The sequence below is a fragment of the Pinus tabuliformis genome, chromosome 9 (assembly GCF_031772625.1).
Source record: "Pinus tabuliformis cultivar Carrire ecotype Pingquan chromosome 9, CPIR1, whole genome shotgun sequence".
NCBI lineage: Eukaryota > Viridiplantae > Streptophyta > Pinopsida > Pinales > Pinaceae > Pinus > Pinus tabuliformis.
Window position 1 is genome coordinate 509191627 of NC_142307.1, and position 72089 is coordinate 509263715.

Genomic DNA, 72089 nt, shown 5'->3' on the forward strand with positions numbered 1-72089 from the left:
TGCCTTAGGCTGAAGGAAGGCAAAATTCAGGGTAACCACAAACCACACTCAGTCTGGTAGCTAGCCCTACCAGAACAGGAGAGGGCTCTCTCCGAGTCACGCTCAGCGAATAAGTAAACGGAATGGTCTGAGATGACTAACAGTGAAATATTGATCTTAGGCTAGTAAGTAAATATGGATACAAGAAGCAATTTTTTATGAATGACTGAGTTTCTAGGATGGTATGGGACCAACGGACAGCAATGAGCAGAGAATTTAATACAAAGGCACAAATTATTTCGTGAGGCAAGACAGGCAGAAAGTCTAGATATTTAGTTTGAAATAACGTGGAATGGAGGAATTTCTTAGGAGGGTGAAAAGGGCATAAGTACATGAATCCTTTTCAACAGAAGAAGAACACTGAACATGAAATTTTCCCACAGGCAGAGCAATAAAAATGAATTCTACCTTATATAACTTAGAAAAATTTCACTGGAAATGAATATGAAATGAACTGTGAAACATTACGAAATACATATGAAACATAAGAGACACATTTTCTACACTCACAACCACATGAATCTCATGAAACAGAGCCGCTGCCTTTCATTAATCCTCTGTCAAAATATACAATGAAGAACTGAGTTTCTCTCCCACAGTCTCCCAGAAATTACAAGCCAACCTTTTGCAAATGGTTTGCATACAATAAATAGACTATGCCATGAGGAAATAGAACGACCAAGAGTTGGGGAGTTTTTCGAATCATTACAAAGTGGAAGTGGAAAGCCAACCATTAGTTACAGGTGCAGCGTTACAAAAATGACAAATGGCTTGGGTGACTGCTCGCCTTCCTTTGCCACTTGGATAGGAGCCCACCTTTAGTGAAAATACTTTTTAAACATTGCCTTAGTTTCTGAGAAAAATATAGTGTAAATGAGCGGGCCCACTTGGAGAAAGTCGCGAATCGAAATTTCGCGAAGCGGGAGTATTTTGGCCTTTTTCTCTATATGCGCCGCGCCACTTTGGAGGCTGTTTTGAGGCACCTGTAGGAGTCCAAAATGTGCCCAAGTGTGCTTGTTGGAAAGCCTGGCCTGTCTAATTTCCAACCCAAGTGGAATTTCTGAATTTGGTGCTCATTTTCCCCTCCAAATATTCATTCTGCCAATACTGCTTCCTGTGTGTCAAAATAGGGGACAGAGAGGTCATATTTTGAGTGTTTTTGACCTCCTGGAGACTCAAATCATGCCCAAATTTCTTGTCCAAGCACCAGTAGTCATCATTTTTCATGTTGAATCCAAAAATTCAAGCCATTTGTCATTTGGAGCTCCCAATCATAAGCGTCGTGCTAGTGGCGCGGCGCACAGGGAGAACAAACCTGTGTTGTGACAAAAAATTTGCCACGTGACCAAAATTGCCCCAAATTTTTTGAAATTTGGGCTGGAGGTTCTCTATGAAGTACTATGCTAGGCCAAAGAGGCTTCGGCCAATATCTGAAGTCGATCGAGCTCCCTTTGCCTCTTTTTCTTCTTGATTACCTTGCTCAATTTCGCCTTCAAATTCCTGATTCGGGCCTTGCACACTTTGTTTCGCGCCATGTAGTGGAAAGCCATGTGTCTCAGCAATGCATGGTCCTTTTCGGCCTTGTCTAGCAGCCTCTCCAAGTGCATGTTAACTCTCTCAAGATTGGCCTTCCGATCCTCATTGATCTCTTGCTCCAATGACGTGAGCTCAACTCTTCTCCTTTGTGCAGCTTGGCAATGCTCACGAATGTTTTGTAGCTCCATGATCGCTTGCTAATACTCAAGTTGTTTGTTCCTCTGCTCCAGATATTTCATGTTCCACTTAGCCCTCTCCAAATCAAGGGACAAGGCTTGAATCTCTGCTTACTACTCTAGGATGATCTCTTTAAGCTGTGCACTTGTCGGTTCTGTATCTGTATCATCATCATGAAGGAGAACGAATTCAGTCTCTCGTTCACCTGATGGCTCACCTGAAGGCCCCTCATCCTACATTGGCTCCTTGCCTTTGTCCTGTTCCTGTGATGCTGATGGTGGAAGCGAGGCCCCTTCCACCCCGGGTGGAGATAACACTCGCTTTGCTGCTGCAAACAAACGTCTGGTGCCTTTCTGATATGTGATGAAAACCGACACACTAGCAGTCTCATGGCGCTCATACCAATGAGAAGGTTCACCCTCTTGCTTAACCTCTGATAATACCTGTGAACTGTTGAAGAAATCACGGGAGATGAAATCATCCCAAGTAATGGCCTGCAATCCCAGCTGACGAACCACCAAAAACTTAATAAGAGCAAAGTGATAAACACTGTTAAGTTGTTGCTGAAGGGTCTTGTGCTGCATGAAGGTGTTCATCCTCTCTATGTTCCTGCAAATGAAAAATTGGATGTTCATCATCTGTACCCTGGTAAAGTGCATGAGCAACCTGATGTGATAGGCATATAGACGAGAGAAACTCCCCTCACAGCTGAAGTACTTCATGATCAACTTCATGAGTGGAGCATATTCATCTTTCAAATATCTGAATGGAAAGAATCTTGTGAGTTGCCTCAAGCAACTGGCCTTAATGTAAGGCTCATAATGCTGCCGCTCAACTTTCTGTTTCTTGTGCCATGGTTCTCCAACATTCGGTATACCGGTTGCTAATGAGACAGTTTCGGGTGTCAGTGTGAAGGTGACCCCGGCCAAGATAGAGTGATCTCCATGTAGGTGAAGCACAAAAATACGAGCCAACTCATGATGAACTCGAACATTAGCCACTCTTTGACAAAACTCAAAACATGATAGATGCTGGAAACATGACATAACAAGAGGGCAGGCCTGCAATTCAGTGAGGGTGGTTGGCTCATCCCTAACATGTTTGCCACTTTTGTGATGTCTCCAGGGACCCTGTTCTTCCGAGGATGAATCACTTTGTGTCTCAATCTCATACTCTGATGAATGCTCAGATGCCATGACTGCTGTGTGTACTGTACTTGGACTTCCCCTTGATGATGGTATGGAACTAGGTGTTGTTGTGAGATCTCGAACATTAGCCACTCTTTGACAAAACTCAAAACATGATAGATGCTGGAAACATGACATAACAAGAGGGCAGGCCTGCAATTCAGTGAGGGTGGTTGGCTCATCCCTAACATGTTTGCCACTTTTGTGATGTCTCCGGGGACCCTGTTCTTCCGAGGATGAATCACTTTGTGTCTCCATCTCATACTCTAATGAATGCTCAGATGCCATGACTGCTGTGTGTACTGTACTTGGACTTCCCCTTGATGATGGTATGAAACTAGGTGTTGTTGTGAGATCTGCGACCAAGGGGAACAATTCAAAAAGGGAGTGTTAGGAAGGGGAATAATATGATGGGAATATGGGTTATGGGGGGAAATTTTGTTTAGGGATAGGTAGGGGGTTTGGGGATTTTATAGGGTAGGGTTTTGGGGTTTACATTGACCGATGAGTGGAGGGATAGGGAATATGAGTTTAGTAATGTTTTAGGGTAGGGAAAATAGGGAAAAATGGGATAGGGGGGAAGGGAACAATGGAAAGGAGTGAAAAAGTGAGAGGTGAGAGAGGAGCCTTGGCAACAATACCACAATTTTGCAACCCTAGCAATAGCTTTGGTGATTTCAAGTGGTAGGGTTTAGGCATTTTTTATTGCAATTATACATAGCCATGAACCACCATATGTTCACAAAATTTGATGAGCAAGCCAAGAGATAGACCCTACCTGGCAATTGGAAGGAATTCCAAAAGATTTGATGCAATTGGGAACAATTTCGGGCCTCTGTGGGTGTGCGCCGCGCAACAAACCCAGTGCACCGCGCTCGGTATATGCGTCGCGCCCGTTTTAGTTTTACACTGCGGGGTCGCGCTCTGTGCGCCGCGCTCCCTATATGCATCGCGCCCCTCTGTGTGTGCGCCACGCTCCTGAAACCGACTCCAAACTCACTCAAACGCGTGCTTTGCACTCTCAATCACTTTGCTATGTTTCTCTATGACCTTGGTGTGCACAATGATTTGGTTGCTTGTGGAAACTTGTATATAAAGACCTTGGAGTCATGGGTTTAATTTTTGCTTCTTCAAAACCCACTTTAATAATGTTTCACTTTGACATTTTTCACTGATTTAATACAACACTGAATTTTACTTTTCCCTTTGAATTTTTAGCTAAAATGATGAAATTTTTTGGCACTTTTTCAGGGGTCGCACGACATGGGATTTGGCCAAGGAAACCATGACTGCACCTGAAGAAATCAACTGGAGACTTTTTTTAAAATTATCACAAATGACACACTGTTTGACTTTTCTTCAAAACAGAGTCTTGAAGAATAGTCGTAATCTGTCAACATGACGATGAAAATCTCTGAATCATAACTTTGTAAGGGCCTCCCTCTGGCCTGCATGGCTTTATTAGACACGTTTGAAGACCAATTTATCTAATCCCTAGACCTAATGACTGAAAATGACTCTCATCCATTAAAAGATTGAACATTGACTGTCATGGACTTTAGTGAACCTTGAAAAAAGACTTGAGCCAACAGGTGCCAGACATGAGGGGGATTGACTAACAAGACCTTTTCCGTCAGATTATGGCATGCCCCTAGCGGAATGCAGCTGAATGAATGGAGCGAGACACCTAAAAATGAGATGTAGAAAGAGTTTTGATCTCTAACGGAGGACTGACAAGACCGACTCTAACATTGGCTCTCATGGGGGATGGTAGCTCCAGCGCCTTGGAGGTGCCAAGAACTGCAGATCTTTGGGTGAGCAGACAGCGCCTTCGTCCATTGGGCTATGTAGTCATTATTTCGACAAACAACACAAGACTTTGACACATTTATTGACTGGAACTTGACTTAAACTGACATTAATTATGAAACCAACATGACTGAAAAAAACTGACTCAATGCAAAAGGAAATGACTCATGACTGACTTAACTAAAACAAGAACTGACAAAAATTATTCAATGGCAGCAGTCCATCAAGATTCGAGGGTTTCAAATTATGATGACAGCCACCTGCATATTAATGCAATATGTACAATCATGTGTAATGTGTCTTCCAATATAACCAATCAAGCAGATGCCTTCTTGATTGATTCTCCTGATCAGATCTCTTGGTCAACAATAGATACTGGTAACTGGACATCCAAAAATACAGTCGACTATGATCTCCTTCATCACTGAATACTGCAATAATCACCTTCACTGCTGACTGCAACAGATTTTCCATTGGATCATGAAAAACATGAAGATTTACCTCCTGTTTAGGAAACAATATGTCTTTTTCTTTTGATGCTAATCTTCCTTCATAATGTTCTTCAGAAAAAGTATGGTCTGGGTCCTTAAAAATTTCTGAACAAGTGGATGAGCAAATTTCCTCTTTAAAAAACATTTCAAAACATGAGACATATGAGGAAGAATCTGAAAGGGAATCCTGAATAGTCTGGTCTACTGAAGTCTGAATATATGGTAGGTCATCTTCATACGATATGACAGCCAGATTCTCATTACATTCATCACATTCATCAATCATGAGAAAAGCAACTTCAGATGTTTTTTGAAACCTAACACTAACATTTCTATCATCTACCATAAATTCATCTAGAGGAACTTTTTTACTTGCTTGAGCAACGATCTCATCTTGCTGTTCATGAGTTGACTGGATTACCTCTTCATGAAGACTGTGTTCTGCTGACATGAGAACATTCGGATCCAAAACTCTGTCTTCTTCATCCCAGATGATTTCAGCAGCAGAGTTCTCTTTCATGGGACTTAGTACAAGGTTTTCTTGGTCATCACAATCTGAATTTGAAATGGGTGGCTTGACATTGTCACATTCTGGAATTAGAAATGGACTTCCTTGCATGTTGTCTTCTTCTATGGACAGATCTAAACCGACACTTTTTCTTTCATCACTTTCAGCCATATGGAACTCTTCAACCTGCTGATCTATTTCATGTAATTCATGTTGACTATCAAGATGCAAAATTCCTTCATTTTCCATCGTACAAAGATCTTGATTCTACTGCAACGTTTCCTGAGCATCTTGATGGGACTCCTCTAGTTTCTCTTCATGTTGCTGAAATGGATTCTCGTAAAAAGCTTCCATGATCTCATCATCCATAAAATTATCATCCTCATAGTATTTTTCAAGGCTTTCAATAAAAGTAGACGCATGTTTGCAACAGTCATGAACTAGATTTAATGATGGATAAGATTCTTGATATCTTTCAATGAAAAGGGCATGAAAATCCTTTAAACAGTAAATACAAGCAGGCGGAAAACTTTCATACCAAGATTGGGCTTCACCTTCCAGAGTGGCCAGGAATATCTTCATCAAGCAATCTTCAGGAAAATCAACCTTCAACTTGCGAATATGCATGTGAAATCAAACTAGATGTAAAGTAGCGTCCTTCTTACCATCATCTTTAAACGTAGGCAGATTCCTTGACCAATCTACCTTTGGAATTTTATTTGGAAAACCGGGGATGTGATCTCGGCTCATGGGAGCATATCTTCTTGTAACTCGCTCCATTTTTAAAATCTCAAAGCTACTGATCTCTCTGCAGTGGAGTCACCATGAAGGATTGATTTTTGGATTCTTCAGTGAATGGAGTCGCCAGGTGAATGATTTCAGCCTTTTTATGTCTGATCGCTGTTCACCATCAACAATCAGCTATGAACTTGAGATATGTACTGGGGCGAAACAATCTTCAAGCAAACCATTTTCTTCCCCAGTATGGTCGCCACTATGTTAGCACCTAAATCTTCCTTAGGCTGAAGGAATGAAAAATTCAGGGTAACCACAAACCACACTCAATCTCGTAGCTAGCCCTACCAGAACAGGAGAGGGCTCTCTCCGAGTCACGCTCAGCGAATAAGTAAACGGAATGGTCTGAGATGACTAACAGTGAAATATTGATCTTAGGCTAGTAAGTAAATATGGATACGAGAAACATTTTTTTATGAATGACTGAGTTCTGGGATGGTATGGGACCAATGGACAACAATGAGCAGAGAATTTAATATAAATGCACAGATTACTTCGTGAGGCAAGATAGGCAGAAAGTATAGCAATTTAGTTTGAAATAATGCAGAATGGAGGAATTGCTTAGGAGGGTGAAAAGGGCATAAGTACATGAATCCTTTTCAACAGAAGAAGAACACTGAACATGAAATTTTCCCACAGGCAGAGCAATAAAAATGAATTCTACCTTATCTAACTTAGAAAATTTCACTGGAAATGAATATGAAATGAATTGTGAAACATTACGAAATACATATAAAACATAAGAGACACATTTGCTACACTCACAACCACATGAATCTCATGAAACAGAGCCGTTGCCTTTCATTAATCCTCTGTCAAAATATACAATGAAGAACTGAGTTTCTCTCCCACAGTCTCCCAGAAATTACAAGCCAACCTTTTGCAAATGGTTTGCATACAATAAATAGACTATGCCATTAGGAAATAGAACGACCAAGTGTTTGGGAGTTTTTTGAATCATTACAAAGTGGAAGTGGAAATCCAACCATTAGTTACAGGTGCAGCGTTACAAAAATGACAAATGGCTTGGGTGACTGCTCGCCTTCCTTTGCCACTTGGATAGGAGCCCACCTTAAGTGAAAATACTTTTTAAACATTGCCTTAGTTGCCGAGAAAAATATAGTGTAAATGAGTGGGCCCACTTAGAGAAAGTCGCGAATCGAAATTTCGCGAAGCGGGAGTGATTTTGGCCTTTTTCTCTATATGCGCCGTGCCACTTTGGAGGTTGTTTTGAGGCACCTGCAGGAGTCCAAAATGTTCTCAAGTGTTCTTGTTGGAAATCTTGGCCTGTCTACTTTCATTCTCCCAAGACTGCTTCCTGTGTGTCAAAATAGGGGCAGAGAGGTCATTTTTTGAGTGTTTTTGACCTCCTGGAGACTCAAATCATGCCCAAATTTCTTTTCCAAGCACTAGTAGTTGTGATTTTTCATGCTGAATCCAAAAATACAAGCCATTTGTCAATTGGAGCTCCCGCACAGGGAGAAAAAACCTATGTTGTGACCAAAAATTTGCCACGTGACCAAAATTGCCCCAAATGTTTTGAAAATTTGGGCTGGAGGTTCTCTATGAAGTACTACGCTGGGACAAAGAGGCTTCGGCCAATATCTGAAGTCGATCGAGCTCCCTTTTCCTCTTTTGCTTCTTGATTGCCTTCCTCAATTTCGCCTTCAAATTCCTGATTCGGGCCTTGCACACTTTGTTTCGCGCCATATAGTGGAAAGCCATGTGTCTTAGCAATGCATGGTCCTTGTCGGCCTTGTCTAGCAGCCTCTGCAAGTGCATGTTAACTCTCTCGAGATTAGCCTCCCGATCCTCATTGATCTCTTGCTCCAATGACGTGAGCTCAACTCTTCTCCTTTGTGCAGCTTGGTGATGCTCACGAATTTTTTGTAGCTCCATGATTGCTTGCTGATCCTCAAGCTATTTGTTCCTCTGCTCTAGATATTTCATGTTCCACTTAGCCCTCTCCAAATCAAGGGACAAGGCTTCAATCTCTGGTTGCTGCTCCAGGATGATCTCTTTAAGCTGTGCACTTGTCGGTTCTGTATCTGTATCATCATCATGAAGGAGAAAGAATTCAATCTCTTGTTCACTTGATGGCTCACCTGAAGGCCCCTAATCCTACATTGGCTCCTTGCCTTTGTCCTGTTCCTGTGACACTGATGGTGGAAGCGAGGCCCCTTCCACCCCGGGTTGAGATAACACTCGCTTTGCTGCTGCAAACAAATGTCTGATGCCTTTCTGATATGTGATGAAAACCGGCACACTAGCAGTCTCATGGCGCTCATACCAACGAGAAGGTTCACCCTCTTGCTTAACCTCTGATAATACCTCTGAAGTGCTGAAGAATTCATGAGAGATGAAATCATCCCACGTAATGCCCTGCAATCCCAGCTGATGAACCACCAAAATCTTAATAAGAGAAAAGTGATAAACACTGTTAAGTTGCTGCTGAGGGGTCTTGTGCTGCATGAAGGTGTTCATCCTCTCTATGTTCGTGCAAATGAAAAATGGGATGTTCATCATCTGTACCCTGGTAAAGTGCATGAGCAACCTGATGTGATAGGCATATAGACGAGAGAACCTCCCCTCACAGCTGAAGTACTTCATGATCAACTTCATGAGTGGAGCATATTCATCTTTAAAATATCTAAATGGAAAGACTCTTTTGAGCTGCCTCAAGCAACTGGCCTTAATGTAAGGCTCATAATGCTGCCGATCAACTTTCTGTTTCTTGTGCCATGGTTCTCCAACATTCGATATACTGGTTCCTAATGAGACAGTTTTGGGTGTCAGTGTGAAGGTGACCCCGACCAAGATAGAGTGATCTCCATGTAGGTGAAGCACAAAAAGATGGTTCAACTCATGATGAACTCGAACATTAGCCACTCTTTGACAAAACTCAAAACATGATAGATGCTGGAAACATGACATAGCAAGAGGGCAGGCCTGCAATTTAGTGAGGGTGGTTGGCTCATCCCTAACATGTTTGCCACTTTTGTGATGTCTCCGATGAGCCTGTTCTTCCGAGGATGAATCACTTTGTGTCTCCATATCATACTCTGATGAATGCTCAGATGCCATGACTGCTGTGTGTACTGTACTTGGACTGCCCCTTGATGATGGTATGAAAACATGTTGTGAGATCTGCCACCAAGGGGAACAATTCAAAAAGGGAGTGTTAGGAAGGGGAATAATATGATGGGAATAGGGGTTATGGGGGGAGATTTTGTTTAGGGATAGGTAGGGGGGTTTGGGGATTTTATAGCGTAGGGTTTTGGGGTTTACATTGACCGATGAGTCGAGGGATAGGGAATATGGGTTTAGTAATGTTTTAGGGTAGGGAAAATAGGGAAAAATGGGATAGGGGGGAAGGGAACAATGGAAAGGAGTGAAAAAGTGAGAGGTGAGAGAGGAGCCTTGGAAATGATACCACAATTTGCAACCCTAGCAATAGCTTTGGTGATTTCAAGTGGTAGGGTTTAGGTGTTTTTTATTGCAATTAGACATAGCCATGAACCACCATATGTTCACAAAATTTGAAAAGCAATCCAAGAGATAGGCCCTACCTGGAAATTGGAAGGAATTCCAAAAGATTTGATGCAATTGGGAACAATTTCGGGCCTCTGTGGGTGTGCACCGCGCAACAAACCCAGTGTACCGCACTCGGTATATGCATCGTGCCCATTTTATTTTTACGCTGCGGGGTCGCACTCTGTGTGTCGCGCTCCCTATATGCACCGCACCCCTCTGTGTGTGCGCCGCGCTCCTGAAACCGACTCCAAACTCACTCAAACGCGTGCTTTGCACTCTCAATCACTTTGCTATGTTTCTCTATGACCTTGGTGTGCACAATGATTTGGTTGCTTGTGGAAACTTGTATATAAAGACCTTGGAGTCATGGGTTTAATTTTTTCTTCTTCAAAACCCACTTTAATAATGTTTCACTTTGACATTTTTCACTGATTTAATGCAACACTGAATTTCACTTTTCCCTTTGAATTTTTAGCTAAAATGATGAAATTTTTTGGCACTTTTGCAGGGGTCGCATGACATGGCATTTGGCCAAGGAAACCATGACTGCACCTGAAGAAATCAACTGGAGAATTTTTTAAAAATTATCACAAATGACACACTGTTTGAGTTTTCTTCAAAACAGAGTCTTGAAGAATAGTCGTAATCTGTCAACATGACGATGAAAATCTCTTAATCATAACTTTGTAAGGGCCTCCCTCTGGCCTGCATGGTTTTATTGGACATGTTTGAAGACCAATTTATCTGATCCCTAAACCTAATGACTGAAAATGACTCTCGTCCATTAAAAGATCGAACATTTACTGTCATGGACTTTAGTGAACCTTGACAAAAGACTTGAGCTAGCAGGTGCCAGACATGAGGGGGACTAACTAACAAGACCTTTTCCGTCAGATTATGGCATGCCCCTAGCGGAATGCAGCTAAGTGAATGGAGCGAGACACCTAAAAATGAGATGCAGAAAGAGTTTTGATCTTTGACGGAGGACTAACAAGACCGACTCTAACAGAAAGCAGAGCTGCAAGAAAGAGAGAAAAAATTGGCATGTATGGCCAATCTCTCTTTGGAAGCAATCCAGTGTAGGATGCCAGCTAAATACTATGCCTTATACCTCAAGGAATAGTGGTTGCAGTTCTAAATCAAGACCCTAGCACAGAGAGGCACTATGCCATTTCAGGATTATAGACAGAACATTGATCTTTGTGATTAAAGTACATTGGAAGACAGGGCCAAGATGTTTGAGTTTTATTTGCATAACATGGCCTTAACAGACATGAATGTATGGGACCCTAATGCCAAGCTAGGAGATTTACAGTTGATGGCTTTGGCATCATGGATGAACCATGAGGAAGCAAGGGCTGCAGAAATGAAGAAGATATTGGCAAAAGAACAAAAAAAGCCCCTTATGATCAAAGCTGAGCAGTCCAATCTAATGGCCCTCATCAGCACACATAATTTAATTGCAAATGATCCTCAACTTGAACCTAGGTATCTTACTGCCCAAGAGCAAGCAATTTCACATTTTGAGGACATGTTCAGGTTGTTAGGGGATGACAGCATACATGCTTGCCTCAAGAGATGGAACACATTTCCATATAGTTTAAAGATAAGAGAGTACCACTCTCCTCAAAGAATGAGAGAAGCACTAAACATGACACCCATGTACAAGCAATCCATGCAAAGGCTCAAAGTCAATTGGATTGGCTTGAAACTTAGTCCACCACTGCTCTTAGGAATGCTAGAAGGAAGGAAGGAAGAAGAAGAAAAGAGGTAGTGGGAGGAGGTAGAAAAGAAAGCAGGTTTCTATGAACAAGAAGAGGAAACCACAACAGAGGCATGGGATGTCAGGGAGGCCACTAGAGCTATGAAGGACATGGATATTGATTGAGTTGCTCAGAGGATGAGCAACACTTTCAGTAGGGGGTGATGATGAGCCTCATCATTGGGTAATTATATGGGCCTTAATTCACCTCCTGGCTTAGTCAAACCAAATTTTCTCACAGCTTATTACCTGTTTTGATTATATTTGTTTTAATGAGATGAGTTAAAGTGAGATATTATGCCTAGTGGACTAATCTGCATTGAATGTAGGTTTGGAAGAGAAAATCAAGGAATTTTGGCAGAGACTAAGGTTTGAAACTCGAAAGGGGCAAGGGAGAGAGATTGTAGGAGGTAAATCCTCCTCATTTACTCCTTCCCCATTCGAATATTCCTTCATTAATCTGACCAACCCAGAGCGCAAGTAGCCAAGCCATGAAAATTAGAAGGCAATTGAGAAACTAATAGACAAATAGTAGTTCATCTCGATTTTGGGAGCTGAGTCTCCCTAAATTTAAGGAATTCATTGGAGACTTTAGTTGTATAAGTAGAGAGGCCTAGAGCCTCATTAGGATTCGAATTTTTGTTGTAAAACTCTTGCTATTTTTGAGCTCCAGACTTGTGGAAGACTTTTTGATGCAATTTTCTGTTTTGGTAATAAGAATGAGTTTGTTCTTGATTCAGTATTGAGTTAACTCAGAGGGCTGAAGCTCTTGGGTTAGGAACCAAACCTAGTAGCAAAGGCTCCTCTTCTTGTAACTTTATGCTTAGCTTAGTTTCATAGATTCATGGTTAAACCGTTGTTAGAAGTATTTCATTGCAAGTAGTGTAGATTTGATTAATTGTTTAATAGTTTGCTTCCATTTGTGCCTTACTTCAGTAGCATGTTAGAAGGGATAAAAGAGGCTCCAAAAAGCTATTAGTAGGTGTCTTGGTCTCACTTCTTCCTTCTGGGATCATGATTTGAGGAAAATACCTTTATGCAGCCCAAAAAGACATATTTCCATTTCTTTCACGATATTTAGAATTTGTTGTACTTAAACTAGGATTTGATCAGTTTTTCAATGTAGGATTTCATTGCCATCTTTTCTATCTTCATCCTTGTAGTATATCTCATCAATGATTCCATGTTATTCAACAATTTCTTCATGCATAAGGTGGACAGTTAGTTCATTAAATTCTTCTTTTCTAGTTCATGAGAATTCTTCTTGTTTACACGAATTTTTGGAAATTACACATGTTTGATGCATAGCACACACTTCAGATGTAGGCAGAGATCTCATATCAAGAAACCATCTTCCAACTTCATTCACCCATAGGCATTTATTCGTTTTCATCAAAACCTTCACCAATTTCATCATTTTACATAGAAATTCCCTCAAGCATTTTGAGCGAATCCAACGATCTCCTAAACTTGGTTTTGGGTTCTGAGTGATCCTAGGTCTCTTCTCACTCCATTCCACCCATCAACCACATTCCCTAATCTTTCCATCACCTCCAACACCCATCATTTTTTTCACGGCTGCATCCTGTAGAAATACAGGGAATCCTATAGGTTTCTAGTACATCCTGTAGGTTTTCCTGTAGTGGCCTGTTTTGAGGATGAATTGAGGGAAAACCTCTAGGAAGCCTCCCAAGGTCACCCAAGGGTCCCCCAAACCTTCCAACCATCTCCTGAACCTTCCAGCCATCCATCAACACCCCTAAACCACCTGCCACATCACCAAAAGAGATTAGTTTGCACACTTGATTCTTCATGAAAAGCACAAAAAGACAAAACATATTTATTACAATCCTTTACATGCATAAAAAATGTGTTTTATGTTTTTAACTTCCATGCTTAGGATAGTATCATTTTGTTCATGTTGATTTAGCATCAGTGCAAAGCATAGCTCTTAGCAGTTAATTAGGAAATGGTGTGCCTTAGCATTGAATTTCATTCTTTTTCATTATTGCAGTAGATCAGCTCTTTCTTAGGGTAGATTTCTATTTCTTTCATCAAGGAACCAAGATTCTTCTGAATCCATAGAAGTTTGGCTTACAAACCATATTGGTCTCTCACCAGCTAAACAATGACAAAAGGCAAAACCATCACTTTTACTTGTGCATACAACACTGTCACCTCCAAGTTTGTATGAACCCCGGGTTGATAAAGTAAAGTTGGTAGCTCCAGGAGTTGCATCATTCTTGTTGCAATACTGGTGCTCATCACTTTTTGGCGCCGTTGCTGGGGAGGTGTCTGAGTAATTTGTGATCACTGCTTTCTTTCTTATACTTCTTGTTTTTACTATTCTGCCGTTAGTTTCATTTTTGCAAAAGTAATTTTGTTTGCTTTTCATTCTACGTTCTTTGCTTTCCTTTCCATTCTACAAGTTAAATTTCAAGCAAATAGTTAATCTTTTCATTCAATCAGTAGTTCTCATTTAGTCTGCAATTTTAATTCTGAAAGTTAGATTTCAATTCAACAATTAGTTTTTCATTCAGTTAGTAGTTTTAATTCAATCTACAATTTTATTTTTGCAAAGAACTTTCAAAATTTGAAAAAAATCACAAAACAAAACCAAAAACATTTCCTTTCATGCCTCATAGGAATAGGGATAACTTAGGGAAATTTTTGCCAAATACCCCCACTGCATCCAATAGCCAACCTTCCCTCTTCTTCGATGGCTATGAACTGGAGGAACCCTTAGGTGAGCAACTAGACATATTTGAAGAACCTATAGGGGAAGAAGAAGAACCCATTCCTACCGAGCTAATGGTTGAAAATAGAAATGACAGAGAAAATAGAGAGAGATTTGAGGGTGCCTTCCCCATTAGGGAAACCAACGGGGATAGTAAGATGAAAAATATAAGCCCCTCTACTCTTTCTCATTTCCATGGCCTGACCACAGAAGACCCCGAAACTTTCCTATTTGAGTTTGTTGTTATATGCCGAACCTATGACTATATAGATGATGAGCAGAAGTTGAAACCATTTCCATCTACCCTCAAGGATGCAGCTCTGCGCTGGTTCATGGGTTTACCTGGGGATAGCATCACAACTTTGGCTCAAATGCAGCAAACCTTCGACAATAAGTATCGAGGCTACTGTAGGTCTAAGGATACTAAAGAAGAAATTTTTAGGATGACCTTAGGTAATGATGAATCCCTAGAGGATTATGAAGAAAGGTTCCAACTTAGTTACAAAAGGGCCAGGTGCACACTTGACCCTGAGCCACTAAAGTTGGTCCTGCTTAGAGGAGTAAGGGAAGACCTTTTGGATACCCTACACTTGTTAGCAGGAGGAAATATATACCAGTTACCCTGTGAGGATATCAAGATTCTCTTTGGAAACCATTCTAGGGTAGTTAGGAAAAAGGGTAGGGGAAGTCAACCTATGGTCAATACATCCTCTTCCAATTCATCCATCAAGGGTGAAATTGGAAACATGCTGGAAGATTTCAAGAGTGAGATGCTGCAAACCCTTGCCTTACAGATGGACACTATGAACATTAGGAGAAATTAGGAGGAAGCAGAGAGAGCCTTGGCCATTTTCTATCCTAGATGCACCAGGAGGTACCCTAGGAATGAATGTCCATTGAATTCTATTGAAATTTACTCAGTCTATGAGGAAAACCACTCCACAGACAAGTGACCTTCTTTTCCTAGACTCAAAGCTATATATCAAGGAGCTGAAGGGGTCACTGAGTAGCTCTATTACATAAACCAAAGGAGGCCTCATGGGCCTAGGCCATACTAGCAGAGCATGCAAGGGTCATCCCATGTGTATTATAACCCCAACTAAACCACATCCATACCTTCCTGGGGATCCCCTGCTCATCCTTTCTGGTCTACACCTCCTCCTTGGTCCTTTGTGTCTCAGTATCATTCCCAGCAAGCCAGCCAGTCATTTCAATCATATGCCCCACAACAACCTCAGTGGAATGCACCACCCCAGGGGTGGAGGCCCCAATACAGCAAAGTTCCATCTTTATTACCTTCACCACCTGCCCAACCACAGATCTTACACTCTACTCCACCGAAACAACCCCAGATGCCTGCCCAGCCAAATCTGAACTTGGACAACAGACAGGCACAACAAGTATACAGTGGAGAGACATCATACCCAGCTTATGCTGTGGAGGTCCAGGAAATTAACTTGAGATCTGGGAGAGTTCTCCCGGATAACCAACCTCCACCTCCACCTAGGGAGGTTGAAGAAGAAAGAGAGGAACACATTCTTAAAGTAAATCCACCCTTTCCTGAGGGATTAACTCAACCACTCCAACCTACCCCAAAAGAGACAAAACTTCTGAGAGAATTGAAAAACCTATGTGTCAAGATTCCACTTCTCCAAGCCATCAAGGATGTACCTATTTACAACAAGTTGATTAAGGAGAAGTGTTTCAAGCATCCAAGGAGGTGAAAAAGAGATGCCCCTACCATTAATGTCATTGGACAACTGCCTGACTTAATGTCGAGGCAGGTAATCTATCCAAAGTATTTGGACCCTGGAAGCCCTGTAGTAGATGTGCACATTAATGGCACCATTGTCCCACACACTTTGATCGATCTTGGGGCTGCCATTAATGTGATGACCAAGGACACCATGCTCAAGCTCAATCTCCAAGGTTCATTGAGAAAGACCACAACAGTCCTGCAACTTGCAGACTGCTCCATAGTGACCCATGAGGGGATTGTAGAGGATTTGATGGTCTCCATTGATTCTTGGGAGTACCCTACAGATTTCCTAGTTATTCAGCCTAAGGCTAAGCTTACTGGTTACCCTCTCATCCTTAGGAGGCCCTACTTGGCCACCGCCTATGCTTACATCACCTGCAGAGCTAGGAATATGACCATCAAGAATGGGCATATGTCCAAGCAGTTAGTCCTATACCCTCTTGCCCAGCCATATCTAGAACATGATTTACCTTTATGGCTGGAAGAGGAGGAAGAAGATGAAGTTTATACTACCCAACTGTATAGATTAGAAACAACCATGGGAGGAGGACAATAGGATGAAGACAATTTGATTGAACACCTACTCCAAAGTCCAACTCCCAGTACATTGTCCCTAGAAGAAGTAGTAAAAAAAATGCAGAACAACCATCCAATTGATCTATACTTGGCCGATTCCAACCCTCTCCATGTCAAAACCATAGAATTTGACCCTGAGAAAACTTTGAAAATTAATCCATATCTTTTTGTTCTCCAAGAGGGGAAGTTATGCAACATGCTAAAGGAACATATGGATGCCTTCGCTTGGAGTTACAAAGAAATGAAGGGAGTACACCCCTCAGTGTGTATTCACCATATTTATATCAAGGAAGGTTGCAAGCCAGTCCAGCAACCCCAAAGGAGGATGAATCCAGCTCGTAAAGAGATAGTCAAAGAAGAACTGCAAAAATTGCTAGATGCAGGATTCATTTATCCTATCTCCGACAGTGAGTGGGTCTCCCCTCTAGTGTTAGTTCCCAATAAAAATGGTAAGTGGAGGATTTTTGTCGATTATAGGGAGTTGAACAAAGCCACAAAGAAGGACCATTTATATTACAGGAATAAGTACCCTAGGGCTTTGGGTTGGAACCCCAACAGAGCAAGATAAAACTATAGTAAGAAACACTCGCATAACTCAGGCAACATGCTTATATAAAAAAACTATACGATAGTGACCATACCTAGATGTCCTTCGTTTGGGTAGTTCTAGCAGGGTTCAGACCCTCTGCAACTCCTAATTATCTTCGAATCTTCAAATCAACCAATTTGAACATACATAGCAGCATATAGATAAAGAATTTTAATGAAACTAACTTTATATCATATATGCAAATGATTAGTTATACATCAAAATAACATTCATACATGAATTACAATAGTATCTGATGCATAAACAAAGTTAATCTTGGGAACAAGAGAACGCTTCTTTTTATTGTAGAAAGCTATAACTAACATGGAGAGAATTCACCTGAGTCTTCTTCTTCCAGCTCCAAGCAAAACCGTCCTTCAGATCCGTCCAGTCCCGGTCTTCAACAACCTCCTTCCATAACCAATACCATGATATCTCAAGCAAGAGGGAGAATATAAAAAATCAAGGAAACAAGTGGAAGTGCATGAAGCACAGGGATACTTTAGACTCAGTCACGGATAATCTTAGTATAATAATTCTATCTCTTCTCCTCCTTAAGGCCTTCCCATAGAAGTCTATTTATACTTCTCCCATTTAGTTTTTTAGTTGGGAAACAGTTGGGCCATGGGCAATAGGAGGTAATCAACAAGTAAAAACTGTGAAATCCACCCATAATTAAGGAAATTTAATTTTTTAAAGTGTTTTAACACATATACGCGGGTTGGGTATTGACTAACCCGCGTGTACACATTTTTATCTCAGGGAAAAATAGCATACATGGAATAAAACACTGTTTTTAAAATATTTGGACCAAGTCTAGAAGGAGGGGTTTCTCTAGGCCATAAACCACGCATCACAAATACCAAGGGTGGTAAATGGATCTATAACAATTTCCCTCTACCTTTTATCGACCAAGTGCTAGATGGTCTGTCAGGGAAAAAGTTTTTCTCTTTCCTAGATGGATTCAGCGAGTACAACCAAATCCAGATTAGCCCGGAAGACCAGGATAAAACCACCTTCACTTGTCCTTGGGGCACGTTTGCCTATAGGTTCCTTCCTTTTGGCCTATGCAATGCTCCTGCCACTTTTCAGAGAGCAGTCTTGAGTATCTTTGCTGAGTTGGTCCATGATGCGGTAGAAATCTATATGGATGATTTCACACCTTATGGGGGTGATTTCGAGGAGGCTTTGTCCAACATGGGTTAGGTACTACACAAATACATTGAGATGAACCTGTCTCTCAGTCCCGAGAAATATGAATTCTTGATGACTAAAGGGACTGTGTTGGGTCACTCAATATCTCAATAAGGACTGCAGGTGGACCCCAACAAAATAACTATCATCCAAAGGGTCCAACCTCCTCAAAAGCAGAGAGATGTCAGAAGTTTCCTAGGATTAGATAGATACTACTGAAGGTTCTTAAAGGACTTCAGCAAGTTAAACTCTCCTTTATTAGGGTTTTTGGCCAAGGACTCTGAGTTTATATGGTCAAAAAGTTGTCAAGAGGCCTTGGACATCCTGAAGAACAAGTTAACCACTGCCCCAATTCTTCGAGGCCCAAATTGGGCCCTTCCTTTTCACATTCATGTTGATGCCTCACACAAAGCCATAGGAGTAGCCCTAGGTCAAATAGATGAAAAATTTCCTTATTCCATTTACTTTATCAGTAAGAATCTGTCAAAGGCTAAACTGAACTACACAGTGACTGAAAAGGAGCTCCTGGCTATTGTGCATTCATTGAACAAATTTAGGCATTATATTACAGGCTATCAAACATTTGTCCATACTGACCATGTTGCAATCAAATATTTAATGAATAAACCTGATGTGAATGCTCGTATTATAAGATGGTTGCTTTTATTACAACAGTTTGATCTAACTATTGTTGATAAGCCTGGTAAGGAAAATGTTGTTGCAAAATTTTTGTCCAGATTAACTTTGCCTGCAGGTGAAGAGGGAATGGTTGATGACTAGTTACTGGATGAGCACTTGTTCACCATTTCAGTTCTCTCTCCATGGTTTGCTAACATAGCAAACTATTTTGTATCTACACAGTTCCCACCGAACTTGTCCTCCAAAGAGAAAAGAAATATTATAAGGAAGAGCACCCCCTTCACTTGGATTGGGGGAAATCTCTTCAAACTTGGCCTAGATCAAATCTTGAGAAGATGTGTCAAGGAGGAGGAAGTCTTTGACATCCTTTTGAACTGTCACGATGGGCCTTGTGGAGGTCACTTTGCAACAAAGAGGACAACATTCAAAGTGTTACAAGCAGGCTATTATTGGCCCACTCTTCATCAGGATGTGAAAATATATACTAGTCAGTGTGATCAGTGCCAAAGAATGCGAAAGCCTACTCCAAGGGATGAAATTCCTGTGTAGCCTCAAGTGACTTTTGAGCCATTTGACAAGTGGGGCATGGACTTCATTGGACCTATTGAACCTCCTTCCAAGCAAAACAATACATCATTGTGTGCACTGACTATCTGACTAAGTGGGCTAAAACCAAGGAAATTAAGGCAACAACAGAGGAGAGGGTGGCTGAGTTCTTAAGGGAGAATGTATTTTACAAATTTGGGTACCCTAGAGAATTGGTCATTGATCGAGGAAACTAGTTTACCTCCAACATGATTGAAGACTTGCTCAGCTAGCACAAGATCAAGCATAGGACCTCCACTCCCTATCACGCACAAGCTAATGGGTGAGTGGAGGTGACCAAGAAAGCGCCAGAGGGCATCTTGACCAAAGTGGTTAACAACAATAGGAAAGATTGGGCAGATAGACTAGTTGCGGCCACCTGGTCCTATAATACCACTTGGAAGACCACCATTGGATTCACACCCTATGAGATGGTCTATGGGAAAAAGGCCATGTTGTCCACTGAGTTTGAGTATAACACACTAAGGATGGCAGCCCAACTAGATCTAGATCTTAGCAGTGCACAAAAAGAGAGATTACTGCAGTTAAATGGTTTAGATGAGTTCAGAATGCAGGCCCTCCTACACACAGAGGTAACCCAACTTCAGAGGAAGATATGGCATGATAAAAACATCAAGGATAAACAATTTCAAGAAGGTGATTGGGCCTTGTTATATGATTCCAGATATAAAGACTTTAAGGGAAAGTTGAGGACAAGATGGCTAGGACCTTATGTTATAGAGAGATGTCATGATAATGGTTTAGTGCAAATCAGAACCATAGATGAAGAGGCCATTCCTTTACTTGTTAATGGACACCGATTGAAAGTTTACAAAAGACCATTGTCAAAGCAAGAGTTCATTGATGGTATCAATAAAACAGTGATGGTGGTGGAGCAAGTTTCAGCTCCTGCCTCATCAAATCACTGAGAGAAAAAAAAAAATAAGGACTCAGGTGAAAACCTCCATGAGGCACCTAAGTCCCACTATTGGGTTGAAAACCTCTTGGGGTGGCCCAATGGTGTCAAAAAATAAAAAAGAAAAAAAAAGGATCCCTGTGGGAAAACCTCTCTTGAGGCACCCAGGGAAAACAGCTAGGATGAAAACCTCTCAGGGGTAGCCTAGTTGTTTAAAAAAAAAAAAGAGAAAAAATCATGAAAATTTCTATTTGCAGGTCAACAAGGAGGAAGATCAGAGAACAAAGGAGGATAAAAAATAGACCTATTTCACTCACATTTTTATTTTTCCACTCATTGTCATTCATCACTCCACCATTTCTTCCATGTTTTCACTCTGCTTCAGTTTACTGTGTTTTCTATAGGATCCCCTGTAAACCTACAAGATCCCCTGAAAACCTACAAGATGATCCTGTAGGAATTACAGTGGCTCAGGAATCCTATAGGAAGTGACCCTAGGGAAAAAAAATGACTTGCTACGTCAAAGAAATAACACCCGTACATCACCATTTCATTACCATACCTATGTCCACTTTCATCACCCTTGCATTCACCATCAAAAAATCAGTTTCAAAAAAAAAAATTATTTGTCACAGTCTTTAAGAGAAAAAAAACATGAAACAAAGAGCAGAAGGGAGCAACACTTGAGTATGTCTCATTTCTCCACACTCCTACTCTTCCTCTCAATCCATGTCACCATCCTCAAAATCCCAATAGAGTGTATGATTAAGAGTTCTAAGGGAGAAGCAGCTACAGGGCATCCTGTAGGAAATCCTGTAGCGGCCTATCCCACAAAATACAAATCATGATTGCAGCAAGCTTCCAGCATAATGATCCAAGAGAAGAAGGAGGTCCAAAGCAGCACCAGCACCAACACCTTCAACACCAGGTACCTGCACATCAAAGGAATCATCAAAGAGCAATAAAAGAAAAAAGAGAAAAAATAGCATGCAGCCAACACACAGCAAGCACCTCCGGTCTTCAACAACTGCAGCAAGGGTTAGCACCACAGGTAAGTATCTCGCTCACTCTCTCATTTTCATAATGTAGTCAAAAGATGTAAAGGTTACGAGTAAGTTGGTTTATAAGTGAAAGGTGGCCAGTTAACTTGGCCACCTTCGTTCAGTTGATGAAGACAAAACAGTTGGTCCTCCCACACGTGGCAACAGTCAAGTCAAAAAAGGAGAAGAGCAGGACAAAAATAGTTAAGTCTATGGAGGCATGAACTGGGAGTTGATTACGAGGAGGGGGAAATGATGAGGTGGTAGTGGGGACCAATGGTCCAAAAATAGAAAATGTACCTCCGCTGCCAGCACACCACCTCACATAACTCGGCCATAAGAAGAAATATTCATTGATCCCCATGCACTCATGCATGCATTTCCTCGAGGCTCACTCTTGCAAAAGCCACTCTCATAGCCGAGAAACCTACAAAAGAGAAAAATTCCATATGTCTCCTGCGCACAACTTCCTATAGGAATGCACAGGAAATCCTACATGATCGCACATGAAACTGATAGGATACAGACAAACAGTCTACAGGATTGGCTGAGAGGAGTTTCAGAGGGGAAAACATGAGGGTTGGCTACAAAAAATGCTATGAAGAGGTAGGCTCCATAATTCCTTCCCTTTTTCGAAGAGAATTGAACAGAAAATCCCCTAGTAGAGAGTGAATTTAGCAGCTGTGTAAGGGAACTGTCTCCACAGTTCTTTTAGTTATTTACTTCTACATTCAAAAAAAATTGTGTCAACCATCTTAGCTCCTCCAAATTCATCAACAAATGATAAGGGGGTTTAATAGAAGGGATCCCATTAATACTATGAGAATCCACCAATACCCTCACTTGTTAGAAATCTTCACAAGACATAACTAGATGGGGTATTTTGAAAACTTAAGAGGGTATGATGATGAAGTGGCCTGAGATTTTTCTCTCTCCCTCATACCACTAACCATAATTCATGCCACTGTTGTGGTGAGAGGCCTCTCCATAGATCTCACCCCTGAACTCATAAGCAGCATTACCACACTTCCCCTAGGAGTGCCTTGGAGAAAGGAAGACAAGGGAGATAACCAGATTTCCAAGAAGAAGTTCTCTTTAGAGGGAGAAGAGCCCTTTGAGGACAAAAATGGAGTAAGGAAAGTAAGCCTAGCTTCATTAGTTCCAGCTTATCCACCACCAATACCATTAATAGCAGCATCCTCACCAGTTAGAGTTATTGACCCACTTCCCCACCACTATCTCCGGGTCAAGCACCTAAAGCAGCCGCAAGAGAAGCAGAGGTTGCAGCATACCTTCCAGCTCCATTTCAAGATTGAGAGAGTTGGGATAGTAAGTCTGGTTGTTAATTGGCCTGTGTCTTTGAAAAACGTTAAGAGATGCTTGTTTTTCTATATGGAACTCATCTTTGGTTGGGTTTGATACCCTTGGAATGAGGCGAGCTACCAACTTATCAAATACATCTCATGTGAGGGAAGGTATAGTGTAGTTTATGGGTATCACTTTAGGCTTCTTGAAGAATTGAGGTTTGAAGCAGAAACACCTCCTCACCATAGGCTCAACATACCATACTTCCTTTTGCAATCACTGGTAGACACAAGCATAAAAGTGTAGGAGCGAAACCACCAACAGTTAGCCCACCATGGGTTAATTAGAATCATCATAGAAGGTGCCCTCCACAACCTCCAAATTCCTATCCAATGGGAAATTTTTAGAGACATGCATACAGAGGAGGATATCAAAGCTCTCACATATGACACCAGTCCTACTATCAGTGAAAAGTATGATGAAGAAAATGAAGCAGAGGGAGAAGAAGCAGAAAGGGATGAAGATGAGATAGATGAGGAGGAAGAAGAGGAGAAAGAGAAGAAAGAGCATGAGGAAATAGAGGAAGATGACAAAGAAGAGACTGATAAACAAGATGATGAGCTAGAAGGAGAAGAAGAGATGAAAAACAGAGAGGAAAAGGGAAATGAAAAATAGGAAGAAGAAGACAAGGAGGAGTCACCTAGGGTGTCTCCAGAGGCCACTGAGAGAGAAGTAGCATCTACCCTCACTGCTCTTAGCACCCCTATCAAATAGAAAGGAAAAAGACAAAGGCAGACCCCCTTATATTTCAGGACAAGGAAAAGCACAAGGATAAGGCAGGGGAAACCCTAAACACCGACCAAAAATCCCATTATGATTGAGGACTCATCTAAACAGTAGGAGAAAATGCCTCCTCCTAAGTCTCCTATCACCTATGTGAGAAGGCCTATAACTAGTTCCACCTCATCCAAAGGAAAAGCAATCCTACAGGATAGACTGCAAGACCTACAGGAAGCTGAAGCAATCCTAAAGTATACTCTATTAAACCTATAAGAGACTCAAAAATTGGATAAGGAGGAAAGCCTACAACAAGAAACTAAAGAAGGGTACCCAACCTAACCTTGACTCATACTACAGATTTATTGAAGGGTTCAGGGTCATTCCACAAAAATTTGTTATTCCACTACTCTTTGAGGTTGAGAAGGAGAGAGCGAGAACTCATTGATGGATGTAGATTTCCAAATCGAAGGGGGTGGAAGACATTGGTCACATGGAGGAGAAGCTCAAGGAGATGGGCAAAGAATTAAGTATCTTAAGAGACAGAGAGGCCATAATGAGAAATCAATTAGAGACAGAAAATGCATGGTTTAAAGGACAACTGCAAGAAATAGAGAACCAATTAGCATGTATGGCTAGTCTCTGTTTGGAAGCAATCCAGTGTAGGATGCTAGTTAAATCCTATGCCTTATACCTCAAGGAATAGTGGTTGCAGTTCCAGATCAATACCCTAACACAGAGAGACACTATGCCATTTCAAGATTATAGACAATTCATTAATCTTTGTGATCAATGTACATTGGAAGACATGGCCAAGATGTCTGATTTTTATTTGCATAGCATGGCCTTAATAGAAATGAATGTATGGGACCCTAATTCCAAGCTAGGAGATTTACAATTGATGGCTTTGGCATCATGGATTAACCATGAGGAAGCAAGGGCTGCAGAAATGAAGAAGATATTGGAAAAATAAAAAACATATTCCCTTATGATCATAGCTAAGCAGTCTAATCCAATGGCCCTCATCAACACACATAATTTGATTGAAAATGATCCTCAGCTTGCACCCAGGTATCTTGTATCCCAAGAGCAAGCAATTTCACTTTTTGAGGACATGTTCAGATTGTTAGTGCATGACAGCATACATGCTTGCCTCAGGAGATGGAACACATTTCCATATAGTTTAAAGATAAGAGAGTACCACTCTCCTCAAAGAATGAGAGAAGCACTGAACAGGACACCCATGTACAAGCGATCCATGCAAAGGCTCAAAGTCAATTGGTTTGGCTTGAAACTCAATCCACCACATCTCTTAGGAATGCTAGAAGGAAGAAGAAGAAAAGAGGCATTGGGAGGAGGTAGAAAAGAAAGCAGGTTTCTATGAACAAGAAGAGGAAACCACAATAGAGGCATGGGATGTCACGAAGGCCACTAGAGCTATGAAGGACATGGATATTAATTGAGTTGCTCAGAGGATGAGCAACACTTTTAGTAGGGGGTGATGATGAACCTCATCATTGGGTAATTATATGGGCCTTAATTCACCTCCTATCTTAGTCAAACCAACTTTTCTCACAACTTATTACATGTTTTGATTATATTTCGTTTAATGAGATGAGTTAAAGTGAGATATTATGCCTAGTGGACTAATATGCATTGAATGCAAGTTTGGAAGAGAAAATCAAGGAATTTTGGCAAAGACTAAGGTTTGAAACTCGAAAGGGACAAGGGAGAGAGATTGTAGGAGGTAAATCCTCCTCATTTACTCCTTCCCCATTCAAATATTCCTTCATTAATCCCACCAGCTTGGAGTGTAAGCAACCAAGCCATGAACATTAGAAAGCAACTGAGTAAGTGATAGACAAAGAGTAGTTCATCTCGAGTTTGGGAGCCGAGCCTCCCTAAATTTAAGGAAGTCGTTGGAGACTTCAGTTGTATAAGTAGAGAGGCCTAGAGTGTAATATACCTAGGGGGGATAATATGGGGTACAAAGGGAGGTACCCAAGGGAATAATGTAATAATAGGATGGGCCATAGTAATAAATAAGGTGGTTAACCCATATCATGTAAGGGACCACAAGTAGTTAACAATAATGTAATAAGCCCATGGTATTAGATAGATGGTATTGAGGGAACCATGGTAATGACCCATGGTATTGTATGCATGAGGCCTATATAGAGGCTAGAGACTCCACATTGAGGGATGTCAAGGAATATTGTATGAACAGACATATGGCTTGTGGAGTGTTCTCCTTCCTTAAAGAATGATTGTATGGTGTTGCCCTACCTTAAGGGTTTGATCAATAAAGTGAATCATTTCTATCTTATTGTTTCTGGGTATATTTGTATTTTCATATATTTTCAGGCCAGATCTATAACAAGTGGTATCATAACACTTTCTTGGGCAAAGCAGAGAATTTTTTTTTTTTTTTTGCAGGAACTTTCTGGGGTGGCGAGTTTGCAGATCCGATCTGTATGATTTGGGGCAAAATATGAAAAATATAATTGCAAATCTAGATTCTTTGTGAAAAAATACCCAAGTTCAAAAAAAAATCGGCCAAATTGGAGTCCGAATGAAGGAGATATTGCTGATCTAAATATCAATGGTGTTGTAGACATTTTTCAGGGTGACGAATTTGCAGATCAGATATGTATGATTTGGGGCAAAATTTGCAAAATCTAATTGTAGATCTAGATTCTTTGTGAAAAAATACCCAAGTTCAAAAAAAAATCGGCTGAATCAAAGTTCGGATGAAGGAGATATTGATGATTTAAAAATCAGTTGGGTTGCAAACATTTTTTCGGGTCGGTGGGTTTACGGCGCAGATCTATACGTTCTGGTGCAAAATATAGAAAATCTAATTGCATATTTTGATTTCCTGTGAAAAAATACCCAAATTCAAAACAAAAAAAATCAGTTGAATTGAAGTCCGGATGAGGGAGATATCGCTGATTTAAAATCAGCTCTTTTTAAAGAATTTTTGGTGATGACGGGAGAGTTGCAGTGCGGATCTGAAATTCCAGTTCCTAGATCGAGATTTCTACCACCTGAGAAGATGCAGAATGGTTGTTCCATTTCCGAAAGTAGGTCATAATAGGGATTCTGAGCAATATTGACGGAATTGTGGCCATTTCAAATTGTTGCCAAGTGAATTTTTTTTCAAAACACTCTTCATGGCGGATCTTAATTTTATAGGGAAAGATGATAGCCATACTATTGAAGACTTCATACAGAGACAAAAGTTCACATATGGGACATTTTGGAAGGTTTCAGTGGCGCTTAGTATGAAAGATGAGGCTGCCAGATGGTGGTTCTCACTTGACTGCCAGCAGTTGTCCAAACTTTCAGATGAAGAATTTGAAAGAGTCCTTTTAGACAAATGGTCTCATACTAGAAAACAAGAGAATGGGACATGTAAGGGGTTATTTTCTATTGGTATTTCCTTATTGCAGGTTCATGGATTCATTCAGAAGGATAAAATCATTGTGTTTATAAATCCTAGCTGTCAGCATAATTTTATCAATTTTAATTTGGCAAAAAAATTGCAAGTTCCAGCAAAACAAATTGAAAACATACAGGTTGATAATGAGGATGTTCAAGTTTATAAAGATTTGAAGATTTCCATGGACAAGTATGCATTGCATTTTGATTTTTATGCTTTAGATATGGCTAATGAGGATGTTGTTTTGGGATACCCTTGGATGGAATCGGTGGGTACTATAAATATTAATGTGCAGAAGAAATTCCTGAAGCTCTGGTATAAAAAGAAGAAAATTACATTACAAGATATTTCCATCAATAAAGAGGTAGAGTCCAAGGAGCTGAAGTAGAAGTGTTCCAGCAACTGACATATCAGATGATGAGCCATTAATGGTAGATAACCAAACACAAACATTAAACTAGGTACCACAAAAACAGGCAGAGTCCAAGGAGGCTGAAGCAGAAAATGTTACATCGGATGAGGACTCAATGGTTGAGGTAATATTGGAAGATAAGAAACAATAGCAGACACCACAACATATACCAGATACCAATCAGGCTCCATTAGGTTGTGAATTAAAGAAAGATACACTGTCAGCATATGACCACCCACATCACCCAGCAAGAAAACAACCAACAAGATGGCAACAAATTAGCTATAAGGACAACAACCCCCGCATGGCATATAGAGAGGGGCGACGATCCACCTACTATACATATAGCTACGAGCATCAGCTTCCATCTCAAGTGAGCGAGGCACCAGCTAGATCGATGGTTCACCTTTCTCTAAGATGGCTAGATGCACGTGAATGGTACCAGTGGACTACTCTTTTGAGTAGATCTTATTATTTGTGTTCTTCCCATGTTTCGGGGACGAAACATGTTAAGGGGGGTGGAATGTAGTATACCTAGGGGGGATAATATGGGGTACAAAGGGAGGTACCCAAGGGAATAATGCAATAATGGGATGGGCCATAGTAATAAATAAGGTGGTTAACCCATATCATGTAAGGGACCACATGTAGTAATAACAATAATGTAATAATCCCATGGTATTAGATAGATGGTATTGAGGGAACCATGGTAATGGCCCATGGTATTGTATGTATGAGGCCTATATAGAGGCTAGAGACTCCACATTGAGGGATGTCAAGGAATATTGTATGAACAGCATATGGCTTGTGGAGTGTTCTCCTTCCTTAAGGAGTGATTATATGGTGTTGCCCTACCTTAAGGGTTTGATCAATAAAGTGAATCATTTCTATCTATTTCTATCTTATTGTTTCTAGGTATATTTGTATTTTCATATATTTTCAGGTTAGATCTATAACATAGAGCCTCATTAGGATTCGAATTTGTGTTGTAAAACTCTTTCTATTTTCGCGCTCCAAACTTGTGGAAGACTTTTTTATGTAATTTTTTGTTTTGGTAATAAGAATGAGTTTGTTCTTGATTTAGTACTAAGTTAACTCAGAGGGCTGAAGCTCTTGGGTTAGGGCCCAACCCTAGCAGCAAAGGCTCCTCTTCTTGTATCTTTATGCTTAGCTTAGTTTCATAGATTCATGGTTAAACTGTTGTTAGAAGTATTTCATTGCAAGTAGTGTAGATTTGATTAATTGTTTATTAGTTTGCTTCCATTTGTGCCTTACTTCAGTAGCAGGTTAGAAGGGATAAAAGAGACTCGAGAAAGCTATCAATAGGTGTCTTGGCCTCACTTCTTCCTTCTGGGATCATGATTTGAGGAAAAGACCCTTATGCAGCCCAAAAAGACAGATTTCCATTTCTTTCATGATATTTAGAATTTGTTGTACTTAAACTAGCATTTGATCAGTTTTTCAAAGTAGGATTTCATTTCCATATTTTCTATCTTCATCCTTGTAGTAGATCTCATCCATGATTCCATGTTATTCAGCAATTTCTTCATGCATAAGGTAGACAATTAGTTCATTAAATTTTGCTTTTCTAGTTCATGAGAATTCTTCTTGTTTACATGACTTTTTGGAAATTACACATGTTTGATGCAAAGCAGGCACTTTAGAAGTAGGCAGAGATCTCATAGCAAGCAACCACCTTCCAACTTCATTCACCCATAGGCATTCCTCGTTTCCATCAAAACCTTCATGAATTTAATCATTTTACATAGAAATTTCCTGAAGCATTTTGAGCAAATCCAACCATCTCCTAAAATTGGTTTTGGGTTCTGAGTGATCCTAGGCCTATTCTCACTCCATTCCACCCATCAACCACCTTCCCTAATCTTTCCATCACCTCCAACACCCATTGTTTTTCTCTCGGCTGCATCCTGTAGAAATATAGGGAATTCTGTAGGTTTCTAGTACATCCTGCAGGTTTTCCTGTAGTGGCCTGTTTTGAGGCCGAATTGGGGGAAACCTCTAGGAAGCCTCCCAAGGTCACCCAAGGGTTCCCCAAACCTTCCAACCATCTCCTGAACCTTCTAGCCATCCATCAACACCCCTAAACCACCTGCCACATCACCAAAACAAATTAGTTTGCACACTTGATTCTTCATTAAAAGCATAAAAAGACAAAATAGATTTATTACAGTCCTTTACATGCATAACAATTGTGTTTGATGTTTTTAACTTCCATGCTTAGGATAGTAGCATTTTGTTCATGTTGATTTAGCATCAGTGCAAAGCATAGCTCTTAGCAGTTAATTAGGAAATGGTGTGCCTTAGCATTGAATTTCATTCTTTTTCATTATTGCAGTAGATCAACTCTTTCTTAGGGTAGATTTCTATTTCTTTCATCAAGGAACCAAGCTTCTTCTAAATCCATAGACATCTAGCTTGCAAACCCTAGTGGTCTCTCGCCAGCTGAACAGTGACAAAAGATAGAACCATCACTTTTACTTGTGTATACAACACTGTCACCTCCAAGTTTGTACGAACCCCAGGTTGATGAAGTAAAGTTGGTAGCTCCAAGAGTTGCAGCATTCTTGCTGCAATACTGGTGCTCATCACACATGTCTTCCAACACTCTATTAATTCTTTTAGTTTTCCCATGTGTTTGCAGATGGTACACTCTAATGAAAGCTAACTCTGTCCCAAAACTAACAAACAACACTTTCCAAAACTTTGTTATATATTTGGCATATCTGAGATGATTTCCTTGGGTATACCTTGCAATATAAATATCTCCTTCATAAAAATTTGAGCAATATTGATTGTGTTGTAGGTGGGCTTAATGGCTAAAAAATGAGCTACCTTTCTCAACTTATCCACCACCACCATTATCACATCAATGCTACCTAGAGGTCCTTGGAATCCTAATTATGAAGTCCATTGAAATGACTTCCCACTTCCATTCAGGGATGGGAATTAGCTACAACAATCCCATTGGGTGTCTACACTCCACCTTCACTTGTTAGCACTCCAAGCATTTAACAATATATTCAACCACATCCTTTTTCATACCTAGCTAATAATATACATGTTTCATGGTCTTTATCATCTTCTAATAACCAAGATGACCAAAATATGGTATTTTGTGAAATTCATCCAAAATGAGCTTCTTCAAGTCACCCATACAAGGTATATATCACCTACCTTTATATTTTAGCTTGCCATCCTTCGTGAGGGAGTAATTCTTACTCAATTTTCATTTTGGCTCTTGTTGCAAGCATTCATTTACTTGCTAGTAGTGCCCATCATGATGCATTGCCTCTTTAATCCTTTCTGGATGTTAACTTCACAAATGTTGATGGGTGAAACATGCATTGGTACATATGGGTGGAAAATCCAACGCCTCACTCCAACCCTCTGATTGTACTGTCGAATTTTCCTTGCATTTTTTTTTTTATTTAAAAAAAAAAACTACGAACACAATTACCATCGGATATTATGAATGGACCTCACCATTATAGGAAAAGATATTAAATACATGAAATACTTTTTTAAACACTGAATAATTTCAAATGGCAAGGGTTCCTTATGTTAATAAAATGGATAGAGCTCAACATCGATAATAATCATTGGATCCACAAGCAATAAAATGATAAGAGAGGGTTTGGTGGTCCATAATATATTGTGGTTTTGCAGTTGGTTCTCCATCTCCAACATTTTTTGCATGAGTTTCTCAAAACAATACTTGAAAATTGTAACCACATTTAAAATGAATAAAAAGGAAATGTAATAAAAAAAATTACCAATTAAATCTTCTAGTACATCTCTTTTATTCAAATGTACAAGAACAAGGATGTTCATTTCTTATAGAACCTCAAATTGTATACTAATCATCTAACCATTTGCGAAGGAATTTAAACTAGATTGAAACATGTTGGTTTAAATTATGTTACTTAATTTTCCAACCATTTAAATGTCAACCCGGGGCTTGTATGCTTGTGAGGTGAAAGCATAGTTGGTGCAGGATGAAAGCTAGACCAACTTATCCTAATTGTAAAATTCTAAAACTCTTTATGAAACTAGTTAGGCTTCTTCACGTACTTTTGTGATATCTATTAGCGCTTGATCTAACCTCAAGTGACAACACCACATGTTTCACAATTACTATGTTTCCAATACTCACATAAACCTGTTGAAGTGTCTTTGAAAGGGCCTTAGAGGAAGATAAACACACAACTGAAATTGAAATGAATGTTTGAGTAAGTCTAGTTTAATTGAAATTGCATGCATTAGGTACTTTTCTCAAATATTTAGACACTCCTAATATTTTACAAAACTCAATAATAATCTTTCTCCTCAAATCATTCTTAATCTAAGAAAGTGGGACCTATGATGCCTTAATGCAACACTAACTTGTATAGATCATGCATGCACTACAACCTTTTCCTATTAAGGATGGTCATTCATAGTCTTTTACACATCTATCAGTTAGCTTGTCATTAAGTACATCTCATGAGCTCATGATAAAACAAAAATTGACTTTACATAATAGTAAATCAAGTCAAATATGTACATACCAATTATATACAATTAAAAACAAAGAAAGGAAAGAGTGTACATGCTTGGCAAAGGGGGCCCTCCAATGCTTAGCTTATAGACCTTGAAACTTATCAGCTAGAGATACTTAACCAGAAATATCTGTCAATGAAAAGAAATAATTCAAACCATTCACACAAGTTTAATATCTCCAAGTTCCAAATATGAAAATATTATTAATAAAAATACCTCTCTTTTGTCTTCAAAGTCTTGGGTATTTATATCAAGTTCAAGACTAATATCATGAGATATATAAAAACTAACAAGAAGAAACTATTATTGGCTCTATACAGGTTGATTTCAATCCTCAAGATACAAAAAAATGGGGAAAATTCCCAAGAAATCTGAATCAATTATTATTTTTAGCCAAAATCAAGGGATTTTCTTGCAAAGTAGTTGAGTTGACCAAGCTTTGACTTGGCACATGTGGAGAATATTTATGATGACTGATAGGTATTTCACCATCCTTGGACATCAAGGAATTTGTTCCATATCTCAGAATTCACCTAGTTGTCCTATACACATGTCAACAAATGAGCATTTACTAGAAGTAGCAACTTCCTGTAATTTTTCTGCTAAAAAATTATTTCTAATGCCTAATTTTTGTCAAAATTCTAAGAAATAAAAGAAATGATAAAATAACATTTTACTTTGCACTTTTGGGCTAAAATGATAATGAAATAGATGATGTGGTTTTAAAAATGGAGAATTAAGGGAAAAATTAGGATTAAAGTTGTATTGGAATGGGTATCAAAATGGCAACCAACATCTCCCCCCAAGTTAGAGATGTTGCATGTCTTTATGCAACAAAAAAAATATTATTTTTACATGTTCTTTAAATATCTTTAGCTACACCTATAGCTTGTAAGAATACATCAATATTGGATTGAGTGTTAAAATTGGCAACTAGGGAAAATTTCCACTTTGGATAACTCATTTGATGGAGATGATTATTGCATAGAATTTCTCTTTTCGAGAGGACTAAAATTGACCTAAAGATCATCAAATTTGGACAAACAGAAATGTGTTTTTGAATTTATACCCACATGTGTGCAAATTATCAAGGTCAACCACATCATCATGTAGGCTCATGAAGGCCAAGAGACATGTCACTTCACCCTCAGAGACTTGTATAAATAAGAGAGACCTCCAACATCATTTAGCATCTCACTCATTTACACATTCTTCTCTCTCCTCATCTAATTGGTTTGTACAACTATTGGGAAGCTATTCATCTCACATGTGGCTCGAAAGGAGAACGAATTTTTGGGCAGATTACAGGGCCAAAATTTTAGAGAAATTACAAGCTTTGAACAACATTGACCATGTAGGTTTTAACCCCGTACAAAAATTACCTGCATATGAATTCTAAAAAAAGAAAATAAACAATGGCGAGAGCATAACACATAAAACAAATATACATAGAGATTTTCCCCTGGATCCCAAAACCGGGACTACCAGATTGATTTTTCATTATTCTCCTTTCAATGTTACAATACATATATATACATGCCAAAGCATCCATAAACCCCAATCCATTAACCTTGGATTAGAACATAATCGTAGTTCCCTTGATCGGATCTAGAAAATACCATGGACCGAAAACCATCACACCCAAAACCATGTGTGAAATCCATGCACAAAACCATAGGTAGGTCTGCCCACCTAATGGAAAGAATATAACACAACCCAACATTCCCCCACTTGTTGTTTTCTTTCCACAGGGGGCCACATGAGAGATTAGTCGTTGATCCAGTCGTGCAACACCCATTGTTTCTCTACACCAAGAGAACTTCTCAGAACTCACAAATTTTGTCAATGCATATGAAAAATTCTTCAGAGTGTCGATCTTTACCAGAAAAACCTTTTTGTCTTTTATCATATCCCTCACAAAGTGATACTGAACATCAATGTGCTTTTTCTTTGAATGATAAGCAGGGTTCTTTGCTAAGAAAATTGCACTTTTATTGTCACAGTCTATCCTAATAGCTCGCTGTACTAACCCCATACTTGAACACAATCTCTGCAACCAAACCAAATCCTTGCTTGCATGAGTGGCTACCATGTATTCTGCCTCTGTAGTTGATAGTGTCACTATAGATTGTCTCTTACTCATCCAACTTACTGCACCTCGAAACAGGTTAAACACATACCCACTTGTAGATCTTCTCTAATCCAAATCTCCATCCCAGTTTGCGTCAAAAAAGCCATGGATGTCCAAAAATCTATCAAATCCTGGTCTTCCTTGGTAGCACAAACCATAATCACTGGTGCCACACAAATACCTAAAAACCCGCTTCATTGTGTTCCAATACTCCGTCCATGGTTTTGACATAAACCTGCTCAATACTCCCACTGCATGTGCAATGTCTGGTCTAGTACAGACCATCGCATACATCAGGATATCGACCGCACTTGCATATGGAACATGGGACATGTCCTCTTCCTCTTCTTGTGTCTTGGGAAATTGTTCAGCAAATAACTTTACACCTAGAAGAATAGGAACCTTCATCGGTTTACTATCCTACATATTAAACCTCTGCAATATTGTCTCGACATACTTCCTCTAGCTTAACCCAAGCTTCCTCTTTGCCCAATCTCTTTTAATTTCCATGCCCAAAGTATAATTTGCAGCACCAAGATCTTTCATGTCTAATTTGGAGGACAATTGGGTCTTCAAATCCTGGATAATTTCTTTGTCATTTCCAACCAGCAACATATCATCCACATACAAGACTAAATAAATAACATGATCACCAATTAATTTAAAATACACAGTGATTTTCTTTGCTTCTTGTGCAGCCAAGTCCCCGTATAAATGTATCAAATTTCTGATACCACATCCTTGGTGATTGTTTTAACCCGTACAAAGACTTTTTTAACTTGCATACCAATTCTTTCTTATCCTTCACTACAAAGCCTTCAGGATGCTTCATGTATATCTCTTCTTCCAGATGCCTGTGAAGAAATGTTGTCTTCACATCCATCTGTTCTACCTCAAAATCAAAAGCAACAACAACAGATAAAAGTAATATAATAGAAGCTACCTTGTCAACAAGGGAAAAAATATCACCAAAATCAATTCTCGGCACTTGGGAATAACCTTTTGCTACCAACCAAGCTTTGTATTTCTCCACCTTTCCTCTACATTCATCTTCTTCTTGAACACCCATTTCGCGACAATGGGTTTCCTTCCAGCTGGTAACTCCACCAGTTCCCAAGCCTCATTTTTGTGCAAAGATGCCATTTCATCAACCATGGCCTCTTTCCAGAGTTTTCTATCCTCTGAATCTACTGCTTCCTTCACAGTTCTACCATCATCATTAGTAATAGATAAAGAAAATTTTGAACAGAAAGTAGATTGACTATACCTTTATGGATGCCTTCTTTCTCGAACTGATCTTCTCACAACTGGAGTTCGTGGCTCTTCATCTTTTGATTCCTCTTCTATTGTAGAGTTTTATTCTTCCTCCTTTAGCTCAAACTGAGTCTTCTCTAGTTCCTTTGATGGAACTTCATGTTTAATAACATATTTCACCTCTCTAAACACCACATCTCGGTTATACGCAACCTTCTTTTTTAATGGGTTCCAAATCTTATAGCCTTTTAAACCATCCTTATACCCAATAAAGACGCACTTTTCAGATTTACTATCCAACTTTGTTCTTTTCTCCTTTGGAACATGTAAATATGCATCACATCCAAATACCCTCATATGTGAAAGAGAGGGTTTCTTACCAATCCATACCTCTTGTGGAGTCTTATCCTCCAATGCTGATGAAGGTGATCTGTTGACCAAGTAACATGCAGTCTCCACCGCCTCTGCCCAGAGTTCATGTCCTAACTCGGTACCACTGAGCATGCTTCTTGCCCTTTCCATCAACATCTTATTCATTCTTTCTGCAACTCCATTTTGCCCAGGTGTGTATGGAGTAGTCTTCTGTCATGCTATACCACACTTCTTACAGAATTCTTCAAGTTCTTTCTTGCAAAACTCTCCACCATTATCTCTCCTCGACACCTTTATCTTCCTCTCTATCTGGTTTTCCACCAGAGCCTTAAATTATTTAACCCTGTAAAAGACTTCAAATTTCTTCTTGAGGAAATACATCCATGTATTCCTTGAGAAGTCATCTATAAATGATACACAATATGCAAACTTACTCAGTGATGGAACCTTCACAGGTCCAAACACATCACTGTGCACAAGCTCTAATATCTATTTCGTCCTCTTACTACCAGAGGGGAAACTCACCCGATTCTGCTTCCCATATACACAATTTTCATAGGAATCAAAATCCAGAGAGTTATTAGTCAAACCTTTACTATGAAGCATTCGAAAGCCCTTCTCTACAATATGTCCAAGCCTTTTATGCCATAGCATGGTCTTTTCTCCAGAGACCACTATATTTTCTGCTCCACTTTCAGGAACCACAGAACTGTTGCACCCATCAATAAAAGTGCTACCTTGTAGCTTGTACAAAGTTCCAATCTGAACTCCCCGTATCAATACTAGTGCTCCCTGAACCATCTTGCATGTATCTTTCTCGAACACTATTTTTACACCTGCATCATCCAGCTTGCTTACAGAAATCAGATTTCTGGCTAATGCAAGAATATCCAGAACACCCGAAAGTTTTCTAATCCTTCCACCTTGCAACTTCAACTTGACTTTTCCACAACCAACGATTCTAGCCTTCCCGTCATCCCCCAAGAAGACATCACCACCATCATATTTCTCATACTCGCAGAACCACTCTCTATGGGGAGTGAATTGAAATGATGCACCTGAGTCAATCAACCATGCCTCATGATCTACATGTGTACTTGAAGAGGAAGCCAAGTACACATCCCCACCTTCATATGAGGTGGTTTTCACCTCTGTAGAATGAGCATCATCACATCCTTTTTCTTTCTTAGGAGCTTTAGATTTACAGTCTCGTTTGTAGTTCCCTTCCTTTCTGCATTTCCAGCACACCTTTACAAGTTTTCCTAGAGATTTAGATCTCCCTCTAGATTTAGATCTCCCACTCAAGGACTTATTTTTGTTTCTGTTTTGGGACTGTCTCATATAGACAAGGCATCACCATTCTAGCTCTCCATATTTTTACGTCTCATCTCCTCTGTCAGCAAGGCTAAGACTATCTCATCAAACTGCAAGGCAGTTACATTGCTACCTATTACAACAACCAGAATATCCCATGAATCTAGTAGAGAACACAACAAACTGATGCACTTATCTTCATCTAAAATTTTAATATCAATAGATAATAACTGGCTTACCACTACTAAATGCGTTCAAATGCTTTGTTACCGATTCACCATCTTTCATCCTCAGGTTATACAACTTTTTACATAGGAACAGTTTATTTAGAAGAGACTTAGATTGGTACAAAGTCCCTAACTTGTCCCACAAAGCCTTCGTCATAGCTTCCCCTGATACATTCAACAATACTGAATCTAAGACACACAATCATATTGTGCTTTTTGCCTTCCAATCCAACTTCTTCCATTCTTCATCGGACACACTCGCTGGTTTAGTACCTAGATCTACCATGATCCACTGATCCTTATCCACCAACACACCCTCCATATTGAGTTTCCACAACTCAAAACTCTGACCATTAAATTTCTCGATCTCTATCTTTCCACTACTCGCCATCTTCTTTCACCACCCGAATCGATCCCGCAGATCTCCCACTGAACAGGGTCTACCATAGGCCAGAGCACAACCCCTCAGCAGCAAAGGTATCCACTTGAAGCCAAAATAGCTCTGATACCAAATGTAGGTTTTAACCCCATACAAAAATTACCTGCATACGAATTCTAAAAACATAAATAAACAGTGGCGAGAGAATAACACATAAAACAAATATACACAGAGATTCTCCCCTAGATCCCAAAACCGGGACTACCAAATTGATTTTTCATTATCTTCCTTTCAATATTATAATACATATATATACATCCTGAAGCATCCATAAACCCCATTTCATTAACCCTAGATTAGAACATAACTGTAGTTCCCTTGACCGGATCTACAAAATATCATGGACTGAAAACCATTGCGCCCAAAACCATGTACGAAATCCATGCACAAAACCATAGGTAGGTCCGCCCACCTAATATAGGGTCCAAAAAATAATTTCCCCACCCTGTAGAGGGGGGTTACCACCCCCCTCAAACTCCCCAACAGGGGGGTTACCGGCCCCCCTGTGACTCCCCCGCAATGACACAACGACGCAACAAAGGGGGGGCTCCGCCCCCCCTCTAACACAAAGAATGTAACACAACCCAACAGACCAGGTACTTTGACTCATCCTTTGATTGCGATTTTTGTGGGAAAATTTTGTTTTTAGCAAGTCATATTTTTTGGCATAGAAACCGAGAATTTCTAGGTACCTTAATCTGCGTTGACAACAAAGTTGATTTTAGGTTGACTGATTTCGACTGTTGTTTGGATGATTTTTTTGGGCTGAATTTGATCAGCTAAGGAGGCCGATTTTGATTTCCTTTTATCGATCTTCAAAGGGGATTTTTTTTTGTTGCATTGACTGTCTTTGACTTTTTGGTTAGGGTTGAATTTGATTGCAGTTGACTATAGATTTGACAGGGCTATTTTTACTTTGATTTGGAAAGTCAACTTTGACCTTTGTACTCTCTCTCTCTCTCTCTGCTGAACATTTGATATAATAATTAGAAGAATTGATCAAAGGGTTTTACCCATCCTAGGGTTTTTCCTTGACATCCATCAAATCTTGTGTTCTCTTGTCTTGGCTTGTCTTCTACATTTTGTTATTCATATTCTATCTATAGTTACTATCATTGTGATTTATGGTTAATTTGATTGCTATTTGAAAATTAAATTGGGAATTGTCATTGGGCTACTAAAGGACATTGAAGTGATTGTGCGAAGCATAGAATATACCATTTTTAATTAAAATTAACATGGTATCACAACCCAGGTGAAGACAAAGCCCAAGAAAGAGAGAGAAGAGAAATCACTAAGAGAGATATGTTGGACAAGACTATTGGAAAAGTCTCCATGGCTTCTACATCCTTCTTCAAGACCGAGGACAAGCTCAATGACAAATCTGACTATCATGATGGAAAACAATTTTGGACTTGAATTTGGAAAAGCATGATGCAATGGACTATGTGCAGGGAAAAGTGGTGGAGCCTCATTCAAATGAACCGGTTTTTTATAAGACAAAGTATAAGAAAGGTGAGGTCAAATCTATGAAAATTATCATTGACTCTATTCAAAAGAATTTGGTTTCCTATATTTCTGGTTTAGGAACATCTAAGGAGATATATGATAAACTAGTTGGGATATTCAAAGTGAGCAATGAAAATCAAATCCTCTTTCTCAAAAAGAAGTCGAAGAATGTCAAAATGGATAAAGGGGAGTCTATTCAATCCTACTTCATGAGAATATCAAAAATCAAGAATGACTCGCTATCTATTGGAGAAGTTATTTTTTACAGAGAGATCTCGCTCATTGCTCTTGGAGGTCTTCTAAGATCATGGGACGTATTTTTCACCACCATTCTCAACAATGACATGATACCTGGTTTCGATGAGTTATTTTCTAGAAGCACTCAAGAGGAAACTAGGATGATGGAGAAGGACAAGCCCTCGAATGGAAATGAACCAACTTCTTTCTCCGCTCATGCAAAGAGGAATAATAATGTTGGTTCAAAAAGACAAGGTCAAGGATTCAAGAAGGGATTCAAATAAGGAAGAAAAGGAAGGTGCTGCAATTGCAACAGGTTCGACCATTATGCTAGAGACTGTCCTTAGAAGAAGAATTCTCCAAGGGATGACGAAAAAAAAACCCACAATAATTTTAAAGGCAATGGCAATCAAAGGAACAATATGTTCAACAACAAAGGAAAGAGGAATGCTCCCACTGCTAGAAATGGAAATGGTCGACCTCCCAAAAGGACAATAAATACCAAGTATGATGAAAGTATTGTTGTAGAGAAACAAGATGAATTCTATCGTATTTCCACTCTATCTACTACCCCTCCTCTAGATACTTTGGATCATTGGTTGATTAATAGTGGAGCCTCAAGGCACTTCATTGGGTACAAGGAGGCCCTCTCAAATTTGGTTGAAAAGAAGACTAATTTTAAGATCATTCTTTGATATAATGCCACCTACCCTATGAAAGGGATAGGTATTGTCACTCTTCACTTAATTAAGGTCAAACCATTCATCTACAAGAAGTGGTATATGTGCCTGATTTGAAGAAGAACTTGGTGTCTATTTCTACGATGGAATATTAAGGGTTCAAGGTGGAATTCATTAATGGAAAGGTATGAATTTGGAAAATAAACACTAAAGATGCATTTAATCTTGGATTTAGGGTTAATTGTCTCTATCAAGTTGGAGGAAGTCCTTTGTGAGCTTTGACCAGTGGTACTTCTCTTCAATCTAAGCTATTGCACTGAAGCTTCGCTCACTTACATTACAAAGCCTTACCTTGGGTAACAAAGATGGTCTTAGGTATGCCCGAGTTCAATATGAACCACGATGGTGTTTGTCAGGGTTGTGCAGCTAGGAAACTTACAAAGGGGGCATTCCCTTCCAGTGAAAGCAGGACCATGATATTCTCCAATTGGTCTACTCTGACCTATCTAGTATGTTTCCTCTAACATCATTGGGTGGATATCTATACTATGCAATATTTGTGGATGAATTCTCATGTAAAACATGGCTCTATTTCTCAAAGAATAAGGATGAAGTGTCCAAAAGATTCCTCTCTTTCAAAGCCTTGGTGGAAAATCAACAGGGAAGAAGATCAAGATATTGAGGACCGACAATGGAACCAAATATGTATCAAATGAACTCAATGAATTTTGCATAGGAGCTAGCATTAAGAGGGAAAAAATTGTTCCATACACTCCTAAGAAAAACAACATTTCTAAAGGAAGAATAGAACAATCATGGAAGCCACCCATGCCATGTTCCATGATCAAGGCCTATTGAAGTTCTTATGGGGAGAAGGTGCCAACATTGTTGTGTGTGTTCAACATAGGAGCCTGCATTAAGCATCAAATTTCAAGAAACTCGGGGAGGTCTTTGCTAGTAAGAAACCCGATGTTTCTCATTTTAGAATATTTGGTTGTCCCATGTATTTTCATGTGCCTAAAGAGAAAGGAAACAAGTTGGAAGCATCTAGGAAGAAGGGTATATTGATTGGCTATAGTGAGAATTCAAAGGCATATAGGATCTATGAACATGATCAAAGAGATGTGGAAGTAATTCGTGATGTCACCTTCAATGAAGGCACTACCCTTGGGAAATATAGGGATCTCCCTATCCCAAGGAAGGATAATGATGATGCTATGGAAAATCAAGATAAATCTTCATCGGATGAGCCTATGCCTGATATTGATGGTCCAATGGATCCCATTGATCCACCTCTGAGTGATCTCTCTACCTCTAGGAAATGACTTGTATGGCTCAAAGATACTCTCAAAGATGTTGAAAGACGTACTACTCCAAGAGGGACATTTTGTGAAAGTAAGAAGTCCAACAGGTATCAAGGGTACTTGGCTTCTATGATTACTATCGTTCAAATTGAACCATGCATGTTCGAATAAGCCATAAAGCACCAAGAATGAAAGGGTGCAATGAATGAGGAATACAAATCAATCATGAAGAATGATGTTTGGTACATGGTGCCTAGACCCAAGGAAAAGTCCATGGTCAGCTCTAAATGGATTTACAAAATCAAACATGGATTTTATGGGAGTGCTAAAAAACATAAGGCCAATTTCATTACTCGAGGTTTCTCTTAAAAGGGAGTGGGCTATGGCAAGATGTTTGCACCAATTTCTTGATATACCACTACCTAATCTATCATTGCTCTCGCTACCAATCAAGGATGGAGCCCACATCAAATGGATGTCAAGACTACCTTCTTGCATGGACCACTTAATGGGGAATTCTACTTGGAACAACCTCAGAGGTTCGAAGTACAAGATCGAAGGAAACATGTATGTAGGTTGAATAAAGACCTCTATGGGTTGAAGCAAGACCCTAGGGCTTGGTATCAAAGGACTAACAATTATCTTATGAAGTTGGGATTTACGAGGAGCTATGTGATCCTAACTTATACTTCAAGGTTGGAAAGGACATAGCTCTCATTTTGGTCCTTTATGTTGATGATCTCATTATGAATGGTGTATACCCTCTCATTTATCAATGCAAGAGGGAGTTGACTTTTGAATTTGAGATGAAAGACCTAGGACTAATGCACTATTTCCTAGACCTAGAGGTCTGGAAAAATCCAAGTGAGATGTGGGATGGTGGATCGTAAGTTTTTGTCTATTTCAATGGAATTCAACTTCAAGAAGCTATGTGGAAGTGTTGTTTGGCCTAAATTGGTGAACTCTTCTGAGTATCGACAACTTTTGGGGCCCCTAATAAACTCTCATTTGGACATATGCTTCATAGTGAATACATTGAGTCAATTTATGGTTTAGCCGCATCACATTCATTGGATTGATGCTAATAATCTCTTAAGATATCTCTATGGCACAATTTGATGGCTACATGGATATATTGATGTTGCATGGGTTGGTAGTGTTGTGGATCAAAAGAGCATGTGAGGATGTTTCTTCACATTAGGGTCTGCTTTGATTTCTTGGATGAGTAGGAAGTAGAAACCGATTGTTTTAAGCACCATCGAGGTTGAATACATTGCAGGTAGTATGGCATGTTGTGAATATATTTGGTTGAGGAGGCTCTTAAGTGAGCTATTTGAGCACATCCTGGATACCACCGTGATCTATTGTGACTACCAAAGTGGGATTCACCTTTCAGAGGATCTTGTGTTTCATGACTGATCCAAGCACATTGATATCAAGTACCACTTTATCTAGGATATGGTACAATAGGGAAAAATAAGGCTCCAACACATCAAGACCGATGAGCAGGTTGCTGACATACTCACAAATCCCTTAGAGAAGGTTAAATTCTTAGCCTTCTGAGAGAGACTTGGAGTCGTGGAAGGACCCTCCCATTCGGGTCCTGCTTGAGTTGGACATTGAGCTTTGGGAACTCCTGGGAGCTTGGGGTACTCTTAGAGCTATGAGTGACCATAGGGTGAGTGGTTCACCTTCCCCTATAGGTGCATTGTGTACAAGGTGAGTGGTTCACCTTCCCTTGTGATACCCCATAATGGTTGACATGTGTGTAGGCTGAGTGGTTCACCTTCCCATACAATTGATGATATATGCATAAGATGAGTGGTTCACCTTCTCCTATGGCATATGAGTAGGATGAGTGTTTCACCTTCTCCTATGGCATATGAGTAGGATGAGTGGTTCACCTTCTCCTGTGGATGCCCTCACATACATCTTACCCATGTAGTCCTGGACACATGGGAAGTACCTCTGATCTGGCTAATGAGTTAGGAAAGGCGGATAAGGGCCATAACACTATAGATGGATGCATTGTGTATTGTTGTACTCCCTATGTATATGATGCATGGTGTTCAACAACTTGATCCGGGATCAAGTCTAATTGGGTTTCTACCCCTGGACTGACTTTTGTCAGTGGAGAGTGATAAGGTATTTTGACACACTCTCGATTGATTCTTCTTCATTATCTATATCAGTGTTCAACAGAGTAGAGATGAGATACAAATATCGTACATGAAAACAGGATGGCATGATGAAAGATAATGATGGATGGATTGGTAGGTGGAATTCTCCCTAGTTGAGAGGAAGTGTTAAAATTGGAAACTAGGGTCAAATTCCATTTTGGAAGACTCGTTTAATGGAGATGATTATTGCATTGAATTCTGCTTTTTGATAGGACCAAAATTGACCTAAAGATCAACAAATTTGGACAAGAAGAAATGTGTTTTTGAATTTATGCCCACACATCTGCAAATTGTCAAGGTTGGCCACATCATCATGTAGGCTCATGAAAACCAAGAGACATGTCACTTCACCCTCAACGAATTATATAAATAAGAGAGACCACCAACCTCATTTGGCATCACACTCATTCACACATTGTTCTCTCTCATCTAATTGGTTCATACAGCCATTGGGAATATCTTCATCTCACACATGTGCCTCGAAAGGTGGACAAATTTTTGGGTAGATTACAGGGTTGAAATTTCAAAGTTGTTTCAGGGTTTGACCAGCATTGACTAGGTACTTTGATGTTTCCTTTGACTACAATTTTTGTGGGAAATTTTCGTTTTTGGCAGGTCATACTGTTTGGCACAAAAACCAAGAATTTATGGGCACTTTGACCTGCATTGACCGCATGTTTGACTATAGAGTTGACTTTAGGTTGAGCGAGTTTGACTATTGTCTGCATGACTATTCTAGACTGAATGTGACTAGCTAAGGAGGCCAAGTTTGACTTCCTTTGACCAAGCTTCAAAGGGGATTTTTTTTTTTGCGTTGACCATCTTTGGCTTTCTGGTTAGGGTTGAATTTGATTGTAGTTGACTGCAGATTTGACAGAACTATTTTGAATTTGATTTGGCAAGTCAAATTTGACTTTTGTACTCTCTCTCTCTCTCTGTTGAACATTTGATATAATAATAAGAAGAATTGATTAAAGGGTTTTCCCTGACATCCACCAAATCAAGTATTCTCTTTTCTTGGCTTGTCTTCTACATTTTCTTATTCATGTTCCATCTACAGTTACTCTCAATGTGATTTATGGTTAATGTGATTACTATTGGAAAACTAAATTGGGAATTATTATTAGCCTACAATAGGACATTGAAATAATTGTGTTAAGCATAGAATATACCATTGTTAACTAAAATTAACACTAAGTAAGGTCTTTGATTTCCTATTTTTGTGCTAATATTCGTACTTCCAAAGCTTTTTATCGATGCTTAAATTTCTTCTTCTGTTGAAACCACATGTAGGATTGTTTAAAAAAATATGTTTTAATATTTTTATTTTCTTTTGAGCCTTTCATTTTCTTCCTTAAATTTCCAGCTTCATTTTTGAAACAACGCATTTTCTTCTTTGAGATATCTCTCAAGAACTTCCATTTCCCTAATCTTTCCTTTTAATTTTCTACTCTTCTTTTTCCTTTGTAGTTGAGTTTCAAAAGGACACCAAATAGCTTCTTCCTTACCTTTATGTTATTTTGATATTCTTTTAACTTCCTCTTCTATCTCATGTTCTGGAGACTTCTCACTGTCCCTTACTTCTTTAGATATCCCTTAAGTTTAATTTTCAAACTTGTTTGAAAATTCCAATTCTATAGAATTTTCATCTTCTTTTCCTTATTCCTTATCCATTTATTGTTGTATACTTTGAAACTCTAGAGCTTCAATGTAATTATATTCCATTTGTTGGGATTTGTCAATTTCTCTCTTTCGTTCCTTTTTCTAATGTTTTATGGGTTTCCTTGCAAAATTCGTGACAAACTTTTCTTTTCTTTTATATTCCTATTATTTTTGTCCCATGGAGACTACAAGGAAAATACCTTCTAGAAAGGTTATAACGAAGGTTTTTAGTGTTATAAAAATGGCAAAAATTGTCAAAATCAAATTCACTAAAACATTTGTTTGTGGTAGTGTATGTTTTAGCATAGATTTTAAGGAAACTTCATCAGAACTGGAAAAATCTGGGCGGTCAGAGGTTTTAGCAGATGTTTTTTAGCAACGTACTTCATGGAAAAATAACATCAATGTGCTAAATATATAAAAGCACAGGGGCTGCATATATAACTAAAAGCATCGATGCATTGAATGCAAAGAACACAGGTGTCTGAAATGTATGCTTCTCTGGTTTGTATATATTAAAAAATGCCTCAGGGAGTTATTTTTAGGAACAACACCAGGGCAGGAAAAAAATAATGCAAACTTGGTGCTTTTATTTAAACTCACAACACGAATGCGTATGATTTGCATAAAAGCACCAATGTGCTACTAATGTTGCTAATTTTAACAATGCACCAGGGTCGAAAATAATATTTTGTAGCACTATGGCATTAGTTCTATGAAAGCACTGGTACTTTAATAATTACAGTCCACCGGGGCATTAATTTTAAATAATACCAGTGCTTGAAGAATAAATGCCTCTGTGTTGTCATTTTCAAAAAGGGTACCGACCATGAAAAATAAATACTTTAACGATGCTTTTATATAACATAATGCACCATTTCATGTTTATGTTATGGACGCACTAGTTTTTTGTATGGGATTTTCTCTTTTTTGGAAACATGGACCTGTGACAGTGCAATTATTGTGATTTTTGAAAAATTGACATATATCTTATAAGAATATTCATACAAATTAAAATTTGATTAGTGAATTTGTATATGATGTTTGGATTAATTATTTATATTATCAGATTTCACATCTCTTCATTATAATATTTAATCATCAATATATTTAATCAGTGGTGTAACATTTCATAGCAACATTGGATAACACAATATAATAAATTAAAATGTATTTTATTATATATCAATAAGAGGCTCTTTGTCATACAAAATGGGATTTTTATTGGTAAACCCTTGTCTTTCAATTGGGACACTATGTCCATTACATTAAACAAAATGTCTGATTTTCACAAACAATTATTTCAAAAAATACAACAACTTGCATTGATATCCAAATAGATCATCATTCTTCGTTGGAATTGTTGTCAGTTCTTGAGATACTTTTATGAATTGGGTTATTTGGACAAATGTTTTGTTGATTTCATCGATTGTTTTCATCTTCTTGATCTTGTTCCATCTGCAAACATAAAAATAAAGTGTAATGAGTGTATCTACATTGGTGAGAATAATGAAAATTGAAATAAATAATATACATCAATGTAAATTAAATAACAATGTACCATAGTAAGAAGTGACTCATGAACTGTACACATGGTTTCAAAACCAAGTCTCATGCCTTGTTGCAACAACTCTTCTGTTGGCGTAGTTCCATACTTTGTTTCCTGCAAGTTTTATACCCCATTATAAATCATAGATTTAATATAAAGGATTTTTTTGTTCTATTAATTATAAACTTAGAGAAGTAAAACAACATAGATACTTACAAATTCCACAATTAATTTTTTATATGCCAACATATACTCACAACCCATATTTAACCTAATGCCAATCAATTCTTCTTATGGTTTTCCTTTGTACGTTAGCACCTATTTGAATAAATTCAAGGATAGTTGTTGTAAAACAACTTAAAATATAAAAGATTGAAATCATGGGTTGTTATAAGGAAATATTAACAATTACTTACAAACTTTGATATCAACCCTTTTCTTCCTTGTCATCCTATTTTATGTGTTGAATGAGTTCCATTTTATTTTCTTTTTTGAAGAAAATACTTGAAAACTAATATTTAATTTTAAATTATTTGTTTATATGTACGAATTCAGTCATGATTACATACATTTGAAGCACATTGTTGTTGAGATAGCTCCTTCGGTGATGCAATTATGTCCATTTCTTTGCCCATTTCCTTGTACACTTTTTTGAACATTCCCTCTTGCATGTTTCACATATCATCTCATTGATCCTTTGTGATTTTCATAATCTTCCTGAAAAAAGGTAATAAACTATTTTTATATTGATATATGAAAAATAAATATATAAAAATTGATATTAATAAATGAATGGTTTGTATTAATATATACTTATAATTCTAGAGAATCTTCTTAATTAGATATATTACCTTTTGAATTATTTTTTTTTGTTGTTGTATGTTTTTCCTATTGTAAGTCTAACAAGTCTCATTGACCATTGCTCTCGAAATGATTCTTGTAGTTTAGATATAATTTGGTTCTTAGAATCATTGGATTGGTTTTTGTATTATGAGTGGAAATTACGTCTATGCATTTGTTCCACTATATCTTTCATAGTTTTGTAAAAAAGATTCCCCATTTCATTAACCTCCAACACCACTCTAGATGAGCTAAAGACCAATTCATCATCATTTACATGTTCTATACTTTATATTTTCTTAGAACGACATTGATCTTTTCCTTCATTGTTGCTCCCTGTAGAACATTAAACATATATGAATTAATATATTGTTTCAAACATGTTATCTAATATTCTTAAGTATATTATTAATGAAAATTAAAAAAAATAAATCATATTGAATAATATCTTTCCATTCACTTGACTCATCCTTTTGCAATTTTCCTATCATGATTTTACGTTCTTCTACACTTGGATAATAAATAATCTTATCGACCTTCTTCATTTTGTAGCTTTACATGACACACACTAAACAATACATATTAGTTAAACTTACATATAGTTCAAACATATTAATTTTGTAAAGAATTTACAAATAAATTTCCTTCTCTGCTATTTTGAATATGTTATTATTGTGTCGATAAATATTTTTGTTACTTGACAACATCTCATACATTTTTTATCAATATACAACCTGTACCATTCAATACAGAAGCTATTAAATATATTTTATGTATAAATCAAACAATTTTCAACCAAAAAGAGCATTGGTAACTGGTGCAGTTATTTGAATAAACGACCTAGTGTGTTTAATCTACTAAACACACTGGTTGTTTAATTGTTTAGCACCAACAACAAAAATAATTATTTTTTAAATAATTTTAAATTATAACTGTGTGATTTGTAACAATAAAATCACCACCATCACTTAACGATGTTATTTGGTAGAGGCACGTCGGGGCGTTATATTACACCAAGAGCACTGATAAACAAACTAGATAGGGTCGACAACATTTTTGTACGAATATGTAATGATAGAAGCACCACCAACAACGATGTGTTATATTTCACTGGGCACACCGCGAAACATACATTTTTTTTTCTTAATGGACAAGGCTAATAGGGTTTGGATCTAATTCAATAAGTGATCCCCTTACTTTATATGTCAGACCCCCTATATATAGTAAGTACACAAACACATTAAATCTAAAATGCCTAAAATGAAAAGCCATAACTGTGACATGGTAAAGGGAGTTAAATCGTATGGTGAAATTTTGCAGTCACATAAGCAAGAAGAAGAAAGGGTTTAAGGTAAGTACTGATTTTTTTTTCTTCTAAATTTTAATTAAATATAAATAAGAACAGAGATCGTAAACATTTTTACTGGTAAAATCAATAGTAAAATTTTTATTATGCATGGTTTTTATTTTTTTTTTAATTTTGAATAAATCTAACAGAAATTGTACAAAATTTTAACAGTAAAATTTAAAAATTTTGCTATGCAGGATTTTGAGTGAATCACCATAACTTTCAAATTCTGATCTATCTACAGTTCCAAAATATTTTTTTACTCCACAATGCTCCTAATATGTCTCTCTTGCAAATGATTTCTCTTTTAACTAAACCCTAATAGAAATTGTAAAAAAAAATATTAGTAAAATCAACAATGAAATTTAAAAATTTTACTATAAAAGGTTTTGAATGAATTACCATACCTTTCAACTTCTAATCTTTTGAATAGTTTTGTTGTTACATAGTGCTCCCGATATGTGTCTCTTGCAAACCACTCCCTTGAAATTTTGAGAAAAATAATGAATTAGTGAATAACATTTTACTATTTAAAATACTTTATGAAATTAGATTTCGAAGAATCGATTGTTGTTCAATTGTTAATTAATAAAAAAAAAGACTCGTTTTTTTTTTTTTCACTTAATCAGAACATTGGTGTGTTTGATAATAAAGAGAACCAATGCCTTTACAATTAAAGAAAATTGAAATTGTTGAGGTGCTAAATTTTATAAACACACTGACATGATAAAATTATTTTTCTTTTAATTTTTGAAATAATGAAATGGTGTGGTTTGTATTTAAATGCATCGGTTTTGTAATCGTTATAAGAGTACTGACATGGTAGAATTCATATTTTTTTTCAAAATCCCATAAACAGGTACGAACTGATGTTGTTTTTATTTAAACACATCAGCATTGTTTTTTACAAGAGCACCGATATATATATATATATATATATATATATATATATATATATATATATATATATATATTGAAATATCAGAAACCGATGTGGTTATCATTTGAATGCCCCGGTGCGGTGATTATTTAAATGCATCAGTGTGATTTGTCATGATAAGAGCACCATGTTATAAACATATTTGGGCATTGCAACCCCAATCACATATGTCCATAAACCAAGGGCTTCTAAACCCCTAAAATCATTGTTTCATACCCTAAAGGAACAGGGTCAGGTGATTACATCATCTCCCATATGTTCTCCACGAAAAACTACTCAGAACTGGTCAAAACAGGACCATACAGACTGCTCCATGCATGGGGTGCGATGCATCTCACCTATTACACACGGGGGGTGTGATGCATACTGGAAATCCCTTCTGTAGGGTGCGATGAGCGAGAGATGACAAATGGAAGAAGCAGTTTGCTAGGTGGAAACCCAGAGAATCTTCTAGAAACTGCTCACATGACACTTGCCTCTTTGAATTCGCCCAGGGATGAGTAATAGATCTGAAATCTCCAAGTGGAACCAAGAACTATCAGTGAAATGATACTAATCAAAATCCCAAAAGCTGACTCACTCTCTTGTAAACATCTATATACGGATCCCTCATCCTAGAGATCCAAAGGCTGGAATTTTGTAATTTGCAAGGAAGTGCTATTGGTTTCTCTTTGAAGACATTGTTGGGTGATTTTGATTTGTATGAGGTGAAGAGGGCTTTCATGCTAGGAGGATGATGCTAGATTATACAGCTTGGTTGTAATCCTCTCTTCTACTACTTCTATCAATAAAGCTATTTGAGTTTTCCTCCATATGCTTGTATATCTCTAAATCTTGTATTTGTATATGCATTTATATGGTTAATGTACATCTAATCCTACATTATTTATGGTTATAGATCTCTATGCTTTGATGGTATTTTTCTGCTTTGACTCTATAGGTGTTCTTTGAAGCGCGACAAGTGAGAAAGGAGTGGCGAAAGATCTATCAAGGGAGAGAGGAAATGAGCAAGGAGACTAGTGAAAGACTGAGGATGGTACTCTTTGCTTCTCTCTCATCTATCTCTCATAAAGGAAAACACGAGTGACTTTAGTTTATTTGTTTCTAAGATAGCTACCCATCTTAGTGGGACTAGCAGCTCTGAATGGACATTAGTTTTCCCAATAACAAAATGGTGACTCCATTGGGGAGCGAATAGTTTGTTTGTTTTGTTACTGTTGTTTGCTTTATAAACCACAGACGGATCCTAAAGCTAAGCCAGCTAGCCTTCGAACTGCTTTTGCTATGCAACTGCAAAGTAGATCAACACTGCTTCAGTCAATCTCTGGGTTGGTTTATGAACTGAACATCTAGCTTGCAAACATCCTAAGTGCCCTGGTGGTAGCTCAAATAACCTCATTATATTAGCCCCTATACTTCGTGTTTACTGACAATCATTAACTCATCCTAAATCCTTGAAATTAGCTGCAAACTGTGAGTGAAAACCAAGCTCAGTCTCGTCCCTGGTCCATCGCATTGTCTCTTCTTGGAAACTTGGATGCATCACACCTCCCATGTGTTGCAGGTGAAATGCATCGTCGTTTCCCTGTGTTACAGGTGCGATGATTGACTAAGACTGTTTTTGCCTCCAGATTTTGGTTTTTTCTTCATTGTCTTCAGCTTTATTCAGTAGTTCTGCTGTTTATGATCAGTATATCTCTGTTTAAACCATCTTCCTTTGCATTATTCAGCCTCCAACAGAAGGAATTGTGAATGTATTTTTATGTATTTTTCATCATTTACAGTTCTCCTTTGCAAATAGTAGCTTAATCGAACTGTCCTCCTTTGATTTGAAAGTGTCGCAAGTGTCGTTTTCAGTCAAGAAAAAGAGTGTCACAAAGCATTCCTCTTTTAGATATTCGATTACACTTTTGCCAATGTACTTGATTTGAATCATTAGTATTTCAAGTGTCGAAAGCAATTTTAAATTCGAAATCGCAAAGTGTCGTCTTGGCTTTACTTTCATTTTTTGAAAAGAAAATTGTTAGTACTGTCGCTTTGAAAGAAGATAGTTCAGATCTATACTTTGTTTTTTTTTTTGTCATTCTCACATTAAGGAACTGTAAAACAATACATGCATGTGCATTTGCATTAAGACTGCATGCTGAAGTTGATTTAGGAAAAGTGCATCTAGTGTGTGATCTCTGCTCTATGTTGAAAGAATTTCATTTATCTTTCCTTAGTAGCCAGGATTTTCATTGCAAAAAGAAAGTAAATGACTGTTTATCATCTTAGATTGCATATTTAGGAATTGTATATCTACATCACGCGGTGAAAATTAAAGGCAAACTTCTTAAGAAAGATCAACTGTTAAATAAACTTCAATGAACATAAAAACACTTTCGAACCTAACGCACAAGATTTAGAAGTCTAGGCTAGAGACGTATTCCAACGTCGTAAAGCCTGGTAACTATCAGTTTCATCGTAGGTTGGGTGATTCCTCCTCTTTGAGATGACAAGTGCCAGTACGAACTTGTGATCCCACGTACCGTCGAGTATATATTGGGAGACCACAATAGGCTACATCCTTTATCCTTAGGAAGCCGTGTCTGCCGCCCTATCGATCACAATGCACTGAACACAACATTCGGGGAGATTGACTGCCATACTGCAAAAAGTATTCTGCAGTTTTGCGATTGGTTTGGTAATCCCTCTATCTAGATTTCCAGAGTAGTCACTTTCGTTCCTTTTCAGACTCCTTAAAAGAAAAGGTCCATCTGAGCGCTTGTCACTTCATGCTCATTAAAAATCGAAGGCGACTAGAGTCATCTTTAGCTTTTTCTCGACTCTTGAAAATTGAAAAAGCAAGTTGTGTCAAAGCGTCATAAAATTTATTTTAATCAGAATAACGTCACTGTTCCCTCATTGGTCTTTAGGTTGAGAAATGGAGTCTACCAATCAAGGATTTCCCCTTGGGGGAAATCCTAGTCCCTTCTCCTCTTGGGGGGATGTTGGTGCTCCACACATGGCCACATTGTCCCTTCCAGGACTCACAATTGGCCTGCATGTATGGCTTTTTTCAACCTCTATCGTTCAAAACACCACAATTCCTCAGCAATCCAATCAGCAATCAGATGAAGTTGCTCCCCAACCTTCTACTTCATTTGTTTCTCCGCCCCCTTCTTCCTCTTCGCTTGGTGAAGCTAGTAATGCTAAAAACCAAGTAACTGAGAAGAAGAAGAAAGGGAAGGAGAAGAAGAAGAAGAATCCAACAGCAAAAGGGGGAAATCGTGCATCATTTGGCGAAAATCCACACACTGCACCTTCCAAAACTAAATCTCCATGTGTCATTTTCAAGGGAGACCACTATCATCGAGATTGTCCCTGCATCCCACGGATCTTGAGGGACTGGTCTCCACACTTGCACAATCGAGTGTCTGTTATTGGGAAAACTAGTGTCCATTCAGAGTTGCTAGTCCCACTAAGACAGGTAGCTATCTCAGAAACAAAAAAATTAAATTTACTTGTGTTTTCCTTTATGAGAGATAGATGAGAGAGAAGCAGATAGCACCAACCTCGGTCTTTCACTAGTATCCTTTCTTGTTTCCTCTCTCCTTTGATAGAGCTTTCGCCACTCCTTCCTAACTTGTCCCGTTTCAAAGAACACCTGTAGATCCAAGGCAGCGAAATACCATCAAATCATAGAGATCTTTAACCATAAATAATGTAGAATTAGATGTACATTAACAATATAAATGCATACACAAACAAGACTCAGAGATATACAAGCATATGGAGGAAGACTCAAATAGCTTTATTGATAGACATAGTAGAAGAGAGGATTACAACTAGGCTGTCTGATCTAGCATCATCCTCCCAGCATGAAAGCCCTCTTCACCTCATACAAAGAAAGATCACCCAACAATGTCTTCAAAGAGAAACCAACAGCGCTTCCTTGCAAATTACAAAATTCCAGCCTCTGGATCTCTTGGATGATGGACCCATATATAGATGTTTTCAGGAGAGTGAGTCAGCTTCTGGGATTTTGATTAGTTTCATTTCACTAATATTTCTTGGTTCCACTTGGAGATTTTAGATCTCTTACTCATCCCTGGGCTAATTCAGAGAGGCAAGTGTCATATGAGCAGTTTCTAGAAGATTCTCTAGGTTTCTACCTAGCACACTGATTTTGCCATTTGTCTACTCTCGCTCATCGCACCCTACAGAAGGGCTTTCCAATATGCATCGCACCTCCCATGTGTAATAGGTGAGATGCATCGCACCCTATGCATGGAGCAGTCTGTATGGTCCTGTTTTGACTAGTTCTGAGTAGTTTTTCATGGAGAACTTCTAGGAGATGATGTAATCAGCTGACCTCGTTCCTTTAGGGTATTAAACAACACTTTTAGGGGTTTAGAAGCCCTTGGTTTATGGACATATGTGATTGGGGTTGTATTTCCCAAATATGTCTATAACAGTTGCCCCCTAAAGCATGAGGTCGTAAATCCTTTTGATGTGGGGTGAAATGCTTTATAATGAGGATCCGAGGTTTTTCGAACTGGAAGGTGACTTGTAATAAGATACAATAGAATACATTATTTCCACAATATTTTCATGATCTAGCTGCGGTAGGCATTCCCATGCTCAACTTTATAAATTCATATTCATGTACATACGACAGACAATCGTCTGTGTGGCAGACTGATGATTCTGATAGAGCCATCATCCTTTAGTTTGGATGATTATCTGTGCAGCAATGATGTACATTTGATGTCTTTATTTTCTTGAATATATCATAGCCCGGATGGATGAAACTAGATCCAGGGTCTTCAAACTTGTTAAATCTTCACCCGAAGTACAAATTGATCCATGTGAGAAGATGTTCTGATGTCGAACATGGAAAGACATTGCCTGATTACCAGCCAATGATGTAAGCTGTTAACAGGTGCGAGAGGAATCACCGATAATGATGATGACCCTCAAGGTACTGCAGTACAATTCACACAGTGTGAATATATGAGTTGATGTCGAACACCACGTAAAATCTTTCGGCCGAAGGACATTGATGTAAACCTGTCGCCGAAAGTGAGAAACTTGCCATTGAGGCATGCAAGCTTCAAAGTACTGAAAGGGTTGTTCCTAAGTCAAATTCTTGGATAATGAGCTGATGTCGACAAGAAGTGACCCGTCGTAGGAGGGCCTTAATGAATCCCACATCTACAGCACGGAACGGAGCAAATGATTTTGTGGAAGTGAAAATGATCTTATGATACAAGGTTAAGGGTGGCGGTCATAAAAAAATGGAGAGCGAAGGTATTGCAGCGGATGAGACATTAGCTAGGTTGGTGAATTCTCTAAACGACTTCTCTTGAACATATCAGTGACACTAAAATGGATTGGTAGCATTAACCCCAAGGTGGATGGTATAGTGGACCAATGGTGATATGACCGGTGAATGGAATAACCCAACCCAACTCAATCATGGTGATGGAGTGAAAGTGTCATGTTCAAGAGTGACCTGCTACCAATGAAACTATTCAAGTTTTCTTCCCTTTTTCCCCAGTCCTTGCTGACCAGTACCTCTTTATTTTTGTCAAGCTTGAGGAGGATAACATATGCTTGTTCTATAATTTGCCCTTCGGGAAAACCCGTTGCTATGTTTTAACGAGCTTAGCGACAGTGAAACTTGCTCTTGTCTGCATGGACAAGTTTGTCACTATTGTTTTAACGAGTTTAACGACAAACATAACTCAGTCCTTTTCAATTTTATAGGGTCTAAAAAGGGACAGAAAGGCAACTCCAGTGGTCCTTTTTTGTAATATAATCTCTTAAGTCCAAAAAAGTGTAAAATAATACGAAAGGGATGACTTTTCGATAGTTTTAATGAGCCGAACAAGACAAGCACTCAATCTTTTTGTGTAATAATCTCTCAGGTCCAAAAAGATTAAAATCTAGAGGAGGGATGGCACTTTCGGTCGCTTTAACGAGCTGGAGAGGCCAATTTCTCGGCAATCTTTTCATATTTTACGAGTCAGATGAAAAGAGCTTAAAGGAGACTCGTTTTTTGAGGAACGAGTGATGTTTTGGATAGCAACTGGTTCCAGGTAAGGTTTGGAACATTCCAATCACGGCAATGGAAAGAGGGTGGCTAATAGAATCACTCGTCGCAGTTGTTCCTCAAAAGGGTAAACAATCAAATGGAGGCGTATGATTGGCTAAAAAAGAGTGGAGGTGATGGTAAGAACATGACCAAGGTTCAAAAGCTGATAGTCATGTGATCAAAATGGTTATTTACCGGAGGTGGGGTTCATTTTTTAATGAGCTTGAACTCTATGGAAACATTTGCTCATTACTAGGTTTATTTTTTAACGAGCTTGAACTTCACGTAAAACTGCTCATGCCAGTCGTATTATAAGGATGTCTCATCGATAGGTTCATTTTTTAGGGAGCTTGCCCCATTCTATACTTTTCTCCTGAGCCTTTTGTTATGCAAGCTAGGAAGGAACAACCTACGAGTCTAAAGGGTTGAGAGGCTACAAACTAAGTAAATAAATGGTAGCTTTTCACTTGCATGCAAAAAGGTTTGCATGCCCCCAGGTATAATGAAATAGGGTTTCCAGGTTACCATACAGATGTTCTTGTATTAGAAATATTGTTTCATCCACATGTGCAGACAAAACACTTCCTTTGATATGTCCATCAAAATGGATGATGGTGATTCTAGCTCCAATCACCTAACCTTTGATGGAGGAATCCTTTTCTAGACTAATCCATTATCCTAAATGGATAGGATTGTCAGACTAGTCATATTCCTACGCGGGAACCTATCTTATATCTGGGGTTTTTTTGCTGAAGCAAACTAGGGCACATGCCTCTTGGGTTTCAGTCACAATCACCGAATCACTCGCGATCATCAGGTGGATGGACTGGAGATTGATGAGACATTCCCTGTGCAAAAAGACCAATTAGGGATGGCATTTGACTAATAGCTTTGTTTGAACCAGGGAATGAAATTTGGTCTATGAGCTGGACCACTTTGCCTTCATGTGGAAAACACATCACTCGAAAGAGTGAAGAAATGATAGCTCCCATGCTATAAATGTAGTCACATCCAAGGAGTAGATTGTAATATAGAGGTCCTTTGATTACCATCATGTTTAGATGAACGATTTTCCTTCTCAAAGTTATAGGCAAATTTGGAAGGATCCCTAACGGTCGACTGGTTCCTTTGTTGAAGCCTGTCAGATTTCGAATCTCAGGCAAAAGCGATGGCGAACCAAGTGCTTTCCAAGTAGTTGAGGAAAGGATACTCGCAGAAGCCCCTTCATCTATAATAGTACCGACCATGATCATTCTGTAAGCTTATACTATGATTCGGAATGGTACATTAGATGGTAGGCGAGGTCTACCTAGAAGATTCCAACCGAAGGAAATGACTAGATTACTTGGAGGTGGGGCCGAATAAACGGTCGGATACATCTCTTACGAACTTCCCTCCTACAGTAAAGGAATGGGTAGATTTCCCCCATGTTCATCAAAGTCTGTGTTTATGAAGAGAATTTGAATGGTGTCGTTCTCATTCTCCTTGGTGACAGTATCATCTGAAGGTGGACCCTCTGAAGACAAGATTGGGTCGACTGCCATCTCGACCTATTGAATTTGGTCTGATGTGGACTCAGAGGGTTTATCTTCAATGGTAGGTGCTTTGATCGACAACAAAGGTACGTCAGTCAGATTTTCAACTAGCGATGGACTCGGCAAGAGTTTCTTGTATCCGGGAGGAAGTCGTTGCGGTGATGTAGAACGGTTATCCAAGACTCTTTTAGCTTTGTCTAAGAAGGGACAATGGTGGAGGGCATGATCACCTTCACACAGTCTACAAGGAAATTTGGATCTTCCTTTTTGTCCATTGACTTCATTTTGACTAGTTGATGGTGTGCTTTCAACATGATCATCAGCGGTTGAAGACACCAGATTGTACAAGCGAGGAGACTAGTCCCTCAAGATCCATGGGATGTAGGGACAATCTCGATGATAGTGGTCTCCCTTGCAAATGACACATGGAGATTTAGGTTTGGAAGGTGCAGTGTGTGGATTTTTTCCAGATGATGTGCGGTTGCCCCCTTCTGCTGTCGGGTTCTTCTTCTTCTTCTCCTTCCCTTTCTTCTTCTTCTTAGTTACTTGGTTTTTCGCGTTACTAGCTTCACCAAGCAAAGAGGAAGAAGAGGAGTGAGAAACAAATGAAGTAGAAGGTGGGGGAGCAACTTCATTTGGTTGCTGATTTGATTGCTGAGGAATTGCGGTGTTTTGAATGACAGAGGTTGAGAAAAGCCATACTGGCAGGCCAATTGTGAGTCCTGGAAGGGACAATGTGGCCATGTGTGGAGCACCAACATCCCCCCAAGAGGAGAAGGGACTAGGATTTCCCCCAAGGGGAAATCCTTGATTGGTAGACTCCATTTCTCAACCTAAAGACCAATGAGGGAACAATGACGTTATTCCGATTAAAATAAATTTTATGACGCTTTGACACAACTTGCTTTTTTCGATTTTTAAGAGTCGAGAAAAAGCTAAAGATGACTCTAGTTGCCTTCGATTTTTAATGAGCCTGAAGTGACAAGTGCTCAGATGAAGCTTTTCTTTTAAGGAGTCTGAAAAGGAATGAAAGTGACTGCTCTGGAAATCTAGACAGAGGGATTACCAAACCAATCGCAAAACTGCAGAATACTTTTTACGGTACAGCAGTCAATCTTCCCGAATGCTGTGTTCAGTGCATTGCGATCGATAGGGCGGCAGACACAACTTCCTAAGGATAAAGGATGTAGCCTATTGTGGTCTCCCAATATATACTCGACGGTACGTGGGAGCACAAGTCCGTACTGGCACTTGTCGTCTCAAAGAGGAGGAATCACCCAACCTACGATGAAAGCGATAGTTACTAGGTTTTACGACGTCGGAATACGTCTCTAGTCTAGACTTTTGAATGTTGTGCATTAGGTTCCAAAGCATTTTTATGTTCATTGAAGTTTATTTTACAGTTGATCTTTCTTAAGAAGTTTGCCTTTAAGGTTCACCGCATGATGTAGATATACAATTCCTAAATATGCAATCTAAGATGATAAACAGTCGTTTATTTTCTTTTTTGCAATGAAAATCCTATCTAATAAGGAAAGAGAAACGAAATTCTTTCAACATAGAGCAGAGAGCACAAACTAGATGCACTTTTCCTAAATCAACTTTAGCATGCAGTCTTAATGCAAATGCACATACATGTATTGTTTTTCAGTTTCCTTAATTTGAAAATGACAAAAAGAAAACAAAGTATAGATCTGAACTATCTTCTTTCAAAGCGATAGTACTAACAATTTTCTTTTCAAAAAACGAAAGTAAAGCCAAGACGACACTTTACGATTTCGAATTCAAAATTGCTTTCGACACTTGAAATACTAATGATTCAAATCAAATACAATGGAAAAAGTGTAATCAACTATCTAAAAGAGGAATTCTTTGTAATACTCTTTTTCTTGACTGAAAACGACACTTGCAACACTTTCAAATCAAAAGACGACAGTTCGATTAAGCTACTATTTGCACAAGAGAACTGTAAATGACGAAAAATACATAAAAAAACATTCACAATTCCTTATCAATGGAGGCTGAATAATGCAAAGGAAGATGGTTTCAACAGAGATATGTTGATCACAGACAGCAAAACCACTGAATAAAGTTGAAGATAATGAAGAAAAAACCAAAATATGGACGCAGAAATAGACTCATCTGATCATCGCACCTATGACACAAGGAAACACGGATGCATCTCACCTACAGCGCATGGGAGGTGCGATGCATCCAGACTGCCAAGAAGAGACAGTGCGATGGTCTAGGGATGAGACTAAGCTTGGTTTTTGCTCACAGTTTGCAGTTAAATTCATGGATTTAGGCTGAGATAATGATTGTCAGTAAACACAAAGTATAGGGGCTGATCTAATGAGGTTATTTGAGCTACCACCAAGGCGCTTAGGATGTTTTCAAGCTAGATGTTCAGTCCATAAACCAACCTGGAGATTGACTGAAGCAACATTGATCTACTTTGCAGTTGCATAGCAAAAGCAGTTCAAAGGCTAGCTGGCTTAACTTTAGGCTCCATCTGTGGTTTATAAAGCAAACAACAGTAATGAAACAAACAAACTATTCGCTCCCTAGTGGAGTCGCCATTTTTTTATCGGGAAAACTAGTGTCCATTCAGAGCTGCTAGTCCCACTAAGATGGGTAGCTATCTTAGAAACAAATAGATTAAAGTTACTTGTGTTTTCCTTTATGAGAGATAGATGAGAGAGAAGTAGAGAGCACCAAACTAGGTCTTTCGCTAGTCTCCTTGCTTGTTTCCTCTCTCCTTTGATAGAGCTTTTGCCACTCCTTCCTCACTTGTCCCGCTTCAAAGAACACCTGTAGAGCCAAGGCAGCAAAATACCATCAAAGCATAGAGATCTATAACCATAAATAATGTATGATCAGATGTACATTAACCATATAATTGCACACACAAACAAGATTCAGAGATATACAAGCATATGGAGGAAAAATCAAATAGCTTTATTGATAGAAGTAGTAGAAGAGAGGATTACAACCAGGTTGTCTGATCTAGCATCATCTTCCCAGCATGAAAGCCCTCTTCACCTCATACAAAGCAAGATCACCCAACAATTTTTTCAAAGAGAAACCAACAACACTTCCTTGCAAATTACAAAATTCCAGCCTCTGGATCTCTTGGATGAGGGATCCATATATAGATGTTCTCAAGAGAGTGAGTCAGCTTCTGGGATTTTGATTAGTGTCATTTCACTGATAGTTCTTGGTTCCACTTGGAGATTTCAGATCTCTTACTCATCCCTGGGTGAATTCAGAGAGGCAAGTGTCATATGAGCAGTTTCTGGAAGATTCTCTAGGTTTCCACCTAGCACACTGCTTCTGCCATTTGTCTGCTCTCACTCATCACACCCTACAGAAGGGATTTCTAGTATGCATCACACCCCCCATGTGTAATAGGTGAGATGCATCGCACCCTATGCATGGAGTAGTCCGTATGGTCCTGTTTTGACTAGTTCTGAGTAGTTTTTAATGGAGAACTTCTGGGAGATGATGTAATGAACTGACCTTGTTCCTTTAGGGTATGAAACAACACTTTTAGGGTTTTAGAAGCCCTTGGTTTATGGACATATGTGATTGGGGTTGTAGTGCCCAAATATGTCTATAACAATGTCTTCAACCGTTGACGATCATGTTGAGAGAACACCATTAATTAGTGAAAACGAAGCCAACGGAAAGAAAGGAAGATCTAAATTTCCTTGTAGACTGTGTGAAGGCGATCATGTCGTCCACCGTTGTCCTTTCCTAGACAAAGCTAAAAGATTCTTGGATAACCGTCTTGCATCACCGCAATGGCTTCCTCCTGGATACAACAAACTCTTACCTAGTCCATCACTAGTTGAAAATCTGACTGACACACCGTTGCTGTTGGTCAAAGAACCTATCATTGAAGATAGACCCTCTGAGTCCACACCGGACCAAAGTCAACAGTTCGAGATGGCAGTCAACCCAATCTTGTCTTTAGAGGGTCCACCTTCAGATGATATTGTCACCAAGGAGAATGAGAATGACACCGTTCAAATTCTCTTCGTAAACATAGACTCCGATGAACATGGTGGCAATCTACCCATTCCTTTACCGTAGGAAGGAAGTTCGTCAAAGATTTATCTGGTTGTTTATTCGGTCCCACCTCCAAGCAATCTAGTCATTTCCTTCGATTGGAATCTACTAGGCAGACCCCGCCTACCATCTAATGTACCATTCCGAATCATAGTACAAGCTTACAGAATGATCATGGTTGGTACTATCATAGATGAAGGGGCTTTTGTGAGTATCCTTTCCTCAATTGCTTGGAAAGCGCTTGGTTCGCCATTGCTTTTGCCTGAGATTCGAAACCTGACAAGCTTCAAGAAAGCAACCAGTCGACCGTTAGGGATCCTTCCGAATTTGCCTATAACTTTGAGAAGGAAAAATGTTCATCTAAATGTGATGGTAGTCCAAGGACCTCTAGATTACAATCTACTCCTTGGGCATGACTACATTTATAGCATGGGAGCTATCGTTTCCTCACTCTTCCGAGTGATGTGTTTTCTGCATGAAGGCAGAGTGGTCCAGCTCGTAGACCAACTTTCATTCCCTGGTTCAAACACAACTATTAGTCAAATGCCATCCCTAACTAGTCTCTTTGCACAAGGAATGTCTAATCAATCTCCAGTACATCCACTTGATGATCATGGGTGATTCGGTGATTGTGACTGAAACCCAAGAGGCATGCGCCCTGGTCTGCTTCGGCAGAAAAACCTCAGATATAAGGTGGGTTTCTGCGAGGAATATGACTAGTTTGACAATCCTGTCCGTTTAGGAAACTGGATCAGACTGGAAAAGGATTCCCCCATCAAAGATTATGTGATTGGCACTGACAACAGTCGCCTTTGTCCATTTCTATGGGCATCGCCAAGGAAGTGTTTTTTCTGCATCGTGGATGGAACAATCTTGCTAATGTGAGAACTTCCTTATGGTGACCTGGAAACTCTAGTTTACACTTGGGGGCATGCAAACCCTTTTGCATGCAAGTGAAAAACAACCATTTATTTTCTTAGTTTGTAGGCTCTTAACCCTTTAAACTAGTAGGTTGGTCGTTCCTAGCTTGCATAACGAAAGGCTCTGGAGAAAAGTTTTGAATGGGGCAAGCTCCCTAAAAAATGAACCTATCGATGAGACATCCTTATTATATGACTAGCACGAGCAGTTTTACGTGAAGTTCAGGCTCTTTAAAAAATAAACCTAGCAATCAGTAAATGTTCCCCCAGAGTTTAAGCTCATTAAAAAATGAACCCACCTTTGGTAAATAACCATTGTGATCGCATAATTATCAGCTTTTGAACCTTGGTCGTGTTCTTACCATCACCTCCACTCTTTTTTGGCCGATCATATGCCTCCATTTGATTGTTTACCCTTTTGAGGAACAACTGCGACGAGTGATTCTATTTGCCACCTTCTTTACACTGCTGTGATTGAAAAGTTCCAAACCTTACCTAGAACTAGTTGCTATCCAAAAACATCACTCGTTCCTCAAAAAACGAGTCTTCTTTAAGCTCTTTTCATCTGACTCATAAAATATGAAAATATTGTTGAGAAATTGGCCTCTCTGGATTGTTAAAGTGATCGGAAGTGCCATCCCTCCTCTAGATTTTAATCTTTTTGGACTTGAGTGATTATTACACAAAAAGATCGAGTTCTTGTCTTATTCAGCTCGTTAAAATTATTGAAAAAGTCATCCCTTTCGTATTATTTTATACTTTTTTAGACTTAAGGTAGTACATTATGAAAAAGGACCATTGGAGTTGCCTTTCCGTCCCTTTTTAGACTCTCTAAAATTGAAAAGGACTGAGTTATCTTTGTCGTTAAACTAATTAAAACAATAGCGACAAACTTGTCCATGTAGATAAGAGCGAGTTTCACTCTCGCTAGGCTCGTTAAAACATAGCAACAGGTTTGCCTGAAGGGAAAATTATAGAACAAGCATATGTTATCCTCCTCAAGCTTGAAAAAAATAAAGAGGTATTGGTCAGCAATGACTGGGAAAAAGGGAAGAAAACTTGAATAGCTTCATTGGTAGCAGGTCGCTCTTGAACATGACACTTTCACTCCGTCACCATGATTGAGTCGGGTTGGGTTATTCCGTTCACCAGTCATATAACCATTGGTCCACTGTACCATCCACCTTGGGGTTAATGCTACTAATCCATTTTAGTGTGGCCGGTATGTTCAAGAGAAGTCACTCAGAGAATTCACCAACCTAGCTAACGCTTCATCCGCTGCAATACCTTCACTCTCCGTTTTTCATGACCACCGCCCTGAACCTTATATCATCAGATTGTTTTCAATTCCACAAAATCATTTGCTCCTTTCTGTGTCATAGATGTGGGATTCATTAAGGCCCTCCTACGATGGGCCACTTCTTGTCAACATCAGCTCATTATCCAAGAAGTTGACTTAGGAACAACCCTTTCAGTACTTTGAAGCTTGCATGCCTCAATGGCAAGTTTCTCACTTTTGGCGACATGTTTACATCAATGGCCTTCGCCCGAAAGATTTTACGTGGTGTTCGACATCAACTCATGTATTCACACCACATGAATTGTACTACAGTACCTTGAGGGTCATCATCATTATTAGTGATTCCTCTCGCGCCTGTTAATAGCTTAGATCATTGGCTGGTAATTAGGGGATGTCTTTCCATGTTTGACATCAGAACATCTTTTCACATGGATCGACTTGTACTTCAGGAGAAGATTGAACGAGTTTGAAGTCTTCGGATTTAGTTTCATCCATCTGGGCTGTGATATATTCAAGAAAATAAAGACATCAAATGTACATCACAGCTGCATAGATAATCATCCAAACTAAAGGATGATGGCTCTACCAGAATCATCACTCTACCACACAGACGATTGTCTGTCTCATGTACATGAATATGAATTTATAAAGCTGAACATGGGAATGCCGGCCTTAGCTAGATAATGAAAATGTTATGAAGATAATGTATTGTATTGTATCTTGTTACAGGTCACCTTCCAGTTCAAAAAACCTCGGATCCTCATTATAAAGCATTTCACCCGACATCAAAAGATTTATGACCTCATGCTTTAGGGGGCAACTTTTATACACATATTTGGGCACTTCAACCCCAATCACATATGTCCATAAACCAAGGGCTTATAAACCCCTAAAAGTGTTGTTTCATACCCTAAAGGAACAAGGTCAGCTGGTTACATCATCTCCCAGAAGTTCTCCATGAAAAACTACTCAGAACTAGTCAAAACAAGACCATACAGACAACTCCATGCATAGGGTGTGATGCATCTCACCTATTACACATGGGGGGTGCAATTCATACTGGAAATCCCTTCTGTAGGGTGTGATGAGCGAGAGCAGAAAAATGGTCGAAGCAGTTTGCTAGGTGGAAACCAAGAGAATCTTCTAGAAACTGCTCACATGACACTTGCCTCTCTAAATTTTCCCAGGGATGAGTAAGAGATCTGAAATCTCCAAGTGGAACCAAGAACTATTAGTGAAATGATACTAATGAAAATCCCAGAAGCTGACTCACTCTACTGTAAACATCTATATATGGATCCCTCATCCTAGAGATCCAAAGGCTGGAATTTTATAATTTGCAAGGAAGTGCTATTGGTTTCTCTTTGAAGACATTGTTGGGCGATTTTGCTTTGTATGACGTGAAGAGGGCTTTCATGCTAGGAGGATGATGTTGGATCAGACAACTTGGTTGTAATCCTCTCTTCTACTACTTCTATCAATAAAGCTATTTGAGTTTTCCTCCATATGCTTGTATATCTCTGAATCTTGTATTTGTATATTCATTTATATGGTTAATGTACATCTGATCCTACATTATTTATGGTTATAGATCTCTATGCTTTGATGGTATTTTGCTTCTTTGAATTTACCTGTGTTCTTTGAAGCAGGACAAGTGAGAAAGGAGTGGCGAAAGCTCTATCAAGGGAGAGGGGAAACGAGAAAGGAGACTAGCGAAAGACTGAGGTTGGTACTCTCTGCTTCTCTCTCATCTATCTCTCATAAAGGAAAACATGAGTGACTTTAGTTTGTTTGTTTCTAAGATAGCTACCTGTCTTAATGGGACTAGCAGCTCTGAATGGACACTAGTTTTCCCGATAACACACCGGCAGGGTTTAAAAGCTATCTGAGATTTCATTTTCACATAAAATGGCATGTTCATCTCAAATTATCCTTTAGGATGCATCCACATGAGCTACAATAGTTCATACTATACATTTTCCACTTAAATTCATCTTATTCTTGAAAAATGGTTTGAAAACTATATTAAAATTTAGATTGTGGTTATATGGTTCTTGAAATTAATTTTAGATATGTACAAAAAAAATAATTTTTGATTTTTCTCAAATGTAGTGAGAAAATCTCATAATATCAAATGGCCAATTCTTCAAATTCTAGCTCGTTCCATATTGTTGATCAAGATCCTTCATGAAGTTCTCCCTTCCCATCTCCAGTAAATTCATATTTTATTTATATTTTGATTATCTAATTGAATTTTTTTTAATCAATGCCAATTTGAATAAAAATGTATCCAAATTTGCAATAGCCTGATTCATAATCAAGTTTAGATGCAGAAAATATTCCTCCATTTAAAAAATGTCAGAAGCTCTTATCAGGAACAACATATCGCAAGCAGTTGGTAAATGAAAATGGATAGCCAATTCACCATGCTAATTGGAACATGGAATCTTCCAGTTGCAACCCTGGATCAACGATGGTAATAATTGTTTGGTATAATTTAATTGTAACAAACCAATTTCATTGACATGCTTAATAATATCATTTATGTACTAATGTTCAATATTTTTTGAAATTAGGATTCTAGCATTGATGAGAAATCCACCTACCATATTCCGATGCACCCCACTGCAACGTCAAATCAAGAGAAGGTTGCATTAAGAGAAAGACTGGGATAGGAAGCATACAAAGAATGGTTGAATCAAGTACCTATTCAATTCCCACTACATGCAGATTCACCAACTAGGAATGAATACAAAAATAGTAGTTCTTCATCATAAGTTGGCAATGGAGGCAATAAAATAGAGGTTGGTATGGATGATTACTTACAGGATATGACAACCATGGAGGCAATGTTGTTAGATGCATTCCATAACAATGAGCTAGGGGATGATGCTCATATCACTTATACCTTATTCGAAAGCCTGAAATATTATTCCACCACCCCTCTCTTGGACATGGCGGCAATTCAAATTCTACTCAGCTGGGGACAACAATGTTGGTGTACAACTTGAAAGAAAAGTTTGGCATGTCGAATGCATTTTTCTCGGCAATATTGAGTTAATTCACATGCATGATCGATAAATTCCCTTATATTTTGAGAAATATTGTCACATAATCAACATTAAAAATGGTCAATTTTATGAACTTTAAATATTGACATTGTACAATTATATTCCACACGAACTACAAGTTATTTAAAGATAAGGTTCTTCTGAGTGATAATATCTTGTTGGGTAGATGTGAAGAGGTAAAGCAGATGTTGAAATTGCTAGGTCTTGATTACATATCATATCATACATGTCCGAATGATTGTATTCTATATAGAGGAGGCTATGCAAATAAAGAGATATGTCCAAAATGTGGGAATGATAGGTACCGTAAATAATAATAATAAAAAATAGGTAAATCACATGGTCCTCCTCATAAGATGTTGAGGCACATTCCTATAATCCCATGGATTCAAAGGCTCTTTCATTGCAAAGAATTGGATATGCTGCAAGGATGGAATTCCTCACACAAGAGTGAGTTGGGATTTATGTGAATCCTAACAAATTAAATAGCCATGAAGCATATATAGGAAACATGGTCTGAAAAATTCAAGGATGAAGTACGAAGTCTATGACTTAGCATAGCCATGGATGGTGTCAACCCATATTCCTTATAACACACCAAATATTTTGTTTGTCCTGTAGTAGTAATCAATAACAATTCCCCCACATGGTTGTTTGTGAAGAATGAACATCTTATGTTGGCTCTCATAGTCCCTCATAGAAGACAAATGAAGAATATGGATGTCTACTTACAACCTTTGGTAGATGAATTGAAGGAATTATGGGAAGGGATACATGTGTATGATGTATCAAGACCCATCACAATAGAGAGGAGTTTTATGTTGTATGGCATATGTGCTCACACCATACATGATTATCTAAGCTTAGGAGCTTGATTTGGTAAATTAACTTTTTTATTGATTTGTTTATATACATAACAATATTTTTTCACATACTAATTTAATTTACTACAATTTTTCTAATCTTCGTGGTCACTAACTTGCCCTATATACAATAATTCTACAAGTCTGGTAACAAAAGGGTATCATGGATGTAAATTTTTTGGACCTTCTCTAAAGGCTAGGTGGTTCGACGACCTATGAAAGCTAGTGTATGACTGCTCTAGGGTATTCCTTCCAAAAGAACACCCTTAAAGAAGAGAAACACCTGATTTCAATGGTAAACCAAAGAGAACTCAAAGGCTTGAAATAATGACACCAGTTGAATATATTAGAGAATATGAGAGAGAGGAGAAGGAGTTTGCAAAAATGTTTGATCAAATGGGGAGCCTATGTTCGATGATCTAGAATTCTTCGACACCTATGTTGAGAAATTGCCCATTGAGATGAAAAGGAAATTCGTCTTTTATGAGCTCCCATATTGGGGGCATATTAAGGTTTCCCACTTACTAGATCCGATGCATATATTTAAAAATGTTTCATCTTCTTTATGGAGGCACATATAATTGAAATAAAATGACACATTTGTTGTTAGGAGAGATCTTATTTCTTCAAAAACTAAAAGGAAACATTGGCCAAGATAAGAAACTAGAGGAGAGGATGGTCCCTCTTGGTCTTTCAAAGAAGGTGTTGTCCCATGGATTTTAAAGAAAGATGATATTTATTTGGCAAAGGAATTTATAATGAGAGTGAGGGTGCCTTCTTTATATGGTTCTTCACTACGATGTTGTTTCACTATGGAAGACCGTTTATCGGGTTTGAAATCATATGACTATTTGAACCTTCTAAGAGTACATATGTCAAAAACATTATTATTATTATTATTATTATGCAATAGGATATTTTATAATTAATTTTTTTGTAATGTATTATTTATTGTGCAATGTCATTATCCTCTTCTCATGCGTGCATTTGTGAACAATGACTTTCCCCAAGACCTACGATGTGTCATATCTAAATTATCTGCATTTGTACATTGTATCACATCAAAGGAGATTCATATGGCTAGCATTTTGCGGTAGCATCAAGAGATAATTGAGAATTTTTGTATATTTTAAAAGGAACTACCGACAATTTTCATGGACTTGCATGTTCATCTTCTAATTCACCTAGTAGATGAGCTTGAATTAGTTGGGGTGGTTTCTTGTCATTAGATGTTCTTCCTAAAGAGGTACATGAAGAAATTGAAAGGTTTTGTTCAACAAAGGGAAAAATCAGAGGGGTCCATGGCAAAGGGGTATATATCATATGTATCTTTATATTATTCCAATGACTACATCAAGCAGATCGACAACACAACAGGTGCAGTGATTTGGGGTGATGAAAGTGGTGGAGATGAAAGATAATGGGAGCTTATCCAAATAAATGGAAAGAGGTGCATGACAAAGAGTAAGTTTCTTATCATTTGTCAAATTTATACATAGTAACTATTCACACTGAAATTCATATTAATGCATATCTTGATCTCATATGTACTATATATGTTGGTTTGATTTCATTAGCGAATTCAGAAATTAAAACCATCAACAAATTCATTCTTTACAATATGGAAGCGACACAACCATGGGTCACATTGTACAAGTAGAATAGGATGAAACATGACAGTGACAGGAAAGAATTCAAATAGTTGAATGGTAGAAGTGTGTCTTATCCTAGTCATTTAAAATAAAATATGCCAATGAAATGCCCTAACAGTTGTGTTGTACATCAAGTCAAAGATAAATACAATGCATCTTATCGTTACCTGTGCGTTGAAGAGGATGCGCTAAACATAGGGATTGGGTGCAGTAACTCAATAATAATATATTTTTGTACATTTTTAACTTCATACTACACCTTTGAATTGTAACATCTATATTTTTTATTTTTTATTATGTTCAGGTTATTAGACACATGACATTGTAATTTTTTCACTTTTTTATAGGTGCATTTGTTCCCATCTATGTGGGGATATGGAAATCATTTCCGTACGGAATGTGGAGTGGAAGTTAAGTTCGAACAATCTAGTCATGCTAGCCACCACAATTAAAACCTAGCACAGGGCATGTTAGGCTACGTTGGAAAGATACAAGAGATCATTGAAGTGGACTTCTCTTTGTTCCAATGTGTTATTTTTAGGTGCAATTGGTGGGACTCCTTTGATCAAAATAATGTAAAGTAATATCGCAATAGTAGGATGCTATCTATCAACTCTGAAAATATGTGGCATGAAGCTAGGGACACTTATGTTTTCCCAAAACACTGCGACCAGGTGTTTTTTACCCAGATGTGTTGGATAGGGATTGGTGGTTTGTTTTAAGACATGACCCTAGATCACAACATATTTTTTATAAAAAAAAGTGTTATCATGCCAGGCGAGGAAGATAATTAGGGTGGTGACAACAAAGAGTGATATGTACTTGTGTTATTTAATCATTTATACTATTGTTTTTTTCTTTATTTCGCTAATTTGTTGTTTTTTTATTCATCTTGTTGGCATTTTATACAATTGGTAATATTCACAAACGTTTTTACACACTTTTTTACAGTGGAAACATTTTTACACTTAAAACTAAGTATTTACAATTGTGTAATTTATAATTTAAAAATTAAAATTTTAACATATTTGTTTAATGTGTTTAAATATAATTTACATTAGACTTCTTCTATAGGCTTTGGATAGACATTAGTATGGATCAAAAGATTGTAATTATAAGCATGAGTTATCAATTTATAAATATATTTTATTAAGATATCATTCTAAATATACTCATATTATCTCCCATTTCAGATGACATTGTGAGTATCAATCTAAAATAACTCACAAAGTGATAAAAAATGGAGAAGGAAAATCATATGTTTGTTATATATGTGTACTAAAAGGCCAACTAAAACCATCATCAAAGTTTTTCAATATAGTAAAATATACTCCCTTATTTCACTATGCAACATATCTCCATAAATATAAATGTAGTTTAAAACATGGTGTACAATATCTATGATAATAAGGATTCAAGACCACAATTATCCTTCTCAAATGTGAAAATGAGAAGAATATAGCCAAAATTAGAAAATAGTGAATTTAGAAACAATATTGAAGATTTATTCTAGATTTAGATGCTTATTGGTTTATTAATGAGTTCACATGTTTTTCTTCATGTTTATTTCAAAATTAATATAAATCATGTAGTGATAACTCTATGAGGACTTTAACAATGAAAAAATTGTGTATTAATATATAAGACTAAAATTTTGACATGAGAGGTAAAGTCATCTTTACTATATTTAAATTCCAGTTCTTGCAACATTATGTAAACTAGCTAAAAGGAGGTCTTATGCATGTATAAAGTGTTTATTACATCTTTTTATGGACCATAAGAGAGACAAAGAGGCTTACATGGATGCATGAGAGGTTTTAATTTTGTCTTCATGGATAATGGAATAGTTTTGACTTTTCTTTTCAATGGTAACAATAAATAAAAGTTGAATTAATAAATATTTTATGGCTAATAATTAAACGATAAATAATGTGATGGTGATTAAGAGACATTTCTTTGAAATTCTAATTGACTTGGTGATGCATTTTTCTTTCTTATTTATATTACGTAAAATAAATATCCATTTTTATGTATTTATAAGTAAATTATTTAAAGTAGAAATCCCTTTATCATTGTGAACATGATGTAATACTAGTTAGGAGAAATGTGAAAACATGAATTTTAGTGACTATCTCGTGATAAGTATTTGGATCAAAAGATTTTAATTCTAAGCACGAGATATCAATTTATAACTATATTTTATTAAGATATTAATCTAAATATAATTATATTATCTCCTTTCT